This window comes from Furipterus horrens, unplaced genomic scaffold, assembly GCF_987537825.1.
Source record: "Furipterus horrens unplaced genomic scaffold, mFurHor1.1.pri manual_scaffold_3, whole genome shotgun sequence".
Classification (NCBI taxonomy): domain Eukaryota; kingdom Metazoa; phylum Chordata; class Mammalia; order Chiroptera; family Furipteridae; genus Furipterus; species Furipterus horrens.
Window position 1 is genome coordinate 177,232,619 of NW_028327173.1, and position 72,089 is coordinate 177,304,707.

Sequence of the window (72,089 nt, forward strand, 5' to 3'; positions counted from 1 at the left end):
AGGATCAAAACTATGAACATTAAAATAAAAACAGTATCACAACAACCAACAACAGAAGCTAGGGAACCAAAACAAAGCCAAACTAAGTAAGCAACAAGAGTGGAAAAGGAATTAGAGGTATGGGGAACGTATTGGGGGGAGGTCAGCAGGGAGGAGGGAGGGGGGAAAGGGGGGGAGATAGTACAGGAACTAAGAAGCATATTAGGAGGGAGTGGAGTAGACAGGAGGATATTGAGAAGAACTATATGCACAACCAATGGGCATGGACTAAGTTGGGGGGACAACTGGAGGGAGGGGATCACTGGGTGGAGGGGAACAAAGAAAAAAGAAATTGGGACAACTGTAACACCATAATCAATAAAGCATATTTAAAAAATGAAAAAAGAAAAAGACTGATTTCATTGATCAAGCTGCCTTTTAAAAATTTTGAAATGCAAGTAACTACACAATATGCATTTTTTTTCCAGTGGGAAGTTTCCTACTGAACATTTTGAATCTAAGCCTTCAGCACACTTGAAAGTTTTGCATGTCCTTAAAGTTAGGACTTTGTCTTTCTTTTTCTTTTACTTTTTTCCCCCAAGTAAGCCTTTACTTTCAAACTATCACTTCCTTATGAAAATACTTGTTTTGTCCTCATTGTTGTTAAATATATGGTTCTTTCTCATTTTTGTACTTTAAAATTATCTCTCTTTTTACTTTACCTAATAAAACACTTTACAAGTGCTCAAATTATAAAACATTGTTTAAGATCTATAAGGTAACTTCATTGTTATTTTTAAAATTAAACATAAAGCTATTATGCCTTGCACCTTTGATGTGGGTTAGAGAAAAAAGCTTATGCAGTGAATTATGAAATGACCTAAGCTCTTTCCAGCTATCCTTTAGGTTCTATCTATAGTGTTTATAATTTATTTTTAAATATTTCTATAGTTAATAAAAATATGATTAAAAGAAAGATTTAATTGCACCTCCAGCACTAACCTAAAACTGTTTCAAATGACCTCTGTTTTATTATTTCACAACAGTCTTTTGTTCTGGGGTTTTCCATCTGTTTGCTAAGCATTTTTCAATGGAAGTCTCAATTAGGGAAAAAAAGGGAGGGGGGGACAATCATTTAATTCAAAAATTCATTTGGAGATCAGGCAACTGACTTAGGCTCATGCCAGCAACTTAAGGCTCTCAGCCCTGGCCACATGATCCAGAGGAACTGAGCAACAACTGTCTGGCTGCTCTAATCCTCCTTAATTTGAGAGCAAAGAAACTCACATGTGTTTCTAAGAACATTCTCGGTGTACAACAAGTCCATTTCTGGGGACAACGTCTAATGCCCTTGTTCCGCTGATCTCATGTATTTTAAATTAATTTTTAAACCACACAGAGGCAGAGGGCAGGGTGGGGTGGAGGAGAGAACTGACAGCAAGGCAGCTGTCTTGTGTTGTCAAAATGACTACTGAAGGAGGCCCCAAAGATGTCCTTCATCCCACAGCATGGGCTGCCTTTATGTCATGATAAAGTGGGGCCAAGACACGAACAAGACGGGAGTCAGGCAGGCTCACCCTAACTTGTCTGAGGAGCTGGTGAAACGCGCACCAGGAGAGGGCCACCTGGCTGGCAGCCTCCCCCTCTTTTGTCTGGAGCCCTCTAGGTTCACTGGTCTTTAGAAGAACTTAATTAAAATCTGTGGACAATTTTCCAGAAAGTAGATTAAGCCCTTATGGTAAATGCAAGTGCTTTGATTCTCCCTGGACTTGTGTTTCTGGGGAGGGGGGAAAGCTTAGACTAAAAAACTGGTGGGTCTCCTATGCATTAAGTCTGATGAGTTAGGAGGCAACTGACTTTTCTCCAGATTTTTGTCTGGGGTTTACTCACCAGCATGGAAACTGGGAGAACGGGTAGAGTTGGACTTTCTTGGGCAACACTGTGAAGTAGAAGGTGTTTATCTCCTGTGCTCTCTGTTTCTGCTTTCTTTAGCCTATTCTCTCTTGGTTCCCATCTCCAGCCCATGAAAAAATTACTGTCCCTAATGCAAAACTCCTTCCTTGCCTTTCACCTCCACAAAGTCCTTCTTACTCCCAAAGAGTAAACAACAGCTGGTATTTCCCAGTCTCTTACTTCCGGCCAGGCACTAGTCTGAGCATTTTACATGAATTGTCATTTAATTCTCACAGCAACCGCAGGCATTATTCTTATTCCCATTTTACAGACTAGGCTAGGGATTTACCAAAATTCACAGAGATTCCAACTCAGGAAGTTCATTGCAAAGCTTGTTCTCTTAATCACACAAGTCTACAATCATCATGCCTCAGGGTACTGCTTCAAGATGACTGGTAACACTTAGTATTATACTTTGCTTTTGCCCAGATTAGCTGCATTTGACTAGGGGACATGCCCTTAAGCAGAAGTCCAAGGCTTTAATTGAAAATGTTTCTAATCAGTAGAGCCTTCTTGACACCCCCAAAACCCAATCCTAGAAACAGTGGCTTATTCTGACCTTGCCCTTGGCCTTTGTGTACACTGATGAGCTAATTTAGAAACAGAATTAAATAATATTCCTATGATGTATATTTATGTGGGTAATGATATTTAGGAAAATCACAACCCTTTTGGTTATATGAATCTTCAAAGTCATCTAATCCAACTTCTCATCCAAAACAGTAACCTCCTTTCTGAATCCTTGAAAGATAGTCTGTAAGCCTCTTACTTCCAACTCCTTGATCAGGAGACTGATCTTCGCCAATTGTCAAAACATTCTTATTCATACTGAGTGCCAATCTGCTGCCCTATAAATCCAATTTGTGTTTAGGGTAGAACAAGTACAGAGACTCTGCTTTCCACACTCTCCTCAGATCTTTCCATAAAAGATTCTCAAGGGCACTGTCACACACCAGAGGGGACAAAAACTGGCCCCACCAAAAGCAGCTAAGTTCTACCATTTCCCACAGCCATAACATAGCTAGGGAGCCGTTAGTCTCCCCAAACCACCTGATGTCCAACCTGCCCTTCACTCCCCAATCCACTCTCTTAATTCTCCTGACCTTGAGAGCCTATCCCCCTGACTTTACACCGCTCAATCCCAGCTTCTTACAATGCCTCACAGCAACAAAGAAAAGTGGGGCCTATGCCTTAGGCACCTGGGCTGTGTGTGCTTCATTTTGTTAATGGCACCTGGTTCCACATACCCAAACTATTTGAGATTTTCAGTATATGATTGTTTCAAAAATCATGGTTGCATTTAAAATATATATAGCCACTGTGATAAAAACAAGCAGCAAGTCAATAAGAAACTGCCTTTAAGATTTGAATAAAGAAAAGAGAAAAGGAACCTTCTGTGAACATCTGTCCAAAAAAAGTGAGTCTAGTTTCCTTCAGGTCTGAAAGGCTGATTTCTGGAAACTGGGCATCTTTATTAAAGGGGAAAGATCTGTATTCTTTCTGGAACTGTCATTATGAAAGGCCAAGGAGACATCAAGAGGGACTCACCTCTTGACTTCCAAATGCAGACCCAGAGTTTACCTAGTCCAGGAGGCAGCTCTGGTGCTGGGCCAGCTATTCAGTCTTAATATAAAAACTCAATCAATGGAGAAACACCACCAAAGTAATTAAAACAGGCTAGGAGAAGACATAGAAAGTTCTAAAATCTTTCCAGTACTGATAACAACCAAGTTCTGGGTTGTTGCCTAGAATAGCTATCTCAAGGAAACAGCAGAGAAAGGTTCCAACATTTTGTGAATATATTCTGGGCATGCTATAAATCAGAAGGTTTCATACATGCTTTACTAGTATTATTATTAATAATTTTTAATTTTTTTGATATTTCACCCACATCTTACTGATTGGATAGCAGAAGTAATCAAAGCATAGACCTTGAATAATGTGGGTTAAGGATCTAAGGATTATTGTGTGGTGGAGAAAGCAATGGCTAGGAGTCAGAAGCCAGTTTTCTAGTCTCAACTCTAAAACAGCTGTTTTAAGTGACTTTGAGCAGTCACTTAAACCTGTGAACTTCTATAAGAGAAGGACTACAGGACCTCTTATATTTATTTCAATTTAATGTTTCTGTGCCACACAGCAGCTCACACCAAAATATATCTCTATATCTATCTATCTACCTATCTCTATTCATATATCGTATTTATCTCTATGTATCAGTAAATCTGTATTCATCTCTCTGCAAAGTGGTCCAATATAGTCTCAGCTTCACTGTGTTTCCAGGCTGAGCCATTAGAGGGCTTTAAGATTAAAGTAAGAAATGTTAGAGAGAAAGCAGAAATGTATGAATGGTGGTGTTGAGAAAAACTTAAATAGGGTTGGGGCTACATTTAATAAAGGCAGTGTCCAGCACAGCAGTATTTGATATCTAGTACATGTTCAGTTAACATCAGTGAATGAATAAAACACAGGTGCAGACTCTCGGGTAATGAATAGAATATGCTCCAGGGTAGGGTTAAGTTGCAAGAGGGGCACAACCATAGTTCAAGTCCTATCCAATGACGTTATGGGGTCTGTGCAGGTTCCAACCTAACTTAATCAATTGAGCTGGAGAAAGCAGGAGTGCAGACAGGCAATTACCAAAACAATTTCAGATGTGTTTTCTGCAGAGCTCCTGCACAGGGTAGTGTGGCTAGAATGAAAGGTGGTCCAGCTATAGAGGTGAGCTCTGGAAGAGTGAGCCATCAGTTTTGCTCCTTTCCTAGTACACGTTCCCTGCTCTTCTGGTGTGGAATGTGGTTAATTCCATTTGTGAGTAGAGACAACAAATCTGCTCCAAAATTTGGTGCAATTATCACCTGGGTTGCCAGTTGCCTACCCCTGTGTCTTCGTTTGGATGCTATTTTTCTATCCTATAACCAAGCTTATTAAGCCAGTTATGGCCTTTGTGCAAAGCAAATGCATGACAGCAAAGAGTTAAGGTGCTATTATCCAAATGCATTCCAGCAACCCAAGAACATCACGTCCTCCTGATTGCTGAGAAGCAAAAGCAAAGTTCCCTCAATTATGTGAACCTTTCAAATAGAAAAGCAAAATTGTTGAGGAGGAGGACCAGACCGGAAAACGAAAGAGGAGAAACCTCCAGGGGGAGATGGCAGATGGTCCACCAGGTGGACCTTGACAGTCCACAGAATAGGCCAAACTGACTGGTGGACCAGGCAATTTTTAGCAATGATTGCATTGTGAGCCAGGGTATACCAGCCACATGGCACATGGCCAGGCATCACTCCTAAGGACATTCCAACCAGATAAGCAATATATTCATTGCTGGAAGGGAGTTGAGGGGCACCAGGGAGGAAGTTAGGGAGAACAGGCAGGTGAGCAGGATGGAATAAAGATGTGATAGAGCATGCTCACAACCCACATCTAACAGGTCCAAACATGTCTGAACAGGTAACTAGTAAGGTGGCTTAACCTTTGGTCCTTGCACACCCGGGAACATTGCCCTCTAAGAAAGATTTGATTTACTCAAAGAAGTAATTAAATCTGGTGGCACAGTGCTAATCAGGATAGCATTCACCAGCACCCAGAGCTGGAAAATTCTTTCTCTCCCCTTTGTAAATGCCCAAACCCTGGGCACCTTATTATTCAAGTTTTTAATTAAAAAGGAACAGGAACAGTTCAATAACCTGGAGCAATCCATCATGCTCACAACCAAATAAAGGAATGCAAGGTCGCGAAGACACTCTCCCCTCTACTGGGTACTGTAAGGCCCCACAGTGAGAAAGCAAGGAGTCGCTTGGTTCTTTACCTCTCTGCTGACTTAACTGTCATATTGCATAGTTGCTGCTGAACTGCATGAAAGGTATTTGTAATCTTGTGATGGTGACTGGAAGGGGTTGAAGGACACAAATTAAGTCTCGGAGCAGTACAGCTGAGTAAGAATGGAAGGTCAGTCAGTTGACTCGTCCCACAATTCCCTGAACAAGGCAATTATTCATGAAGCAAATTTTAAATTATTTTCATTAGACTTGTGTTTTACCAATCTAACCAAAGTGATTAATTAGGGATTAAAATATTTACTCTGCACATGCTGTCTTGGCTCAGCAGTAGCATATTTAAGCATTGTGCTAAAAGGGTCAGCTGTTTCCAGTATTGTTTGGAATGCATTTCCTATTTTCTGTGTAAAAGGGCACTGACATGCATGTCTATACCATACTTGGGGGCTCTCCAGGCACCAAAATGGAGAAGGTGAAAGAGGCTCCAAAGCTGACACCTTTTACCCCCTCATTTCTTCCTTTTTAGAACCACTATGTGTCAATGGCCATAGTTTTGCTGTGCAGGTGTCTGTGTAACAAGGTATCCAGCATGCCTGGGAGCCAGCACAACACCCTAAGCTGTGACACACAATAGAGCAGTGGCAGCTGTGCTGTGAAATACACCATGGCACACAGGTGTGAAAGAGACAAGACTAAAAGTTTTTTGTTTTTTGGAGGTCTTTGTTGTTGTTGAGATTTTAGAGGAGTTTTCTGCACTGTGTGATTGCACAGAGCAATGCTAATAACCATTCACTGTGTGTTGAGATAGTAGCAGCAGAAGTGGTTATTCACACAGGATGTCCAAACCTTGCTTGTTCGATGCCCAGCAGAGTCAGAGCATTTATATGAGTTGAATTTACTGCTTCCTTAATGAAACTCCAAATGGGACATGAGAGCTTGAGATAAGCCTTGTTTATTCATAAGTTTCTAACCTTTTAAGAGATTGCTAAGGCATTACACAGAAAGGGAGTGACGGGAGAATTGCTCACTTATTTGCTACTGGGCACCCTCCCCAAAGTGATGGGACCCGCGGAGCTTCCATGACCGCCCCTCTGAAGGTTTGTATGAGGTAAAGAGATGCAGGTTGTGTTTGGGGTTTTCCCGTTTGCTTCCTGCCAATAATGTTAATCACATTCCTTCAACTCATCAAGCCTTTAGAGATACAAAAAATTTATATATATGATATGGGAATAAACCAATTAATTGCTCTAGAAGCAGAGGTGATGAATGCAAAGAGGTCAATACAAAGGGGAAAATGAAATCATGATCTTTGTAGGGTACAGTTGAAGAGGAAAAACAATTTTTTTTTTTTTAAAGGAGAATAGTAAATCCAAGACTTTGCCTGCAGGGACAGGCAGAGCTCCGAAGGGTGGGATGAGGGGAGTGGTGTCATTAGAGGAGGAGGGAGCCATGTATGAGAAAAAACCACCAGGGTGGGGTGCACTGATGCCAAGAATGAAAAGCAGCCAATGGAGAGGGATGAGTCCACAGTACCCCAAGCAGGAAAGAGGTCCTGGATTGGTCAGATGGAAGCATTTATTGACAGGAAGAGCAGTAGTTTCAGTGGAGGCCCTGAGCCAGGTTGGCTGGAACCCAAGCCGACAGCTGGTGTGGAGACGTGTCTATGGCAGCAGGTACAGCTACGCAGCTCTGGAGTTTATCTAGGAATCATAATAATAACAATGAACATTTGCGGAGTGCCTTTAATGTGCCAGCTACTATGTAGGCAATATCTTACTTTCTTTGATCCTCACAACAAACCTATGTTCCTTTTGTACACAGCTATTAAAAGCCAGAACCAGGATTCAAACCCAGGTCTGTTGGGGAGCAAAGCTCTTAATGGGCATGAGATGCAGAAGAGCAATGGAATGGGGACTAAAGGAACTGCTGGGAGCACAGCTGGGAGCATTCGTGATAGTTATGATGCTTTAAGGGATAAGACATGGAGAAGTGGAGGGCCACCTCTCAACCCAGAAGACTCTAGGGAAGATACCTGAGGTTAGCAACTTTGCATTCTAATTTTTACTCAGATCCCCCAAAATCTCTTGACTTTAGGAAAGCCACTCAACCTTTACACCTTAGAGTCAAAGGCACTCATTAAAAAAAAATAATACTGCTTCCCTTATTGAACTTAGGGGGCTATTGTAGGCATTTATTAGTTTATTAGTAAATTAGTTAGTTTATAATTATTTGGCAACTTCTATGGGCAAGCAGTGTGCTAAACACTTCACATGAATTCTTTCATGCAGTTCTCATGATAACCCTGTGCATAGGTGCTATTACTCCCATGAGATAGAAGAGAAAAAAAGAAATATTTCATGAAGTTCAAAGAACGACAAGCACATAAGGTTTTATGATTATGACTTTGTAGGAAGCAGATTTATCCAGCTTAAATAGCAGATGATGAAAAATCTCTGAACCTTCTAGAAAGAAAAAGGGATAGAGGTTGAGGTAAGACATGCATAGGTATGTAATTAGAAATCATGTAATATAACTGAAGGCTCAGCTACAGGGGAAATTTTATAGAGAAGCAATGTTGATTACCCGAAATTCTGAATAACTGAATTTGGGATAATCTTGGCTCTATTTCTGAGAGAGAATGTATCAGATATAAAACAAATTGATCTTGGCCAACTGCTTTGAAACATTATCTGCCCTAGAAGTTGGATATGTTTCAGGGAATTTTAAGTCTCAAGGGAAGATATACTCTACCTTATATCTAACTTTTATAGTCATTGCAACCTCACCAAGATGAAAAAGATGCATAACAGGATTTGCATTCCTTCTCAGAATATGACTGCTGCAAGCAAACAGTTCAGAACTGACTTGTTAGCAATATTATTAGAAGTCTCAATCGTTTCTCACAGGGCAAAATGCCCCGAGGGAAAAGAAGTCACCTGCCACTTTCTAATGTTATTTAATCTTTTTAGTCTGCCTGAGCTGTAAACTGTCAATCATCGTTGATGTTTAGTCACCTTGAATGCTGTTTAATCAGTAGAATACCTTGTATATCTATAAATACCCGATGACACAGGAATTAAGTCTTCACAATAATTACCCTACGACATCATTTGACATCATTACTCACAGGCCATTTTTAATCTCCCCTGGTTTTTCACTAAGAAATGTTTCATTACTGCTACACAAATGGACTTGTTATTTCACATTGAGGAAAAAGGATGGCTGAAATCTGCACATTGGGCTGTGTATAATGCCTGAATGGCCCTGTCTGTTGTTAAATGCTGCTGATGACAGGATAATTATGATCATGGGAACTGATTGCCAAGTGTGTGCAACAAGAAATAAGAGCAGCTCTGGTTCAGCATTTGATAAGTGATTAGTGTTACATGCACTGAGGTTCATGCCAATGTATTCAACTTATTAAGGTGTTGAAAGATGACTTTTCTCAAAAATGTAAAGAGAAAAGATTGTAGGCCAAGCACTAGTATGTTAATTGTATGTGTCTTTGTGACTATGGGTGTTCTTTCCTAAATTTTTCCTTCCTCTTTCACTCTTTTATCCTTTTCTCCATTTTACAAATTATGTATACTGAATATTATTTTTACAAAAAGAAATATAAATACATTAAAAATGTGTAAAATTATAACCATTTGGTAATATTACATAAAATAAAGACATATTTGGTTTATGTTAAATCTAACAACACTAGTTTCAAGTGCCTGCTTGCCATGGGTTCTTGTAATGCTGGTCATAGGAACTCAATCTACAAACGGCTCTGTCAGCATGGTTATTGGGATGGATTCAATTTTGAGGGCTGAGAAAATGTTGATTGGTATTTTCTGTTGGAGTGTGAGGTCATCACTGACTTCCTCCCGTCCCTCCTTCCTTCTTTCCCTCCTTTCTCTCTTCTCTCCCTCTCTCTCTCTCTCTCATAGTCTGTTTAAGAAGCATTTTAAAACTTGGATTTCCCTGTCTGGTTGAAAAGGAATGCAGAAAATCCATCCATTTATTCCGCAAATATTTCTTGAGCACTACTATGTGTGCCAAGCTCTGTTCTAGGTGCTGAAATACAGCAGGAAAGAAAGCAAACAAAATCCCTGCCTGCACTGAGCTAAATCCCAGGGAGGGATGATGGAAGAAACAAAACAACCTAATCAAGTGAATTGCATACATGATGGTGATAACTGCTATGGTGAAAGGCTGAAAAGAAAAGGAGCGAAGTGAGTGTGTGTAGAGGCATTGCAAATTAAATAGGTGGTCATGGAAACCTTACTGACAAGGTGATATTTGAGTCAAGAAGGTGACAAGTGGAGGCCCTGGGACCATATGGAGGAAGAACTGGGAAGAAAAGAAGCTTTGAGGTGGGAATGTGCAAAGAGGGGCAGTGAGGAGGCCAGTGTGGCAAGAGTGTGGAGACAAAGAGCTGTAGGAAATGAGGTCAAAGAGGTAACGGGTTGCTCATGCAGGGCCTTCTAAGCCATTGTAAGGACTCATGTGTTTCTGCGGAGTGAGATGCAAAGCTATAAAGGTTTTCAGCAGAGGAGTGGCATGACCTGACCTTCATTCTAACCGAGTCATTTTGTAGACTAGGTTAAGGACACACTGAAAAGAGCAAGGGCAGAAGCAGGGAGACCAGTAAGAGGCTATTGCAGTATTCCAGGTGCAGCTATTAGACCAGGGTGATCCTTGTGGAGATGATGAGAAAGGGACAGAGAGTGGATACATTTTGAAGGTAGAGCCAACAGGATTTATTGAATGATCAGATACGGGTTCAAGAATGACTTTTAATCTGAGCAACTGGAGGGATGAAGCCGATAAAAATTTAGATGGCATTTAAAGGCATGCGATTGGATGAGACCACAAGGGAAAAAGTATAAAAAAAGAAGTGACCCAAGGACTGAACCATGGGCACTCAGATTAGTCCAGGTGATATTATCTGCTGTAACAAACAAAACCAGAAATAAATAATGGTTCAAATTTAATAGATGTATATTTCTCACTCACGTAAAGTTCAAAGTAGATGTTCAGTTGGGTGGACAACTCTCCTTCCATTTTGTGGCTTCTCTATCTGCAACACACAGTTTCTGAGGTCATCGTGAACATCTGCATCATGGGAGTTAAAAGGGAAGGACCATAGAGGATGGTACATGAGAAGATTTTAGGGTCATACCTAGAAGTGGTATCTGTGGCCCCTCCAAATTACAAGGGAGAATCAGAAATTCAGTCTAACTAAGTGCTCATAAAAAATAGAAAGCATGTTTGGCAAGCAGCTATCCAGGCTCTGTCTCAAAGAGGAATCAGCAAAGGAGACTGGAACGGATTAGCTAATGTGGCATTAGAAGGCAAGTAGAGTGTGATGTCCAGGAAAGTATTTCAAGGAGGTGAGAATGGTCACTGAGTACAATGCTACTGAAAGTTCAAGTAAGATGAGGGCTGAGAACTGACTATTGGATTATTATTATTAACATTGTTGGAGACTTTGATGAGGGCAGTGTTAATAGCATGATGGGGCACTGACTTGTTGGAATGAGTCAGAGAAAAATAAAGAAAGGAAATTAGCCCTGACTGGTGTGGCTCAGTGGGTTGGGCATTGTCCAACAAACCAAAAGGCTGCCAGCTCAATTCCTGGTCAGGGCACAGGCCTGGGTTGCAGGCCAGGCCCCCAGTTGGGGGCGTGTGAGATGCAGCCAATTAATGTTTCTCTTGTGCGTTGTTTCTCTCCGTCTCTTCCTCCCTTCTCCTCTCTCTAAAAATAAAGAAAATCTTTTTTTAAAGAAATTAAAAAAATGAGATAGAGTAGCCATAATTAACTTTTTGCAGAACCTGTTGAATGCAGATCAACACAAAAGCATATCAGCACCTTGCCTGTCATGGTTGTGGCACAGAGCAGAACTCACCCCAGCTGGTTCAAATAGAGATATTGTAAGGACAGTAGTACTTACGGAGGCGTGGCCTGGGTTGAGGGAATAGACAACAGATGGTAAGGTACCCAGGATCTAACGACACTAGAAAGTTGTTACTACCTTCTTAACTGAAGGGACAAAGAGAAGAAATTGAGATAGTGGAACACAAGGAGAGAGGAAAGAGCAAAGAAGAGTCCAGTGGAGCTGTGATCCAAAGAGAATTACTTGTTGCTTGAGATAGAGAATAGAAGGAAGAAGGCAGCCAGAAAGAATACCCCCAAACCTTTATTCTCACCCTCTGCTCTTTAAAGCTTGGCCAGATTTATTATAAGTCCATAAGTAAGGAAGCTCAGATGTGGTCCTCAAGGGTCATCTTCCTATGACACAAAGCAAGGCTAAGAAGAGTGGAGAATGGATCAGCAGGTGGGGAAAGAAGGTCAGAAAATAACAAGCTCAGAAGGGTTGCTTTACTTGGATTTCAGAAGTGGAAGAATGTTTGTTGTGTCTCATAAAGAACGTTCCTTTTGCATGATTGAGTGCTCTTGAGATAGTTACCATCTCCTTTCCTGGTGACTATCACATGACATGAAGAAGATATAATTACTCCAAATAGCATTAAACAGGTTCTATATATGAAGTGGAATTAGCATACTATATTTACTTTAAGTGGGAAACAAATATTGGTCTAACCCTCCAAAAACTTATTCAAAAATTGCAACCATTCCACAGAAATTGATACATAAGTCCCACAATCTTCTAAGGTAGCAAACTGTGGAAATAGCTAAAATAAAGAGGCCTTACTTGATATCCAAAGCTATTTGCATTTAACCAAGAAAGAAAGAAATTTGCACTAGTAATCCACATGCAAAGTATGGTTTGTGATTATAATCCAGGTGATAATGTTATACAACTAGGTCACATGTATATATGCGCACATGCCTCATTCACAGAAGGGAATTCAAGAGGGATTCCAGAGTATAGCAAAATCAGCATAACCACTATGTGCTCCACCCCTGCCCCCAGCTCTTCTTCTAATTTTGTATGAAATCAGCACATCCAGGAATCATCTCTCTTTTATGAAAGGGATAACAGCTTTACACAATGTTCATGTTTTCAATAATATCCCATGCAGAGCACACTTGAGGTTTCCTTTATAACTCTCCTAATCATTTTCTACCCAATACAATTAGCATTATCTAAATTAGTTATCAGTTTACCAAATTGTTTTCTATTTTAAAAAAAGTCATATTGCAAAATTGTAGGTATAGTCTTAGACAGATCCAGTATCCTATGCTTGCAGACATTTGGGGAGAGATAATGTCCTTAATCCTAATTAGAATTCTTTCCCTTTCCTATATGAACTTCTCCAAATCAAGGGTGACCTTATTTTCATTTGGATAGAGGCACAGTAAATCAACTGATTTTCATTTGTCTTGCAACAAATCACCTCCTATTCAAATGTGTTTATTTAAGCTCTAGGCCTTTTACTATCTTTCTGAATTACTGTTCTCCCCAAAACAACCATTTGGAATAGGTTGCATTCTATTTCCCTTATTTTGAAATATAATTTTTAGTCAAGTTAATTATTGTTTGACCCACAGGCCCTGCCCTTTGAAACTAGTGCTTCCCAGTTCAGCATTGAAACATTACTATCAATATCCCACAATGACTAGAAAATGCCAAAATCTGTTCTTCCCTCTTTTCATAAACTAGAGTTTAAACCAGGCATGCAGATGCTCAACTAAAGTTACACTTTCAGCCTTCCTTACAACTGAGTGTGACTAAGTTCAAGCCAATGGAGTGTGTGCAACTTCTGGGACCTCCAACTTTAAAGACAAGCCACTTGTCTCAGTGCATTTCTCTTCCTCATTACCATAAGCTGGGATATGGATGTGACCATGTTCATGCTTTGATTATCAAAGTGCTTTGATTATGTAGACAAGGACAATGCCCTATGGATGCCAGACCAACAAGATAGTTCCTGAATGACCATGTTTAGAAGAACTTCACCACCTCCTTGAAATAATCTCCCTAGAAATATCTTCTATAAGATACTATAAGATTACTTTGTTAAAGCACTCAACCTCTACCCTAACGAAAACCATCTCAAGTGGCCTGAACTTCTCAAATATATCAGAAAAGTTTATGTCCAATTAAAAATATAACTACTTTTGAGCTGGAATATCATTTTATCTTAATTGTTCTGTTTGAGTAAGCAAGACATGGACTGATCCAGAATATTTTCCTTCCTAACCCTGATCGTGAAGTCTAAATTACAACTCCTAGTCTCAACATTCCAACATCTGGTGTTTTTTTCAAAGATTACTTATTTAAACTAGAATCTGAAAAAAGTAATTATTTCTAAAAACATTAAGTGTTGACTAAGTTAAAATAGGATTAATTATCCAGAAACAGTAATTTGTTTCCTATAATGTACTTCTTGAGGATTTCTAAATTCAAGTTCAAAAGGCATTAGAGCCATAAACCACAACAAATAATAATAAAATTAAAAATAAATAAACTCAAGCCAAAATATATCCACAGAAATATTTGGATCTCTGTCTTTTTGATTTTCCAGTGGGTGTGTCTGTGTATCCATCTGTTTGGTTGCTAAAGTGAACAGTAGTGTTTGTTAGTATAATTATGAGTTGTCACTCAAAACAAGAAGATGACTTCTCCAAAAAAAAGTTGACTCCTGGAAACATTGTGATATATAGAAATGCATAATATTTCTTTGTGTTTCCTCAAGGAAATAGTCTGCATCTTGCTAATACTAGAAAGAGCTTATGATGTGGCATTTGCTGCAATAATGAGGCATTTTTTTAAAGTAGCAGAATAAATCAGCATAAAAGGTCTCATGCTCTGGGGTTGCAGCGATAGATCCATTTTTACCTTTCTAAATATTCAAGTGGCTTGATATAAATATTCTTTAAATCGTCTCTCTTCCTTTTCTGATTTTGGGGTCAGGCCAGTGCACAGGTGCAAAAGCACACACATATGGGTCCCTGTGATAGAAACACACAAACACTCAAAGGACTGGTGCATGTTGATGACCCTGTGTCTTGTTATAAGATCTAGTTTCAGGGTCTCTGACTACATTTTAAAATGCAGAAATCACACAATTCTGGTGACCAAACCACGAAGATAACCTCAGAAATGTGGCCTCTGCATTGAAGCTTAATATTTAAGTTTCCTATGTGTGCCTAGGTTCAAGGGGAAGGAATGAAAAGAGGCTGGAAGTACACCAAGGATTCAACCATAAACACAGATTTTTTGGTGGATGGTGCTACCCTTCCTCCCATTTAACCTCAGTCTGAATATTAGTGTTGCTAAAGACTCTGACCTTTATTTTTTATGAATGTATACACTCACACTGGGGGATTTTATTCATGCTTGCCACCTACATATAGAATGGTCACTTGGTTATTTCCAGCTGTACCTCTCACAGAATTCTTGCATTCAAAATAATCAAACTCAGCTTCAAAAATTTCCCTCAGTCTTGACCAGTGTGGCTCAATTGGTTAGGCATCATCCCACAAAGCAGAAGTTTGCTGGCTTGATTTCCACTCAGAGCACATGCCTAGGTTGCAGGTTCAGTCCCTTGGTAGGCACCTGATAGATGTTTCTCTCTTACATCAATGTTTTTCTTCCTCTCTTTCTTCCTCCCTTCTCCTCTCTCTAAAAAATGTTAAAAATAAAATATTTTAAATAAATCCCTTTAGAAGTACACCTCCCCTCTATTTTTTAGTTATATATTCTATAATCTGAGTGGAGTCATGTATCCATATTTTTATAAATCTCCTCACATGATCCAGATAATTGGTCAACTTTGAAGCCACTGGTTTAGATGGCTAAACCCTTCTTATGCATTTAAATTTACTAGATTCTATTATTTTTAAAGTGTATTTTATTGATTATGTTGTTATAGTAGTCCCAATTTTTCCCCTTTGCCACCCTCTTCCCAGTACCCCCCTTCCCTCTAGCAATCCCACCCCCCTTAGTTCATGTCCGTGGGTCATGCATATAAGTTCCTCGGCTTCACCCTTTCCTGTTATTCTTAATTTCCCTATGTCTATTTTGTACCTACCAATTATGCTTCTTAATCCCTGCACCATTTCCCCATTTCTCCTCCTTCCCCATCCCAGCTGATAACCCTCCAAATCATCCCCATACCTATGATTCTGTTCCTATTCTGGTTTGCTTAGTTGGGTTTGTTTTTATTTTTTAGATTCAGTTGTTGATGGTTGTGAGTTTGTTGTCATTTTAGTGTTCAGAGTTTTGATCTTCTTTTTCTTAAATAAGTCCTTTTAACATTTCATATAATAATGGCTTTTCTCACAGGATACTGTGGGTTGTATGCAGACTGAAGATTTTTCTAGGCTTTCTCATTAACAGACAGCTTGCAGCAAGTGAAAATCTGAAGAAAAAATTTTCCTCTTCATTCATCAGCTATCTCTGGATTCTTCACTTTGGGACAAAAAGGAGGGGGGACAGAGCCTCACCACCCAAAGTATGGTCTGCACACCAGTAGCATTGGCGTCATCTGGAAGTTTACTGAAAATGGAGGGCCTTATGGTCCCTGACACCTGTGGCAACAAGATATAAACTTAAAAAACATCCCCAGGTGATTTTTCTGCATGAGATAATTTGAGAAATGCTGGATGCTGGTGTAAGAGACATAAATATGTACAATGGGCAACTTTGTGGATAATATGCATTGTTTGAGGATTTTTCTGCCCTTACGCATCAGGCTTTGAGAACTGGGTTTTCAAACTTCATATTCTCCTTTCTCTTACTATTTTTTGTCTTGTATAATTCTCACATTACTTTGTGTGCATAACCTAATCTTCCCAACCAAGTTAGAGATCAGCAATCATACCAAAATAATTTATTCCTCCTTTATTGTATGCTGAATAAATGTAAGAGACCATACCATATATTAAGAAGATTGTATCACAGAGATGTATAAGGTATCATCCCTGCCAGTGATAAGTATTTGTTTGTTTGTTGTTTACTTGTTTCTTGCCATTCACCATCACTGGACTATAAATTGCAACAAAGCAGGGAGTGTGTTGTTCACTATTGTACCTGCCCCCTTCCACAATGCCTAGCATTTCCTAGATGTTCAATAAGTAAGTTTAATAGATGAATGACTTCATAATTTAGTAGGACAAACAGAATGCATATACAAATATCTAAAAGCCTGGCATAAGTAACACGTTTACACGTAAACGTGCAGCTGAATAGGGTGGTCCTGGTTGCAGTTTATATCTTTGTTTGCTGGACTTCCATGCACTTTGATTTTCTGGAACTTATGGTTGTTTCTAGTTTTGAGGTAATTGTATTCCTTCTTAGTTGTGGGGGGAGACGCCGCATGTCTGTCTATGCCTCCATCTTGGCCAGAAGTCCTCCTAGTGAATATTTTAATTGAATTATTATATTCTTCAATTCCTGAAGTTCTGTTTTTTAAGATATTTTCATTTTGTTCATGCATCATTTTCCTGATTTTCCTTAGTTGTCTGTTTTCTCTCGAAGTTCATTGAACTTATTTAAGATGGTCGTTTTTATTTTTGTCTCATAATTATTAGGTCTTCATTTCTTTAAGGTTGTTTCTGTGCTGGCTTAGGGGAGGGGCTCTCATGGGTGAAATAATTTTTTAACCATTTTAATGTAGCTGGTTTTGGCTTTGCACTTTCCTGGGATATTATGACTTTTTAACTGGTTTCTGGAGTTCTCTTAAAGCGTTTTTAGACAGTATATTGTTAAGTTCGTGTCTCTGTGGAAGAACAAAGTGTGGGGCTTCCTATTTTTCTAAAGGATTGGGCTGGCCTGGCAGAGGGTCCCTGGTTTATTCTTTGGGTGTTCTAGAGGGAACAGGCTATGAGGCAGAAGCCTGTCATTCTTCCAAAGTTGTGTAGTTTTTGTATTTTATGCTGTTTTAGTTTGTAACTAGCCCTATAGAAATAAGGTGATTAAAACAGGGGAAATGATAGCAGGGCCCAGGTGTTAGAGTTTAGCCTTAATTGATAGGCTTAAGTAATTGAAGCTGTGACTGGATAGACTTTCTTTATCACCAAACCTTTGCTTCTGGAATTTTGCCTAGAGGGTGGCGGCAGGCAGCAGGACCCCAAATTGCTTTTCGGTAGCATAACTACTATTGAATCAAGATTAAAGCATTTCCATCTCCCTAAAAATTATCCTGTGTCTTGTTGTATCATCCTTTCCTCTAGCCCCATAGCCCAAGGCAACCAGTGATCTACTTTCTGTCTCTATAATTTTGCATTTTCTAGAACTTCATGTAGACTTTTATGCTTTGCTTCTTTCACTTAGCGTAATGCTTTTTGAGATTCATTTGTGTTGTTTTGTGTATCAGTATTTTGATCTTTTTTATTGCTGTGGATGTCTGTGACGCGATATTCTAGCGTCCGCATCGTTTAGAGCTGCGACTCAGAACATGGCGCGTTCCTAGAAGCCGCTTTCAGCATCAGTGGGCGGCGGCGCGTGGACTTGCAAGCGTGGGGCGCGGGACCAACCGACGCCACTTCGTGTTGGACAGTGGAAGCTGGAGAGCCAGGCTATTCGGACTGAGCCAATTGGTTTCCATGGATCTCAATAGTGCCAGCACTGTTGTTCTTCAAGTCTTAACTCAGGCCACCAGTCAGGATACTGCTGTGTTAAAGCCAGCTGAGGAGCAGTTGAAACAGTGGGAAACACAGCCAGGTTTTTATTCAGTGTTGCTGGTAAGTTGCTTAAAAATAGTTATTATTTTTAATAAAATGAGACACTATTCTATTGTTTTAAAAACCTACTTGTGTTGGTGGTTTACTTAGTGAAACTGATCCAAATGTTTGGCTGCCATTGCACTGCCATTTACTAATTCGAGGCATGGCACTTGGAGGACATTTAAGAGATGTTTATTGTTGGGTGAGTATACCCAAGCAGGGTATTGGTAGTATCTGCTTAGAAGGTTACACTGCCAGTTTTCTATTTTAGCCTGTAAATGCTGCCCTCAAGACTGTAAAGGAGGAAAGAGGAAGGATCTCTAAAATCAGAGAAGGAAAACTCTGACCCCAAAAACCTCCGCTGCCTTGCGGCATACCTCTTCAGGGGAAAGGCTAAGGGAGTAAACCCCGACAGAAAATCCGGAGCCGGAGTCCCTAAGGCGGTTTGACATTGTAGTCAACACCGGCAACTCCTGCGGCGCACCTGAAGCCAAGCTGTATTGACTTTGTCTTTCCCTTGGACCCTTCAGCTGCGAAGAGAGGGGGGGTCTGCTGCATGGGCAACAGCAGACCCTCCATATCACTCTGCCCAGGCTCTGTAGCTTCAGTTTCACTTGAGAGGACACTCCAGCGTCATCGCAAGATGTCGACTCAACACGGGAGGAGACAGATACCGGTTATAAGCTCATCCGATTGGCGAAGGAAACGAGCGCCAGGGGTCTCCTCTGACGGTGGGAGAGGTCATCGCACCTCACTGGACAGCTACCGTCTCGCCATGGCTCGCCTGCCCCACTGGGTGCGTGGGGATCAGAGAGGCGCCTCCCGAAAAGTGGGCCACAAAACACCCGCACCAGTTAATTCCAAGCAAACAACAAGAAAGAAGCCTCCGGCTCTTCGCCTCGCTAGCTGGAACATCAGGACCATGTGCCCCGGACTTACTGCAGACCTTCCGTGGATCAAGGGTGCCAGGAAAACCGCTGTCATCGATAGGGAACTGGCACGACTAAACATCGACATTGCGGCTCTACAGGAGACCCGGTTGGCCGACAACGGAACTATCAGAGAAACCAACTACACCTTCTACTGGCAAGGGAAGTCTCCGGACCAACCAAGACAGCACGGTGTTGGGTTCGCTGTGAAGAACACGCTTGTTAACTCCATAGAGCCACCCACAGGAGGCACAGAGAGATTACTTACCCTCTGATTGTCAACAACTTTCGGCCCAGTCAGCATTCTTAGCGCGTATGCCCCAACCCTCTGCGCCACCACCGAAGAGAAAGAACAGTTCTACCATGCACTGGACGAAGCGTTATCCAAGATTCCCAGAAGTAACGCTCTCTATCTCCTTGGAGACTTCAACGCAAGAGTAGGAGCCGGCCACATGGCCTGGCCCACCTGCCTCGGAAACTTTGGGAGAGGAAAGATCAATGAGAATGGTCAGCGACTGCTTGAGCTTTTGTGTCACCACGGCCTGTGCATGACAAACACATTCTTCAAGTGCAAAGAGATCCACCAGGTGTCATGGAGGCACCCCCGCTCCCGTCATTGGCACCAGCTTGACCTCGTCATCACCAGAAGAACGGATATTGGCAGCACCCTCCTCACCCGCAGCTACCACAGTGCAGACTGCGACACGGACCATGCCCTCGTGGTAAGCAAGGTGCGCATAATGCCGAAGAGGTTGCACCACTCCAAGATGAAGGGTCGCCCACGCATCAACACCAGTTGTGCCAGCAACCCAGTTAAGACCCAGCAATTCATCAACAAGATGGAAGATGCACTCGGCGAGGGAGTGGCGGCAGATGACATTATCGAATCCAATTGGCCACGTCTCCGCGACGCCATATACAACTCCGCCATTATTGCTTACGGGAAGAAAGAGCGGAAGAACGCTGACTGGTACGAGGCTCACTGGGAAGAAATGGAACCCGTGATCGAGGCTAAGAGGAAGGCCCTACTGGCTTACAAGGTCACGCCCACTCCCAGTACACTTCAAGCTCTACGGGCTGCCAGGAACAAAGTCCAGAAGACCGCCCGCCACTGTGCCAACACCTATTGGCTAAACCTGTGCAGAAGCATCCAGGAAGCCGCCGATATAGGCAATGCACGAGGAATGTATGAGGGTATCAAGAAGGCAACAGGCCCAATCCCCTCCAAGATCGCCCCCCTTAAGTCCAAGACAGGTGAGGTCATCACTGACCAGGAACAGCAAATGCGGCGGTGGACCGAGCACTACCTCGAGCTGTACGCGACGAAGAACACCGTAACAGACACTGCTCTTAACGCCATCCCAGACCTACCAGTCATGGAGGAGCTAGACACCCCACCTACTGCGGCAGAGCTCGGCAAAGCCATCGACCGCCTCGCTTGCGGGAAAGCACCAGGAAGCGACGGAATCCCTCCAGAAATCCTAAAGAGCGGGAAACCAGTCCTGCTACAGCCGCTCCACCATCTACTCTGTCTCTGCTGGAAGGAGGGTTACATCCCCCAGGATATGAGAGACGCCAACATTATCACCATGTACAAGAACAAAGGAGACCGCAGCGACTGCAACAACTACCGGGACATCTCTCTCCTCAGCGTCGTCGGCAAAGTATTCGCCCGGGTCGCTCTTGCCCGCCTGCAGACCCTTGCTTCCCGCGTCTACCCAGAGTCCCAGTGTGGCTTCAGAGCTGGCCGATCAACAGTGGACATGATCTTCTCCCTACGCCAGCTGCAGGAGAAGTGTCACGAGCAGCATAAACCACTCTACCTCGCCTTTATTGACCTCACGAAGGCGTTTGATCTGGTCAGTCGAAGCGGACTCTTCAGCTTGCTACGGAAGATTGGCTGTCCACCACATCTGCTTGCTGTGGTCATGTCCTTTCACGACAACATGCACAGCACGGTGTCCTACAACGGCGCAACCTCTGAGGCCTTCCCAGTCAGCAGCGGAGTAAAGCAGGGCTGCGTCCTCGCGCCTACGCTGTTCGGAATCTTCTTCTCCATGCTCCTCCAATACGCCTTTAAGGACTGCAGCGAGGGTGTCTTCATTCACACCAGACCCGATGGCAAGCTCTACAACCTGGCCCGTCTACGAGCCAAGACCAAAGTCAAAGAGGTGCTCATCCGTGAGATGCTCTTCGCCGACGACGCAGCCTTGACATCACACTCCGAAGAGGGACTCCAGCAGCTAGTCACTTGCCTTTCCCACGCATGCAAGGAGTTCGGACTAGCCATCAGCCTGACGAAGACGAATGTTATGGCTCAAGGCACGGGGACTCCCCCATGCATCACCATCGACGGATACACCCTGGAGGTTGTCAACGACTTCACTTACCTTGGGTCCACCATCTCGAGCTCTCTGTCAGTCGACTTGGAGGTCAACCGGAGAATCGCCAGGGCAGCCACAGTTATGGCCAGACTGAACCGGCGAGCGTGGAACAATTCCAGCCTCACTGAGAAAACCAGACTGCGCATCTACCAAGCCTGCGTACTCAGCACTCTCCTCTATGGCAGCGAGACGTGGACCACCTACGCAAGGCACGAAAGGAAACTCAACAGCTTCCACATGAGGTGCCTGCGACGCGTCCTGCATGTCGCCTGGCAGGATAAGGTCCCCAACACCGAGGTGCTGAAGCGAGCCAATATGAGCAGTTTGCATGCAGTTCTTAGCGAGAGACGCCTCAGGTGGCTCGGCCATGTCAAAAGAATGGATGCAGGCCGTAACCCCAAAGACCTCCTCTACGGCGAGCTAGCAGAAGGCAAGAGGATGATAGGGCGCCCAAAACTGCGGTTCAAAGACATCTGCAAAAAGGACATGACACAATGCTCCATCAATCTCAACACATGGGAAGTTCAAGCAGATGACCGCCTAGCCTGGAGGCTCGCGGTCAGGCAAGGTACGTCACGCGCGGAGGCTGCGCGCAACGAGGAAGCGGTCCAGAAAAGATCGAGGCGGAAGCAGCGTCAGCAGCAGCAACAACGGCCATCTGCCTTCACCTGTACCAAGTGCAGCAGGGATTGTCACTCCCGAATCGGACTGCACAGCCATTCTCGGCAGTGCAGATAGACTCTCAGGAAGCTACGCCATCGTCTCTCGAGACGGACGGCTGCCGACGACGATAATAATGGCTTGGTGATGATGAATTCCTTTACCTTTACCTGATCTGGGAAGCACTTCATCTGCCCTTCCATTCTAAATGATAGCTTTGCTGGATAGAGTAATCATGGTTGTAGGTCCTTGCTTTCCATCACCTTGAATACTTCTTGCCAATCCCTACTTGCCTGCAATGTTTCTTTTGAGAAATCAGCTGATAGTCTTATAGGCACCCCTTTGTAGGTAACTCTCTGGTTTTCTCTTGCTGCTTTTAAGATTCTCTCTTTATCTTTCAGCTTTGACATTTTAATGATGATGTGTCTTGGTGTGGTCCTCTTTGGGTCTAACTTGTTTGGTACTCTCTGTGCTTCCTGGACTTGCATGTCTATTTTCTTTACCAAATTTGGGGCGTTTTCCTTCATTGTTTTCTCATATAAGTTTTCAATTTCTTTCTCTTTCTGGCATCCCTACGGTTCAGGTGTTGGCACATTTAAAGTTGTCCCAGAGGTTCCTCAGTGTCTCCTCATTTTTTTCAATTCTTATTTCCTCATTCTGTACTGGTTGACTGTTTTTTTCTTCCTTATGTTCCAAGTCATTGATTTGAACCCCGGTTTCCTTCCTTTCATTATTGGTTTCGTGCGGATTTTTCTTCATTTCATTTAACATAGCCTTCACTTCTTCCCTTATGCGTTTGCCATACTCAAGCATATCTGTCAAACCTGTGAGCATCTTTATCACCAATGTTTTAAACTCTGCGTCTGTTATGTTGACTATCTCCTCATTTGTTATGTTGGCTATTTCCTCGTCGATTAGTTCTCCCACTGGAGCCTCAATCCGTTACTTCTTTTGGACCATACTTCTCTGTATCCTCATCTTGACAGGTTCCTCTGTTTGCCTCCATGTCCCAGGTAGAGCTATCACTCCTGTTACATTGTAAGGGGCAGAGCCTTATATATTCATCAGTACAGGGCAACCTGTTTCACCACGTTGTGGCACTGTATGTGAGGGAGAGGTCCAAGAGAGAACAATGCTACCTGCTCAGCACTCGCCCCTTTTCCAGGCACGTCTCCCACTTCCATATGGGACTGGTGCCTCTCTAGCTGTTGCCCTGGCCATTGTTCCCAGAGTGGGTGGGTATGCAGACATTCTAGGACCGTGGGGGCCCTTTAAACAAGTGGTCTCCACTGAGAAACTGGCAGTTTCTTCCTCTGCCCCAACTCCCTCTGGTTTGCCAGTCAGAAGCAATGAGGCTTGATTTTTCTAGGCTCTGGGACTGTGAGCTGTGCTGTCTGGTCTGGTGCTGGGAGTGCTCCCCAGGTGTCCCTCCCAACTTTTTAAAATGTGTGACTGCAATTTCCACCAGCCTGCCACTGCCACTGCTCCTGCTGCCACCACACTGTGTCATCTTCACCCCGGCTCCGCCCCTCCTACTTATCTGGATGAGTATTTCTTCTTTACATCTTTGTTTGTTGGACTTCCATGCAGCTCCATTTTCTGGAACTTTTGGTTGTCTCTAGTTTTGAGGTAGTTGTATTCCTTCTTAGCTGTGGAGGGAGATGCAGCATGTTTGTCTGGGTCTCCATCTTGGCCGAAAGTCCCTATTGTTATTATTGACAGTCTTACTTGTCACTATACTTCAAATGTTCTATTCATCAGCTAAGTGTGTAAAAAGAAAGAATAGCTCAATCTGCATTATTTTCTCCTAAATATAAAGAAATATTTGATATTAAACAAAGTGTAGTCTACAATAGTGAACGCTACTTACTGAGTTCTCCTCAATATTATATTATGAAAGTTTTCAAATATACAGACAAGTTGAAAGAATTATACAGTAAGAAGTTATATACCCACCTCTTAGATTCCATTAACATTTTACTATATGTACTTGCTTTATCAGATATCTATCCATCCACTCATCTTATTTTGGGGGTACATTTAAAGAACGTTGCAGACATCATTATATTTCACTCCTAAACAATTTATCATGCATATTACTAAGTATTTGTTTATGACTTCTTACTTTTGAGGTAAAATTTTCATACAATTAAATGATCTTTTTTAAAAGATGTTTTTAAATTTTTAATTACATTTTATGGATTATGCTATTACATTGTCCTGATTTTTTCCCCTTTGCCCTCCTCCACCCAGCACCCCCTACTCCTTTAGGCAATCAATTAAATGATCTTAAGTGTACCATTTAATTGGTATTAACAAATGTATACATCTATATAGCCCAGACCCCTATCTAGATATAGAATATTATCAATGCTTCCCCACCCCAGAAGCATCATAGATTAATTTTGCATGTTCTAAGGCTTCTTACAGATAAACTCACACAGTATATACTCTTTTATGTCAGGCTTATTTCACTCAGAGTAATGCTTTTGAAATTCATACATATTACATGTTTCAGCAGATTGTTCCTTTCCATTACTATGTAGCATATCATTGGTTTATCTGTTCTCTTGTTGATTTTACCACAGTTTATATATTCTTCTGTTGATGGTAACCAGGGCTGTTTCTAGTTTGGGACTATTATGAATAAAACTGGTATGATTATTCTTGTAAAAGGTTTTTAAAATTTGTTTTATATCTCTGGTGCAAATACCCAGGAGTGTAATTGTTGGGACATAAAGTAAGTGTGGAGACTTCCGGCCAAGATGGAGACTTAGATGGACACGCTCAGTCTCCCTCTACAACTAGAGAGGAATACAACTACTTCAGAACAAAAGATAACTAGAAATTCCAGAAAATAAAACTACACGGAAGCCCAACGTACAAAGTTATAGACCAGCAGCGCTCTTTGGGCAGGTAAGAGCAAAAGTGGGCGGTGATGTTTGCGGTAGCATCTGGGACAGCAGCAGGGAGAGCAATCCCGGCTGCAGTCGAACTCTGGCAGCTCGCGACCCCAACGCTCGGAAAAGCAGCCACTACATCACCTCCAACAGTGAGACCCAGAGGGCGGGAGGACGGATCCCGGTCTCCTGGTGGAATAACTGCAGGAATCCATCTTGGACCCCCGCCCCCACGTAAAGCACCACAGCGCTGCGAAATAGGTTGTGGATCTCCACTGGTCGCTGGGCAGTGACGACAAAGGGCCACAGTGCAGCGAAAAAGGTTGCGGATTGCCACCGGTTGCTGGGATGTGACGAGTACACAGGCACTGCCCCCTATAGCCGGCCCAAGAAAACAAAACGCATCTGTCAAAATGAGGCAGACAACTATAGAAATCCCGGTGGCACAGCTCACCGGGCAACAGATGAAGAATCTGACAGATGAACAAATAAGAAACCTGTCCGAGGCTCAGTTCAGGGCCATTGTTACCAGGTGGCTTACAGAATTAACAAAAGATCTGGAAAAAGATGAGAAAGAATTGAAAAACACTCATACTGAAAGGAACAAAACCACATATGAGACAGATGGTGAGGAAATAAAATCCAGAGTTCAAATCAACAAACCAGAACATAGAGAAGGAGCAAACAGTCAACCAGTGCAGAGAGAGGAAACAGAAAGCAAAGAAAATGAAGAGAGGATCAGAAACCTCTGGGACAGCTATAAGAGACCCAATATAAGAATCATTGGTTTACCAGAGGGCGAAGAAGATGAACTAGAAATTGAAAAATTAAGTGAAAATATAATAAAGCAGAACTTCCCAAACTTGGGGAAGGAAATAGACGTACAGGTCCAGGAAGCACAGAGAGTTCCAGAAAAACTGGACCCAGGGAGAACCACTCCAAGACACATTATAATCAAAATGTCAAAAGTTAAAGATAAAGAGAGAATCTTAAAAGCAGCAAGAGAGAAGAAAAGAATCATGTACAAAGGGGTCCCAATTAGACTATCAGCTGACTTCTCAAGGGAGACCCTGCAGGCAAGAAGGGACTGGCAAGAAATATTCAAAGTAATGAAAATCCAAAACCTACAGCCACGAATACTCTATCCAGCAAAACTGTCATTCAGAATAGAAGGGCAGAGAAAGTGTTTCCAGGACAAAATAAAACTGAAAGAGTTCATTAGATCCAAACCACTATTAAATGAGATGTTAAAGGGACTGGTTTAGAAAAAGGAGGATCAAAACTATGGACACTAAAATGAAAACTGCATCACAAGAAACAACAACAGAAGCTAGGGAATTGAAACAAAGGCAAACTAAATAGGCAACAAGAGTGGAAAAGAACTATAGGTATGGGGAGCATATTGGGGGGAGGTCAGCAGGGAGGGGGAACGGGGAGAGGGAGGGAGATGGTACAGGAATTAAGAAGCATAGTAAGAGGGAATGGAATAGACAGAGAGAGGTTGAGAAGAACTATATGCACAAACAATGGACATGGACTAAAAGGGGGGGACAACTGGAGGGAGGGGGGCCACCGGGTGGAGGGGAGCAGAGGGAAGGGAAATTGGGACAAATGTAACACTATAATCAATAAAATACATTTAAAAAACAATAAAGTAAGTGTGTATTTAGTTTTATAAGAAGTTACTGGGCTGTTTTCCAAAGTGGTTATATTATTTTACATTCCTGCCAACAATACATGAGAGTTCCAGTCATTCCACAACCTCACTAATATTTGGTAATATCAGTCTTTTAAATTTTAATTTTTCTGGTAGGTGTGTAATAGTATTTCACTGTAGTCATTCCCTTTAAGAATAATGATATTAAGTACCTTTTTTTTTACATGCTTAGTTATTTGTATATCTCCCCTTGTCAAATTACTGTTCTAATCATTTTTCAATTTTTAAATTGGGTTATTTATTTTTGTATTTGGAGTTGTATAAGTTCTTTATACACTCTGGATACAAATTCTTTATCAGATATGTATTTTGTAAATATTTTCTCCTCATTTGTGACTTGCCTGTTCCTTTTCTTAATGATGTCTTTTGATGAGCAGAATTTTAAATTTGGTGAAACCTAGTTTATCAGATTGTTTTTATTGTTTATGCTTTCTGTGTCCTGTCTAAGAAGCTTTTGCCTACCCTTTAGTTGCAAAAATATTATCTTATACTTCAAACATTTTTAGAGTTCTAGCTTTTACATTTAAATCTGTAATCCATCTTAAATTGATGTTTGTGTATGAAGTGATGTAAGATCAAGGTTCTTTTTTGTTGTTGTTGTTTTAATTTTCCCATATGGCTATCCATTTGTTCCAGCACCGTTTGTCAAAAAGACTTTCTTTCCCCATTGGACTACTTTGGTGCCCTTATTAAAAATCAAATGACCAAAAATGTGGGGTTCTCTGTTCTGTCCAATTGCCTATTTTTGTCTGTATCCAGTACCACATTATCTCAATTACTTCAGCTTCATCCCAAGTCATAATATCAGATAGTGGGGACCTCCTAATTTGTTATTTGTTTTCCAACATTTTATTAGATATCTAGGTTCTTTACATATCCATACAAACTTAAATATCAAATCTATTCACAAACTCTTAAAAATAAAAGTTTAAAAGGTTTAATACAGCCACACATCCAACTAGAATTCCATGCGTCCAAGCAGAGTTTTATGCATTCAAGTTCCCGTATCATTTGAGACACTAGCATATTGGGATTATGTACTTCATCATCGAAATCAATTTTTCTTTCCATCTGAACTTCAGCTATTCCCAAATCATGTAGCATCTTGTCTCTAACAGTGAACCATTTGTCCTTAGCTAGCAGCTCTGCATTTTTAGGACTGGACTAACTGATCAGGTCTTATCACATCCTAAACACAACCAACCACCCTAATAAAATTTCTCATCACTTTGACTAAAACCAAATGAATTCAAATATCAAATTTTAACTGATACATAAAAAATATTGTGACTTGTTTGTTTGCTTCAAATAAGTCCTATGAAACAAGTTCAAACAGAATTTGTAATTTCTAAAACGTACAGAAATGTTAATTAAATGTTTCTCCAAACTAAATTGAAAGAAAAATTTCATTTAGATTGCTGGACTAAGTTTCCAATAAAAATTTTTTGTAAAAGACAGCTTAACATTATTTCAATAGTATTTCTGCAGGGTATCATGGAGAGATGCTTTCCAAAGCCAACTTATTTTATCCATCATATGGTAATTAATAACAATGGGGTAGCAGGGCTTCTCTTTTTAAATTCTGGTGAATTCCACCCTTAACAAAGGCTCCTTCCATCTTGAGAAAATGGTTTCAAAAAGAGAATAACTAGTGAAAGGGGAAGGGGGTAAAATGTCTTATAACATTAAATCTTCTTTAGCAGACATTGGCATGAACTTAACATATTCACAGAAGCATCCCCTCCAGTTATGTTGCAAAGCCATACAAATAATAATTGTGGCTAAGTACACTACATTGACAGTCAATATTGTATTTCCCAAGCTTTTACTCATTATTCTTTATAGTATTCATGCATTTTGTGAAAGATCAAAAGATTTACATATCATGTGGAGTGCTTTAGGGAATAACTTGCTGAGTACTTTAAATGCTCAATGTTCTGCAGCCTTTTAAATATGGATTTCACTTCTATCTTTTTTTGTGATAAAAAAGTAACAAGATAGAGTTAGATATTTTTTCTTAATATAATAAAATGTCTATTTTTAAATGTAAAATGAAAGTCTGATATTTTATGTATAATTTTAAATATAATTTTGTAATCCAAAAGAATAAATTGTAGTTTTCCTCCAATATGAGTTTTAAGAAAAATCCATATGACCCAATGTCAACAGATTCTCAAGTGATCCATTACATAATTGTGCCCCAACTTTCATTGAAGTTGCTAAATAATGAAACTGATTCATCTGCCTGAAGACACTGGTAATGTAGCCTCTCTGAAAACTAGGAACAGGACCCCATGGTCTTTATTCCACAAAGCTTTAATATAAAATAAAGTGGGAGGAGCTAGCAAGAGTCATTTTTCAATGGGCATGGATATAAAAACATGAAGGAAAAAGTTCTTAAAAGAAAAGAAATCTGGGAAACAAGATGGCGGAAGAGTAAGTGGAAGCTACACTAACCTCCTCCCAGAACTAGTCTGGATTTGCAACTTAATTTTGGAGAAATCATCTGGAATAACCAACCAAACACTAGCTAAAGAGAAGTCTTATAACCACAGAGAGATAGAAAAGGCCGCTACATCACAACGTGACCGGTAGGGAGTGCGGAGACGTGTAAGGGCTGGCTGGGCTTACACGGGTGGCAGCTGAAGGGACTGAGAAACAGCTCAGCAGCCAGGGGCTCCCCCTGAGAAGGGCAGGGTCTAAACCCCCAGCTGAGCTTCCCAGCCTACAGCAACAGAGTGGAAAGTAAAATAGTATCCAGCTGTGAAAAGTGAAAAGCCACAGGGTTTCTTGCTAGCTGAAGAGAAAGAGCTGGAGAAAAAGAGTTCTTAAGCGAATCACATACAAAAATATTTTGGCCCCCACTTACCCTGGGCTCGAGCGGAGGGAAGGCAGAGAGGACTAGAGACACTTGGGGAGAGTTTGGTGTGGTGGCTTTGATAGGAGAACTGGGGAAGAGGCCGACTGGGTCCCAGTGCTGACTCAGCCCCAGTACTGCAGGCAGAACATTCCCCCCACTCCAAGTGGTGTCAGCTTGAGGGGAAGCAAAAGCCCAGCCTACAGGAATTAAGCTGCCACACCCACAGTCCTTAAACCTGACAGCTAATCACAGATTGACTAGATTAACAACTAAAGAAGTCAGACAAAGGCAGTAGATCCCTGGAAGTCTCCAACAGGCTGCCTAGGCCCAGACTGGTACAGGATCTGATGCCACCAGGGGTAGATCCAGGAAGTGCAGATCATTTTAAGAAGTGCCAACAAACAATAGAAGTCACAAAAATGGGGAGACAGAGAAACAACCCCCCATCAAAAGGAAAGGCAGAATCTCCAGAAAGAGTGCTAAATGAAATAGAGAGGAACAAACTATCAGATATGAAATTCAAAACATGGGTTATGGAGAAGCTCAATGAGCTCAGTGGAAACTACAAAGAACTCCAGGGAAACTACAAGGAACTCCAGAAATACTACAAGGAACTTACTGAGAATTACACCAGCATGAAAAAGGACATAGAAGCTATCAATAAGAGCCAGGAGTAAATGAAGAATACGATCTCTAAATTGAAGAACACAATAGAAGGAATTAAAAGCAGGATGAAGGAATCAGAAGATTGGATCAGTGAGCTGGAAAACAATGTAGACAAAAACTCCCAGACAGTGCAACAAAATGAAAAAAGACTGAACAAGACTGAAGAGGCTCTAAGACAGCTGCAAGACAACATGAAACGTAATAATATCCATATCATAGGAATTTCAGAAGGAGAAGAAGAGCAAGGGATAGAAAACCTCTTTAAAAAACTAATGACAGAAAACTTCCCTAACATGAGGAGAGAAAGAGTCACACAAGTCCAGGAAGCACAGAGGGTCCTAATGAAGAGGAACCACAACAGGCCCACTTCAAGACACATCATAATTAAAATGGCAACATTCAAAGACAAAGAGAGAATCCTAAAAGCAGCAAGAGAGAAATAACTAATAACATACAAGGGAGCTCCAATAAGGCTATCATCAGATTTCTCAGCAGAAACACTACAAGCCAGAAGGGGATGGTAAAAAATATTCCAAGCAATGAAAAACAAAGGCCTACAACCAAGAATACTCTATCCAGCAAGACTCTCATTCAAAATGAAAAGTGAAATAAGGGGTTTCCAAGACAAAAGAAGGCTAAAAGTATACATCTCCACCAAACCAGCATTGCAAGAGATGCTAAAGGGTCTGCTTTAAGAAGATGAAGAAACAGAGAGAGACAGAGAGGAACACAAGTACAAAGGGGGAAAATGACAATGAATAAGTACTGAAAGAAAGAAGGAACTTCTACCATTTGCAACAACATGGGTTGAACTAGAGAAAATTATGCTTAGCGAAATAAACCAGGCAACAGAAGAAAAATACCTTATGCTATCACCTATTATGGGAAACTAATGAACAACACAAACAAATGAGAAAAATTGAACCAGAGGTATGTAAACAAGGAATAAAATAACAGTAACAAAGAGGGAGATGGGAGGGAGAGAAGGGGGTAGGAAGAGGAAGGGTCTAGTCAAAGAACATGTATAAATGACTCGTGGACATGGACAACTGGATGGGGACTGAATGTGGGAGAAGGGGGTGCAGGGTGCAGGGAAGCAAGAGGGGGAAAAAAGTAGGACAACTGTAATGGAAAAACAAACAAACAAAAAATTTAAGTGGGGGAAAAATAAGAATATAAAGAATGGAAATGCAAGTTCAGTGACTATTAGAAGGACAAGGATTTTCCTTCACACTGTATATTTTTCTCCCTATCCAATCCCTCCAGAGTTTGGCATTCTAAAAAAGTAAGTAATGATATAAGTTTTTTTGCATAAAACTAATAAGACCAGTTGTTAATAGAGGTTTTTTCTACTAAGACTTTGACTGGAATGTCATGCCTAAAGGAGACATGCTTGGGCTCTGGTTGTTACCAAAAAGCCCTGAGGAACTGGGATTGACTTTCAAAGGTAATAAAAGCCCATGAGATAAAAGGCCTGGTACCTTGGTTGGATGTGCGGCCCATGGCAATCTTTCCAGGGAAGGAATGAAGATTGTTTTCCTGAAAGATGTATAGAAGGGACCTTAAAGCACAGTGGAAAACCAGAAGGACTTGGAAAAGACAGGTGTTTATAGGCAAGGCTGAATGCCAGGTATGTGGTTCTGCTTCTGTGCCCTGAAGGGCAGACTGAAGGTCACCCTATATGTTCCTTGTGTAAGTTCCAGCAAAGCAGAACTAAAGATCATAAGTGATCATTTGCTGCTCTTGTTGTGTTTATGCAAATGAACAGGATAAATTAAAAATGGACTTACTGCAGTCCCTTTAATGACAAGGAGGGTAATCTCAGGGAGAAAAATTGTGATTCAAGGAAAATCACAATGCTCAGTGGTAGACTATAAAGTAGTGCAGCTAACCGTCTTTAAAGTTTATCTTCATTTAAAGTTTGTTTTGATTTGAAAATTAAGCTATGTCTGTGGTATTATCAAAGATGTTTAATTTACAGGCAAGAAGAATGTCAAATGCCTTGCAACTGGATGTCTTTCCGATAAGACAGTCCTACAGATTTAGAGACTTGTATGTGGGTTATGTTACATAAATTAACATGTGTTTTCTGTTTTCAAAGGGCATAAGCCTATGATCTCATTACCTGAGTGATTGTCTGTACGTATAGGCCTCACTTAATCCTGTCTGCATCGCTGCCTCCTGAGACTCAATGGTTTGGCTGAACTAAGTGGCTGGGTTGGTGAAGAATGGAGTGGTCTGTGGGCTTCACTTTAAAACTGGTTTCTCTTTTCTGTCCTAATGGCTTGGACAGAAAGAGCCCAGAGGTCTGAGAGGGGGAAAACCTAAACTATTTCCCTCAGCCCAAACTAAGTATAATGGGCAAAAGGGTTTTGGACAGGTGAGATGTACCTGGCGCACCTTCCTCCAAAGAAGCCCTTCTTTTCCCTAATGTGGGACATTGAAAAATTAATACCTGCCTTTTGTCATCTAGTGGTTGTGGATTGAATGATGTCTTTTAACCCTGTTGCCAAATCTGTTGCCCCCAGAATACAACAAGGATGCCAGCCTGTTAAATCAAGCATGCTGTTGTCCAGGGACAGCCAACCAACCTGAAGTCTGCATGATCCTTCCCCATGTGGGAAGGCCACCCCCGCCTCCACACCCCCACTCTTATTAGGGATTTCTGGACCCAAGGGTACGTAGGATGATGACCATGTCCAGCTTGAAGCAGCTAGAGGAGCTTGAGACCTTCGCCCATTGTCCTTTATAAGATTATAAAGGGTCTTAAGTCTGAGAGGGAGGGATTGTTATTTTTTATTGTTAAAATAAATAAATAAATAATTAATTAATTAATAAAAAAAAGAAGAAGAATATATGAAAGGGTGAGGCAGGAGAGCTTGTATGTATGACCCATGGGCATGGACTTGGGGAGGGGGGATTGTTGGGGGAGGGAGGGTGCTGGGCGGAGGGGAGCAAAGGGGAAAAATTGGAACTATTGTAACAATATAATCAATAAAATATACTTATAAAAAAATAAAATAAAAAATAAAAAAAAAAGAAAGAAAAGAAATCTGGTTTCTTGGTTGAGATTTCCCCTATCCAAGATGGACTGAGTAGGCGTTTCAATGGTTCACCAGTCCAAGACTCCTAATAAGCTCATTAGCATTTCTTCCACCCATACGGTTATTATCAACAACATGAACACCATCAACTGAAAAACACTTCTCCTTAAATAACTTCTTTTAAAACATGAAAACTTCCAGCTCTGACTAGTATGGCTCAGTTGGCTGGGCATAGTCCTGCAGAGAAAAGGATCACCAGTTTGATTCCCAGTGGGACACATGCCTGGGCTGTGGATTTGGTCCCAATATGGGGCATGTCCAGAGGAGGCTGATGGATGTTTCTTGCATCAATGTTTCTCTCCCTTTCTTTCTCCCTCCTCTCCCCTCACTCTAAAAATATACAAGTGAAGTCTTTTAAAGAAAAACATGAAAATGTCCTCAAATCACCTATGCCCATGTGAATCACATCAGTCAGACAAGTCTCCCAATACCCTAAAAAAATTAGTGATTAGAAATCTTAAGAACACTTCTTTTGAGGGTTTTTTTTTTTTTTTTTTTTGTCATTGTTGTGATAAAACACACCAGGTTGTTTTACCAAAATTACTTAGCCAGATCAATAATTTCAATATTTAACTTTTTTCTCTCTCTCTCTCTCTTTTTTTACTTTACCCACGTGCTCTCTATAGCATGTGTATTCAACTGATCAATAAGGATGGAGCAACTGAGGCTCAAAAGGACAGAACCTTATAATGTATTAGGATAGGCATTCTGGTACTGTACTGCCATAGGATACTGTACAGATGACACCTTTAGCTTTCTAATCAAGCCAAATGCCCCAAAACTTCTGCAACACAAGGAGGTTGAATATTGAGTTGGCGAATTCTAAGCATATGTTTCAGCAATCAGTAGAAAAATTTACTCATATTTTACCACTTAGCACAATGGTGCACACAAACACCCTTTATCCATTTCAGACACAATGCTTTCCTGCCACAGACAGATTTCTGGAAGAGGGGCACGAATTAGAGAGGAGGGCTCCTCATCCTAAAGCCTTTCTTCCTGAGAAGTCCTTGTCTTCCTACTGCGGAAAAAAAAATCCTAGGGAAAACTGGAGAGTGCATTGACTTGGAGCATTTCACTTTACTCCAGAGCAAACTGAATGAACACTGTTCTTGAATGAAGCATAACAGTGTAGAGAAGTCTGCTTAAATATTTACTCAGATAATATTTTCTTACTCTGAAGCTATGAATCTGGCAACAGAGACAGATTAATAATAGCAATGAGCCCTGTGGCTGTTTGAGGAGAGACTCTGTGTGTATGTAGAGGTAGCAATCAGATAAGCTTTGATAACTCATAGCACAGAACCATATACAGATTGCAGGGAGCTGTCCTCCAAGAGCTTGAGTGCTTAAAACTGTGACACTGGCCCTTCTATGTCCTAGAGTGCCGCTGTAGAGAATGCTACAGAAATTATAAAGTCAAAAGGCAGAGAAATGTGCCATCTGATTCAGCTTCAGCCTCAGAAATACTATTTCAAAACCCATAAAGAATAACTGCAGCCTTTAAACCCAAATCTACATTTAACATCACAATAAGGAACATGTTGGGTAATAATTGCAAATTTAAGACAAAGTCATAAAATAGTGATCTTTAGGAAAAAGAAAAAACATATATACAACTAACGACTAGATTTTTACCCCCACAAGAAGTGGGAGAAGAAGAAGAAAGAAACAAAACAAAGCAAGATTTGGGTTTTCCCCTATAGGTTATCAGACCATTTATACCCAGTGTTGGTGACATGCAAGGTAATGGGCACTAGCAGAGCTGCTGGTGATGCTGGAAATTGAAACAGGCTTTGTAAAGGGCAATCTGGAAATACATATCAGAAATCTTTAAAATGGACTTAGAAATGCCTTCCCTATAAATTTACGAGGAGATTAATAAAAATAAATAAAATATGTTCAGTTTGGCTTTGCTGTTAATAGCTGAAAATGAAAAACAACCTGAATATTTAAAATATGGCACAGGTTAAAAAATCTATGAGAGATATATACAATGTATAAAAGAATTTAATAATAGTGATCAAGATTTGATATAAAAATATGTTTGTAATATACCAGGTGAAAAGAATATTACAGAGCAATAATTTTATCACATTCTTGGTTTTATAAAATGTATGTTTATATGTGTCCAAGCAGAGAAAAAGAATGGAAATTATCTCAGAAAAAAAATTATAAATAAGCTTTTGCCTTTTCTTTTTTTATTCTTTTTACTATTGCCTAACATATTTATTATGAACACAAGTTTATTTTCAATTTGCACAAAAAAAGGAAAATACTTTTAAAAAAATATTTTATTTATTTTTAGAGAGAGGAGAAGGAAGGGAGAAAAAGAGGGAGGGAAACATGAATACACTAGAGAAACATCAACTGGTTGCCTCTAGCACACCCCCAGCTGGGAACCTGGCCAGCAACCCAGGCATGTGCTCTGACCGGGAGCCAAACCTATGACCATTCAGTTTGCAGAATGATGCCCAACCCACTGAGCCATGCCAGTCAGGGCAGGAAGATACTTTAAAAATAAAAACTATTTGCGTGCTCAGCACCAAATCCAATTTTTCATACATAAATTTATACTTAAGTGATTACATTTTTAAAAATCAAATACAGAAACTTTGACCAAAGGTAACACTATTAGGGTTCAGTTGTAGAGAACAGAAACTACACTGGCTCATCAAGGCAGAAGTGGACTTATCACACTGTACAACCTGGCTTATGGCATGGGTGGGGTGGCCAAAGAAACAGATTCTAAGCTGAGTTTTTAGAAACAACCCAAAGCAGCAGATCTGTTAATTCCATATTCAGGTCTTTGGCAAACATATATAATTGGTGAAATCGAATTACAATGGAGTTTCTACCTGCAAGGGAGTCCAGGAAATGTACTTTTCATATTTCTAGCTTCTGCAGTATAGGAATACACATAAAAAGAGGTTGAAATATTGAGAAGGTTAAGCCAAAGTATATGCTTCTTTGAGCAGTATTAAAGTGGAAGAATGTCAGTTAGTATGTTGAGAGATTTCTATTATTATTGTGTGAAGTATTTATTGTAAACCTTCCTTGCAGAGTGTCTAGTCATATGCCAAGGCTGATGAGGGGGACAAAATGTGGACAGAATATGTCTAAAAACCAAACAGATTAAAAAAAAAAAAAAGTTGGTAAAGTCCTTAATTATCCTTCTCTTTGTACTTCAACATGTTCAAATAAATCTTTAAGTTTTAATGAGATATATTTTTTATAATTTGAACTCCTTAATATGATAAGCATCATTCATGAAATTTGAACAAACTTTTCAAATCCAAACACAATTTAATTTTAATCAAGGCAGAACGTATGGATGTGTCTATCTTTCACTGGCAATGATGATCATTTATTGTTCCCTCTACTTTCTTTGCTAGAAAGTATTACTCAACCTTTGAGATTTAACCCAAATATCTCCTCCTCTGGGAAAGTTTTACAAATTTCTTGTAAACATTTTCACCCTCTTGCTCTATACTGTCACTACTAGAAGGCTTAACATAGGGTATTGTAGAGAGTGTAATACCTGTCTCCATGCTGGTCCCTGCCCCCGCCTATTGAGAGCAATTTGAGAACAGATTTTGATCATGTTGGCACCCTAGGAGATGGGGGTTAGGGTTGTGGTGGTGTATGAACTGAAAATGGAGAAAGAGTGATCCTCCAAAAATAAAATTAGTATGCTCTTACCAGAAGAAAAAGGAGGAAAACCAGTGAATGACTACTACACAATAAGAAAATGTTCTAACTGGATCTCAAAGGCATTATACTGAGCAAAAGAAAAAGAAAAAGAAATCAGTCTCAACATTCTCAACATGACAAAATTATAGAGATGGAGAACAGATCAGTGATTGTCAGGGGTTAGGGGTGAGGGTAGAGAAAGGAAGTGGGTATGACTATAAAGGGGTAGCACAAGGGAGCTCTTTGTTATGATGGACTAGCTCTGTGTATTGATTGTGGTGGTGGGTACATAAATCTACACATCCTGATCAGACTTCTGAAGAAAAGAAAATGTGATCCAAGAAAATCATATCCAGTGAAGCAAATGTTATTCTTATATAAAACTTACAGGTAGATAATCTCAAACTAGAAATAAAAGGACCCTCAGAAATAGAACCTTCATATACTCCTCTTGAAAAAACTACTTGACAATTAAATTCATCTTATTCTGACATTAATCAAAACTCATAGTTCAGAATGGAAGCTATTGTAAAAGGTGTGACATTAAGTATCATATTTACGTAAATGTTTTAAGTGAATTAATATATTAAAAAATCAGACTCTAAATATTACAAACATGGGCATTGTACAAAAAATATAAAAATTAGGAAGGAGGGATAGAGAAGAGACCATGTAAGAGTACTAATATCCTCTTATTTAACAGGAAAGCTTAATTGATGGCACTTAATATTAAAACACATATTATCTCCTATTCAACATTTATTTTTTCCTTCCCTTAAATTTATAAATATTATTTAAAAAATATTAATTTTTATTGTGAGAAACATTTAAAGTTCCATGATTCCTAGTTTTTTTTCTTCCATTAAATTAAAGGAAGTTACATATATTTTGGTTTTGTTTTATTACAGATATGTAACTTGTAAATCATGGTCTCCATTTTGTAAAAGCACTTTTATCTTGCCCTCTCCTTTCCTCTGTTTTTCATTCTGTATGTGAGTATATACACAGATAACTGAAAATATATGCATCTAATGTAAAATTAACAATATTATTTCTAAGTGATTGGCTTGGAGGTAATTTTCATATTCACCATTATTCTTCAATGTCTCATTCCTTCCTACGTGAGTTATTTTTATAAAAATAGAGTTTTTCCTTATTTAAAAATACAGATATAAAATATGCTACTAAATCAACAGTTGTTATTTACATAGGTGGTGGATTAATTTAAAAATTTTTCTTTGTATTTTACATTTTTTAATTTTCAGAAGTAAAATAAATATTTTAATTTTCTTTAAAGGAGAGGCAACTGGACCAACAAAGGAAGACTTTTTCAATATCTAAACGTTAGTGTTAAAATTGAGGCTAGGTAAGGAACAACAGCTCAGGAGGATCAAGAAATACCGGGCTTCATTTCTAGATTCTTTCTCTGAACATCTTTAAGTCACTTAAATTTTTTTATTTCTTAGTAGTCAGATCTGCATGCTGACAGACTGACAGTGTGGCCATCATTTAAATGGTCTGGGTTTACAACTAAAGATGTGGCATTAGAGCCTTTTCAACCCTGCTGATGTGAAGGGATATCTGTGACTGCTTCGATTCACGTGGTTCGGTTTGATGCTGTGGAAAAGGGCTGGCTGATCTCCCAGCCAAATGGAAGCCTGTCTGGGATTGGGAGATGAACGAGAAGGCACAAATAAGCTAAAAATATCATAGAGATCTTAGTAGAGAAATCTGAGAAGAAAGTAGGAGTCAGTGAAAGAATATCTACTTCGGACACCATCTAAGAGATGTAAGCATTCAAAGCCCCTCTGTGTAAACTGCTACTGCTCTGACTTCTAAGAAAGCCCCATGGCTGGGAACCCAAGCATCATATTACAATGAGCTTCCCCTTAAATGCTGTTGTTCCTCAGACACAATCTGCTCTTAGATTTGTTTCTGCACGTACATTCAAAGATTCTACACTGACAGTGGCTTACATTCATTTGAACATTTATGTGGGTTCTCCCACCTAAATGAAGGGAGAATCAGAGATTTGGCCAACTACAGCCTGTGTTACTGTGAAGCATACCTTCTCTGACCTGTGTCCTGAGAAATGGCCTGAGTTGGAGAACAGGGCTGTCCTTGCTGAGAATCAAATTACAGCTTAGGGCAACATTTGCTAATCAGAACAGCTAACATTTATTGAGTACTTAACATGGACCTGCAACTTACAAAGTATTTGACATTCATCATATTATTTAATCCTCATGATCTCTATTATCTTCATTTTATAGATGAGAAAATGGAGGATTAGAGAAGTGAAGAAACTTGCCAAAGGTTATGTGGTCACTTAGCTGGGTAGTGAGGAATCCAAACTCAGGTTGGACTGTCCTGTACATTGTACATCCTTATTGAAATCAGCTGTTGAGCAAGAGGCTAAGTAATACTGGTGGTAGCCACCAGATCTGACAAATTTCAATGCAGGAAGACAGAATTTCTCCTCTGGGTTTCAAAACCCAAGACAATTTCCCTTATATGCTATGGTCAAATGTAACAATATAAAAAACATACATCGAAAATAACAACACAGACTTCTGGCCAAGATAGAGGGGTAGACAGACACACTCTGTCTCCCTCCACAACTAAGAAGGAATACAACTACCGCAAAACCAGAAATAACCAGAAGTTCCAGGAAATAAATGGAAGTCCAACGTATGAAGTTATAAAGAAGTGGTGCTCATCCGAACAGGTAGGAGGGGCGATCATATCCAAATCACTGTTATATGAGATGTTAAAGGGACTTGTTTAGGAGAAAGAGGATCAAAACTATGAACATTAAAATGAAAACTGTATCACAACAACCAACAACAGAAGCTAGGGAACCCAAACAAAGGCAAACTAGGTAGGCAACGAGAGTGTGAAAAGAATTATAGGTATGGGGAACATTATGGGGGGAGGTCAGTGGGGAGGGGGTGGAGGAAAAGGAGGGAGATGGTACAGGAATTAAGAAGCATGGTAGGAGGGAGTGGAGTACACAGGAAGATGTTGAGAAGAACTATATGCACAACCAATGGGCCTGGACTGAGCAGGGGGGACAATTGGAGGGAGAGATGTCACTGGGTGGAAGGGAGCAGAGGGAAAAGAAATTGGGACAACTGTAACAGCATAATCAATAAAGCATATTTTAAAAAAAGAAAATAACCATACAAATAATGTGTATTCTAAAACCATACTTAGCTACTTTAAAACCCTCTGAATTTACCAGAATAAGAAGAAAAGAATAACTAGTGTACTTTATGGGAATGCATGGAAGTATACCAAACATTTCTAACGTCATGGGGGTTGGGAATCTATTTAGAAATATTGTGTCTTCATAACAAATGTAATTTTAGTCAGATGATAATGGTTTCTGTTTAAGGACTACAGAAAGTGGGTAATGCAAAGCCACTTATGTTGTGCTTGATGTGCAACTTACATTATTTTTGCAACAACAGATTTACCTTTCTATTGAATATTACTGATTCAGACAGGTAAGTCAGTTTGTTTTCCTGAGTGTAAACCAAGTAAGTTGGGCAGTGTTCAGATATTAAGGAGAAGTAAGAGTGTGCCAAGTGGCAATGGACACACATTTCCTGCCCAGATCATCTAGTACAGAAGGCTGGACTTGGTATTCTTGTTTTGTTTTGTTTTAAGATTTTGTTCATTTTTAGAGAGAGAGGAAGGGAGGGAGAGAGGGAGAGAAACATCAATTGGTTGCCTCTCATATGCCCCCAACCTGGGACCCAGCCCACAACCCAGACCTGTGCTACCAGCAACCTTTTGGTTTGCAGGCTGGCACTCAATTCACTGAGCCACACCAGCCAGGACTGGACTTAGCATTCTTTAAGGACGTTGAAGAAGTCCCTGACCTTATGAAATTTGTGGTCCAACTGGTAGAGATAAAATATGCACGTGTAAGACACTTTGAATTTTTGAAGCAACACATGAACAAAAGCAAAAAAGATAAAATGTGAAATACAATTAAATACTAAGTTTTAAGGCTATGCAAAGAATACAGAATGAAGATATAACTAGTTAGCAAAGAATTTCAACTGAGCTTTATATGAACCCTTCCTAGAATGCAAAGCTTATAAAAAATAATCCTCAACACCTAATCTAAGTTAAAGTTTACTGCTTGATTTTTTTTTTGTGTGTGTATGTGTTAAATATGCCAAGAGACACACATGGTCCTCTATTAGTGGAGTAATGAAGTGATCTCTACTTTTCCTTCAACAAACGGGGAAGATTTTCAATAGTTCTTTTGGATTCTCTTTGCAAAATAAACATTTCAATGCTTATCCTAGATACAAGAGACTAACAATGCCATATATAAATTTCCTTTCATCCCATACATGTTTGAATTTATTTGAGTAGAAGCGCATGGCCATAAAGTCTTAATTTAACATACATTTCAGGATAAATAGCCATTAGTTCTATTGTATTATGCCAAGGTGAGGAGCAGGATGGTTCATGGCCAGTACAGAAAGTATCGCTATATTATCATACACAGATAAAAATTAACATACGCAATGTAACTTAGTTTATTTTAGCTGCAGAAGAAACTGAACACATCATGATGCTTTTCAATATAGAGTGACTCTTGCTTTACATTTATACACAGAAGTTCAGAAATCAACTATTTTTCCAAACATCGTTTCTTTCTTCTGTGATCATGTCTTTCCACCCAGCCATTACAAATTCTCTTATCATATTTTCTATTATAAATATCTTCAAGTCCCAAACTCTGTAATCCTGGGATGATTCATAATGACTGGATAACTGTAACAGATGTCCCAGGGGAAACATTTCTGTCCCCTGAATTTCCACACAGCTCTTTTAATATCTGTCTGTGCAAGAAACAGAAGTTGAACATGAATCTAACTCACTGTTACAGCTCAACCTCAGCATAAGGATCCTACATTGTGAGAATATTCACTAGATTTCACTAGCTGCTAATGGAAATTGTCACAAGAGAACATTTGAGAAGGGGCAGCTCAGTAAGTTGAACTCCAGATCCCTCACACACACACACTCTCTCTCTCTCTCTCCAGCTCCACTTTTGCCCTTCTCCTTTAATATGCTGGATATCTATTGTTTCCTTCGAACAAAATGTTCTACCACGTAAAATCGTTGCTCTGAAAGGTGACATGTAATGCCTTAGGGGCTGTGTCCTAACTTAAAACCTCTACATTTAAATTAGAATTTTTCATAGAAAGTGCTGTATATCAATGTGAAATACAGAGAAGTAATTAGTTTATCAAATAAAATCCATTTGAAGCAAATGAAGTTAAAGGATAGTAGTTAGTAGGCCAAAACTCTTGATCTCTTATTTCTGAGAAACAAGAAACATGGTCAGGGTACCCCGCTTATATTGTACCCAAAGTGTCAAAATCAAAATTCTTTGCATGAATTTAAGATTATGTAAGTGTAAAATTGTCATCTCAAAAAATATTTTTGCATTTTCCAGGATTCTGCCCTTGTGCACACATAAACCCACAAGAATGGGCTCAGTCCACCTGCCTAGAAATTATCTGCTTTAAAGGTGTGCCGCGTTTTCAATTTAGGCTCACTCTGATTGGCTGCTGCCCCAAGACCAGTGCTCTTTGGGAATGCTGCCCTCCTCAATGGCAGACATGCTAACTTGAAAATGCTGATATCCTTTATTCTAACCATTGTACAGAAATTATATTCAGCAAAGAACTTTGAAACAAAACTCACTTTATTTTTATATCAATTAAGTGTGCTATCCAGCAAAAATAAGGCATTATAGTTTCAAAGTGCTTCTTCATTATCACTAGCTCATTTTGCCTTCTGCATAGTCCCACAAGATGAGTTCTACTGCACTCATTTTATATTGTATTGAGATCAGGAGTGGCAGGCAAACATTTCCTCTCTCTCAATGTATTTCTTAGACATGTTGTCCATGAGGAAGAACGAGAGGAGAGAAAGAGCATTTTGATATGGAGGTAGATGAACATTTCAAGTATATTCTTGGATCCATGAAAATTCTCACCAGTTCTCATTATGTATTATAAACGGAGTCATGTGAATATGCATATACAAGAATAAATGCAAGCCCTGCCTGGTGCGGCTCAGTGGATTGAGTGCTGGCCTATGAATGAGGGGGTCACTGGTTCAATTCCCAGTCAGGGCACATGCCTGGGTTGTGGGCCAGTTGGAGGGCATGTGAGAGACAACCACACATTGATGTTTCTCTCCTTCTCTTTCTCCCTCTTTTCCCCTCGCTCTATAAATAAATAAATAAATAAATAAATAAATAAATAAATAAATAAATAAATAAATTGCTTATTAAAAATGAATAAATAAATGCAAGCTGAAAGCACCAAAATGCTTTCCAAATGCAATACAAGGGACTGGGGGCTCAAGCGCTATTGCAGAATTATGGCAATTAAGTGCTTAAAAGCAACGTTATTTCATTCATGGTAAGCAACAATTAATCTGAGCTGACTGTGGCTGAGGGGAAAAAAAGTACCCCATCACAATATATACACATAACAAATCTTTTGACTACATGGACTCACATCTTCTAATGAGTCACTGGACAGTCAAATTCAACTAATCAAGTTACTAATATGTAATATTGGTTGAACTAGTTGTGTGTAAAATCACACCCATGACTTCAAACAACAACAAATAAAAACTTAGTATGGTGTCAGATGGATACTAGACTTACCTGGGTGATCACTTCGTAACTTAGGTAAATGTCTAATCACTATGTATACACCTGAAATTAATATAATATTGTGTGTCAACTGTAGTTGAAAAACTAAAAATAATACCTAAAACTAAATATCTAATACTCAACTTCAGAGCTTAGTGAGAATTAAGTTTACCTTATTAACTTTATATAATTTTGAAAATGTGGCACATGTACACAACAATAGAAAAATTCAAACAGTACAAAAAATACAAAGCAAAACCTGTGTATCAGATCACTTGGCTCCCACTTTCAGAGTTAACCACTGTTAAATGCTTGTTTATTCTTCCAGACATAGTCTAAGTATAATAAGCATATGTATACACATATATATGCTATGTATATTTATCTTCTATTTTTGCACAAATGATAGCACACTATATACATTATTCTACCCCTTGCTATGTCTTGAAGGTTAGCCAATGTCTACATATATGAAGCTAATTCATGCTTCTTAACAGTTGCTTAGTGCTCTTTTTGTAGATGTATGATCAATGAGATGTGCCCTGTGATTGGGCCTTTAGAGTTTTCCCATTACTTTGCTATTATTTGAAAAAATGCTGTATGGAATATCCTTGTACATGCGCCTTTATGTACATATATAATACGTATATCTGGGAGATAAATTCCTAAAATAAATTTTTGACTCAAAACATGTTCCTTGAGTGGGAATTTCTGGCATGACTTAACTGAAAGCTACTCAAGAAAGCCCATTGTTATGAGAGAAAAGAATCAAAACTAAGTGTTGATGATCTTCCTTTACAAACACTACACTGAAATGAAGTGGAAGCCTTTATCAATAAGTGTAATACATTGGTGGGTGGGTGGGTATGCATACACGCACAATGTTAGAAGATCGGAAAGAAGAATGGGGTGATTTCTATCCCTTGAAGTCTAGTCACTCATTAAGACTTCTGGGGCAAAGCTATATAAAACAATAATCCATAAAATTTCTCTCATTCTTAAGTCTTTATCTCTCTCAACTTCTTCATCTTAGGCAGCAATTTTGCAGGCAGAATCAAACTTTCCTATAAAATCCACTGCAATTGTGAAACTCTCCCAGCTTAGCTGAGAATCCCCCAAATTTTGAGGTGCTTAAATTAAGGAAGGGTCTGGGTGAGCATAATGTTTGCATGAGATAAAATGTAAAACCCCATCTATTCTTCCTTTTCACACACACACAAAAAGTTAAAATTACCCAGCATATTTTTCTAGCCAACTGCCAAAAACCTGAAATGGAGTTTTTTGTCTTGCTCTCTACTGCTGATGCTGGCTTCCTTCGAGGCAATTCAGGACAGCATCTGGCTTACCTCATGCTTCACTGAAACACAGGTTCTGAAAAGCAGCCTGAAGATGACATTCTGGGAAGAGGAACTATGTTGTGTGGAGGGGGAGGGGTGGGGATGGAGTGGGGGAGGCAGGAACAAGGGGAGGTGGCTGAGCGGTGTTAATGCAAATGTATTCCCTGGGCTTATTCCCTGGCACACCAAGTCGACACCCAGCCATTTGAATCAGGGCCAGCGAGTCTGGCACATCTTCTGCTGGCAGAGCACAAGCCCAGCACAGCATCCTGCTGCTGTTGGCATGTATACAGCTGTCTTTCTTCATCTGACTCTCCACCACTGCGGCACACTCAACAGGTGTTGCCAGGGACACAGCGTGTTTGGCAGCTGTCAACTTTCAATAATCATCTCTGTAGAATATCCCTTTTTATTCTCCCACCCGACTTCTTACCCACTCTCTACTGCCTTACAAATCCCGGCACCATTTGGGCCTTTGCAAAGGGCAGAGTTAGGCCAAGATGCTGACTGATTAAGGTGCATGTCATCTGGAGAGAGCAATCCTGCCCTGACCTCAACTGAAATGCAATAGGATTTTTATAGGATACAGGCATCTGGGGTCAGTGCAATTATCCTTTTTTATTCCCCCTCTGAGGTAAACTGTTAACCTATTTTTTCCTGACATTTATTCCTTCCCTTTTTTATTAGTTCTTTTGAATGACAGCCTGTGTGATCTTAACCATGTTCTTTGACTATTTAAGCCTCAGTTTCCTCATCTGAAAAGTGAAATTAATAACATTTGCCATCTATACCAATGAGATAAAGTAGACAAAATACTTAACACCAAGTGCCAGTTGATATTAGTGATTCCCTTCTCTCCCAACCCCTCCTGAGTTTCATCCTTAAAAGCCCAGAGGTTTTAACGTCAGCCCTTGAATTCCATACAAGTTCATACTGAAGTTGCTTCAGATGGGGAGGCTCTGCTTTTATCTGCGGTGTCCTGTTTATTTTATTTTGAAGAGGACCACATGTTAAAATTAGGTAGTACAGGATAATATATATATTGTTTTAAGTATATTTTCCTCAGTATGTTGTGTTTGTGTAAAATGGTATACATATGGGAAAGGGCATAAAATACGTTTATAGGATTTCACAATTATTAAGTGAATGCCTTGCAACCACCCTGCAGGCTAAGACAGAGAACGTAAGAGCCCTTCAGCCGCCCCGAGGGCCTTTCCCATATCAGAGCTCAGAGCCCTGTCCCGCACCCATCCCAGCGGTGATCTCCATCGCTCCATGATGCTCATTGCCTTATTTGTCCCCCAGAATTGCACCACAAATGTCTGCATCCTAAACAACATAATCCACTTGTCCCAGTTGGCGAACTGCAGCAAATGGAATCATGAAGTATGTGGGTTTTTTGGCGACTTTCTTCTGCTCAATGTCATATTCCTGAGATTTACCTGTATTGTCCCTTATTCACTTTCACTGCTGAATAGACTTCCAAATTTAGTTCTCTTTTTCAGTCTTGATTGACATTTGAGTTGTCTTCTCTATAATTTTTAAGCTCAAAAGAAAAGGCAGATGTTTCATCCAACAGATCTGCCCAAGAACTTATTTCTTCAGAATGTTCCTCAGCTCATCCTTCAGAAAGGCTGAGAGCAGTCTTGTTGGTTTAACCAAGAAAGACGTTTTCTTTTGGCCTTTTATTGATTTTTTTAAAAATTTTTATTCACTGCCCTCAGCCAACAGGTTGCTTTTGTTTGCTACTTCATTTGCCATCATATTGTGAACTATTGTGGCCCCAAACAAGACCTCTGAAGCCATAGTCTAACCCAGATGCTTTGTTTTACACATAAGGAAACGTGCCTTGTGTCCTGCAGTCCATTTTAAAATACATTTTAGTAGCTCTGAGACCTACAGATGGTAACTTGGTCACTGGAATAGGAGTTTTAGTGTTCTATTGTCTCTGGCAGCCGGTTAATCGTATGTTTAAGAATAACGCATTGCCAGTGTTTCTCTGCAGGGCAAATCTACTCTGTATGAGACCCACACAGAGTGCCACAAAGATGTTGCCAAATATCCAGATGAATTTTTCCCTCCTCATTATTAATCGCTATAAAGCATTGCTTTTGAAAAAACCATCCCAGGCCCCAGTAGTGAGGATGGAAGAGCACACAAAACGGTATCCTTTTCCCAGCACATACTAGTAACTGGGCCAAGCAGCCAAGGCATTTCTTTTTTCTAAGGACCTGGGCGACATGGTTAAAAGGCATCTTCCTGCTCTCCAATATTGCCATTAATATGTAAAAGCTTAAGCTTGCTAAAGGGATTATTGTACATCCTATCTGATAGTAAACTGACATTGCAATGATTACATGTATCTTTTTGTCATTTTCTCATAAAACATCTTACTCTTGAACAGTGTAATTGGCCTCTACTAATGTTAATGATTATATTGGCATAAATGTAACATACTGCTTTAAGTGGAAGGCATGTTTGACATCTCCAGAGTCTTAAATGTATGCTTTACAGCATGGCCAGTGCATTCATTTTGCATATGTGTTGTGTTTGCAAACACACAAGTATGCACATGTGTGTTATACATAATACACCGATGTTGTGGTAACAGGAAACACAAATGTCATAAGTGGGTCCTCGAGTGTGATGGTAGAGACACTTTCACTTTCAACCTTGGTTCACAGATCCATATAGTCTAACTATTGGAGATAAAGTACTGTCTATCAGCCAATGGATCAAATGCATAACCATCTCCCAGAAGATAGTGTTGCCCACCCCCACCCCCCAGCCAACCAACACCTTAGCTGAGCTTTCAACAGACTGTTCTACCATTTAATCCAGCAAGCTACTTCTGAGTGATGAAGTACATATTAATCCTTTGGTCATGAGTTTAGCTTATTTTCACAGCTCTTTTCTAAAATTAATTTATTTTTGCCATAAGATGAGGCCTTTGGCTGGAGGCAGTTTGAGGGAGATACAATGTCAATGGATGAGATGTTGGTGCTAGTGGAGCAGATAAGGCAAATGCATATGCAAAGTATGTGCTGACTCCAATTAAGCTGAACCACTCCCCTGTCCCAGGTGTAAGGGGTTAGATGTAGTTGGCTTACCACAGTGTGGTTGACTGGCTTCCCTGATGAATGGTGGCAGGCTGAGGCCTCAGTGTTTTCTGCAGCTGGCATGTTGGTCTCAGCCATGGTAGGAGGTACCTCAGACTTAATGAGAAGGACCCATGGTAGTGGGCCCAATCCCTTCTACTGTGATCACTATATTCATGGGCCATTAAGCAAGCATCTGGATGGCTAAGAAGATAGGTGGCTGACATTCACAAGGTGGGTCAATTAAGAGCCTTTCTGTGGAGGTCATTCATATGAGATTCAAAGGTACACACACTTTGGGCCACTACCACAGGGTTTCTACATACCTCTTCCCCAGATTTCCTTGTCACCAGTCTTCCAATCCTATTCCTTCTAGACCCCTCACTAGTCAACCAAATTATTTTCCATTGTTGAGGAGCCCATGTACACCCCATTTATATATGTGAAGCCACTTCTCCTTCTAAAAAGAGTGGGCAATTAGTGTGTAATACTCCTCCTTCACCACCTGTTTTCAATTTCTACTGATCCACATGGCTTGTCTGGTGAGGGGCTCCAGACTCTCATCTCTCAGGGGCATGAGTCCCTGCTTACCATGTCCGACTCAGGCCATGGCTACTATATTTGTCCATCATTATTAAACTTGGGCATGGGAACACCAAAAGACACACCAGTGGGTATACTGAGCAACAACCACGTTCTTCCCTTCCCTCATGATGTAAGAGCAGCACCTGCTTCTGGCAATTAACCATCTCACAGCTCCTTGCAAGCCAGACCTCTCCTAGCACTACTCTTACCCTGCCACTAATTGAGGTAATTGCACCTATATCGCTTCTGATGCTTACCAACTGCTAAGTATAATCCCCTTTGTTCTCCGAGGGCCCAGTTCTATAAAAGCATCTCCACCACCATTCCTGACCTAAGCTGGGGAAGAGGATAGCCACTGCTAAGCTTCTCAATGATGCTGGTGCCCCTTACCTTTCTGCAGAGGGTAGAACATATTAAGTTCATATAGGAGTTTTTAGGCATAGGTAGTATATCCATTTTAGCACACCCACTTCTTTGCGCTTTTTGAGCCTTTCCTCTACCACCTGCCATGACTGTTCTAGTATTTCCTCACTTAGTGTGGCAATCACTTTTTCCAACCTTCCAGGAGCATCCCTAGTACTATAGCAGCAAGCCTTTGGGGTTCTTGACAAAATATTACAAGAGATTACTCCTATTTCAATAAATTCTTTCTTATTCAATATTATGTTCCTTTCTCTTGCCTCAGCACTGCCAAGAACAAGTCCCACACATACTTCCCTGGCCACAGCTCCTTCTGTATTTAGTTTCTCCTCCTTTTTCAGCCTAGCACCCCCCCCCCAACAGAACTATGCTGAGATTTTATCTTTGTTATTGGTCTGGCTATTTGGAGGAGATATAGACACGGGGAGGGCGGTAAAAGAGAGACAAGCACGGTCTTTAAGGCACTTGCCTGATTTGAGTCTTCTGAATACTCTTCAGTCAAAGGATTCAATTATATTCTGTCAAGGAGAAGGAACCCCTTCTTCAGGCCCAGTGTCTTCAGGAATTTGGGGGTTCAAATTTTTCAGAATCACATACCTAGATAGCCACATTCCAAATCACAATTCTCCACCTCAGCCTTGGCATGAAGCTCCACTACTTTTATGATTAAGTCCTGAGCCTCATCTTCTATCTTTCCGCTACCAAGCAAGCCCTCTAGCTTTCACATTTGCCTTTAATTTGTCTTTAATCATTGGAGCCTTACATTTTCTATCTTCAACTAATCAACGGCATTCAACAATGGCCACACAATTTCACTGTCTTCATAAAATCATTTCTCTTATACCTCTTACACAACAGAGATATTGCATTGAACAGAGCATCCCCTTCCACTCCTCTCCCATATCAGTTTACCACTTGTGAAAGTTGTAACTGTTGCATTGTGGCAGCATGCTAGGGCTAACCATATTCCACCTACTATCAGTGATAGGCTTCTTATTTCTAGTTGGCTAGTGATCAATTCAGCTCCTAAATTCAATTTTAGAGTCATTCCTAGGGTACTTGAGGAACCAACTGTCTTGGGTTCCCTGGAAACACACTCTGAGAAAAAAACCTTTGCATGCAGAAGGTTCATTGGGAAATGCTTTTAGGAGATACATACATCTGAGGGAAATAAAGTAAGAAGGGCTGGGCAGAAAACAAAGTTGACCCATAATGGAATTGCCTCTGAGGCCCTCAGTGGATTCAACAGAGAGCTCTAGAATCAGAAAGACCCTTTGGAGTTGTTTAAAATTAAGGTAATGTGGTCAGACCTTTGTACCTCCACACCTTCAGTTATCAGTCAGAGCCTACCAGGGAAGGGCACACCTTGGTTGAGGCATTGGTCACCAATATTCCCAGCTGCAGTGTGTATTGGCCTTTGACAAAAAATGTGGACAGAGCACCACAGTATCTACTATATTCAGTTAAGAGTTTCCACCTGATCTTTGCTATTCCTCAATCCCATTTTCCCCATTTGATAGTATGGAGCCCAGTACCCTCCTCTGTGAACCTCAGCATAGCTATACAATACAACCACTACCAAATTTATAAAAGATGTGAGTGCCTCCCTCACCAGTGAATGTGTTATTATTAAAATGACAGTGTCCTTTTGAGTCTCCTAGGAAATATAGTCAGCTAATGGATTGTGAATTAATACATCATAAATCTATTATAAAGTTCTCATATCTTTGAGACTTCTAATCCCTTTTTTTATGTTATGGAAGCCTAATATGTCTACTTTATTTCAGAAGCCATCTTCAAATACAGGTATTAAGGAACTATCCTAGCAAACTCTTAGACTAGCGCCACAAGAATTTGACTAATATTGAGTCCTGAGTCTTGGGTGAAGATTCCCATGTCAATGAATTTAGCCTTATATTCCACCCCTTATTCTAAAACCTTCAAGATATTTTCTACTTGTGTTATCCCCTTTTCTGCCAGTCAGGAGAGGTGGTAAGATGGCCAGATTTTACTACTCCTTTGCAAAACTGAGAGCAGAAAGGAAGCTTCAGAGACCCCCAAAACCACAACACAACTGCTTACTTCATAGACTTGGTCCAGAGGCTATCCAAACAGAACACTGTGATTACTGATTTCTCACTCAGCCCATCATCCCCAAAGAAAAGTAGATAAAAGCAATTTCACACAACACGTCTGAAGAAGCAATTTGCTTGCAAAGGTTATGCCTGTAGTCTATCAAATTGCAGGTGTATTTGTATATCAGGTTTCACTGCCTCCTTACCAAGCAGTAATCAACCTGTACACTTGACCCAACCTGAGAGTTTCTGAAAGTAAAACACAGAGCCCTCCAGCATCTCTCAAATTATTCACATGTCAGTGATATGCTCACCATTCTCGTCAGCATCAAGTTACTCAATTGAGTATAAATTTCTCCCCTCGAAGTAAGTCAGAGGTTAACTTCATCAAAGGCAGCTGTCAAAACCTGACATCATGTTTGGTTTGCAATGTGGTGGTAACACTAAACTTACAAATGTGCTCCCCTCACTAAGTCTTTGGGTCATGGAATCAACACGTTTGAGTTCTGAGCAAAAGCTTGCCTGTGGAAGCTTGCTTGGGAAGTGAGTTTCACCCCAGCAGGTAAAACACAACAAACAAATGTGGCTTAAAATAATTAGTTCCCATGCAGAGTGACCCATGCAGAGTGTTTGTCTAGATGTTTGAAGCTTTCTTTTACATAAAGAAATGGACTGATGGGCAGGGAGAGGAAGCTTGAGATACCGGTTGAGAAAGGAGGCTGGAATTTTCTGACATATAAAGCAGAGCTAAGAAAAGCAAAAGTTGGCCTCAAGGTCCCAGACACACTGAAAGACTGTATGAAACCAAAATTTCCTGTGGATCAAACATTTCACTCCATCTGAATATGTTTTAGGGGTCCAACCATCTACCATTTCAGTTGAAATTTTGTTTTATTTGCCTGTGTTCTCCAATTGGGAAAGCTTGTTGTGATGTTTCTTACTAAAGTCAGTGGTTTTTTGGTTTTGTTCTGTTTCATTTTGTTTTGGTTTGTTTGTTTGCTCGTTTTGGTAATAAGGACAAAAAAAGTTTTGGCAAAATTTCCCCAGGCCAGGAGCTCTTGGGAGATGTTAGCTTTTGCCCACTGAGCTTATTTGCCAGAACCATGTGGACAGGTGGGAGGGCCAAAGCAGCCCAAAGTATTTTTGCCTCACAATAGACTGAACCAAGAGCTGTCAGGCCCAGACACATTCAGAAATAGAACATGAAGTGCAAGGGCACCTGGAGAATTATAATAATGCGAACATGTCTCAAATTTACAGACGATGCTTATTATAAGGGCAATGATGTAAGTTTAATTTCAGGTTCTCCAAGAAAAAATTTCAAGGCCATTTTGCTTTCTTTTTTTTTTATTAAATAGGCATCTTTGAAGGAAAGAGTGCTATTCTTTGATATATCCCAACCTGGATCTATTTTACAACTGTTGAAAATTGTTAGCTTTCAAACATACTTACTTTACAGAAACAGAATTAATCTAGGTCTTGCTTCATTTAATAGAGCTTGGGAGCCCTGATGCCCATTCAATTAATTAATAATGGAAGAAGAGTCCGAATATCAGCCATTTCTAAAAGCTCTTTAGCATGATGAACAGAGAAAGATAAGCATTTCATTAGTGCAATGACCACTTGCATCTAATTCTTTGATGTGCCCTAGATAAGCAACTCTAAATGTAATTACAAGGGCATCCTTGGGAGATGGTTCCAACCTGTCATAAAGAGAAATGGGTCTCATGGTTTTTAAAAAAAAATTTCTAATGTCTTAATTCAAATAGATTAATACTGACTGAATTTTCATTTATGAAAATATTTAGAAGCCAATTAGCAACTGTTTTTCATCAAAGAAATCTTTCTTTTAATTTTAGTTTGTATAAATTTTATGAACTGCTCTAATTGCCTAAAGGTTAGTGTTTAGAATTTCATGTACCCAAACTTGCTCATGTGGAATTTTTTCTTTGATAACAAAAAATTTCACCAAACTTGGAATAATTGAAACCATTTAAGCCCATTTGCCATTCCAATCCATCTGATGCTTGGTTCTATTCTATTGCTTCCTGAAATAAGAGTTTCTAGCTTTAGAATACCTCCAATAGTGAGCAGCATGATACACCCTCCTAAAAAAACCTGATCTATTTTGGAACTTTGTAGCTTAAAAAAATATTTTTACATATTTTAAATCCAAACCTTCTTCTCTGTAATTTCCAACAGTTCATCTGAAATCACACTGAATGAGCCTACTGAAATTCCCTTTTCCCAGGATAATAATCGACAATATCTTCAAATTTCCCTCATAGTTTCTCTTTTCAAGATCCCCTGTTTCCATTACTCCTTTTCCAGTTCAAACCCAGCTTCTCAACTTCCTTAGCTGGCCACCTTGGTAAGACGGCCAGTGTCATTTTAAGTAACAGAATGCTCATTAATTTTTTTCAAGTGGGAACCGTAACACCAATACTTACATGGTTGTCATACTGATTAAATAAAACATCAATTGTAGTATATGATCAATAAATGTTTATTTTCCCTTCCCATCTTAATGTAAGGTAACTGTAACCAATGAGATGAAATACAGTTGGGGGACAGTATATGTCTGTTAACTACATCATAACTGTAGGTTTCTGTTTTCTACAGCTATGTCACACTGATGAAAAATGTTGTTTGTTATGGACTGAATTGTGTTGACTATGTTAAAGCCATCACCCCCAATGTATTTGAAGAAGTAACTAAGGTTAAATGAGGTCATAGGCATGGGGCCCTAATGTGATAGGATTGGTGTCTTTATGAGAAGGGGAAAAGAGACATTCTCTCTCTCTCTCTCTCTCTCTCTCTCTCGGCAGGAAAAAAAGCCTCACCAGAAACTGAATTTATGGCACCTTGATTGTGGACTTCTGGCTTCCAGAACTGCATGAAAATAAATGCCTGTCATTTAAGCCACCTTGTCTGTGATGATCCTGTCAATCAAAATCTCTACATTCTCCCCCATTCATATGTTGCTGGTACTCCATGTCTACTTAACATAATTAATGCTATGTGATGAAGAGAGGGATGGAGAGACTTGCTCTTTGTGAAAGCAAATGCTCAACACTACTTTTTAAACTATTCATGAATAATTGTTATAGCCAAATGTAACAGAATCTTACTCAGTACATGTATCAGCTCATCAAGTTCCAGTTGGTAGATTCATACAAGTATGAAAATTTGGAAATACATTTGATCATCTCCAGGCTTCTAGAACCTCTCCATTTCTCCCTCTTTTTCCATCCAGATTATAATAGAAGTCTTTGCTAGACACCATGCTAAGTGTTCTAGGTGAATTACTTGATGTAATCTTATTGTACCTGAGCTTCTCACCTATAAAATGTTCATGATGATAATAAACCTACCTTATAAAGCTGTTGAAAGAATAAGTCACTTGATCTCCTTAGAGCTCTGGGACCATGTGGAGGCTGCGGGGGGTGGGGGAGGAAGCGGGGTGCGTGGGACTGGCCTGAGAGCAAGTCTGACAAGGGGTCTGCATGGGTCCAGCAGCGGGATGTCACAAAGCCGAGGAAGTCAGTGGGAAAGGAGCCTCAGTCAGCAGCGGTGGAGTGGGAAGCAGGAGGCCCCAGCATGCCCCCATGTACGTGGAGCTGTAGTGGACACGAGGGTTTCCCATATGGTCAGCGAAATCTGTGGGATGCCAGGGCCTTCCACCTGTGCATCGTGCCATTTCACCCCACGCAAGTGGGCATCCACTTCAAGATGTTATTTTACTTATTGCTAAGAGAGGGGAAAACGCTGTAACTAATACACCTCGATGATCATTTTAAGACACAGCCCTATTTCAAAATGTGAAAATATTAAAAAAAATTATATCAGAATTGGAAAAAAAAAAGTAACTTGAGTAAGGTCACATAACTAGTAAGTGCCAGAGTCCAGAGTCAAGCTAGCTATAGGACCTTATGCAAGTTAATTCATCTCTTTGTGCCTCAGTTTTTCAATCTATAAAACAAAAACAATAACAGTACTTACCCCAGGTGGCTAGTACAAGGATTAAATTACCTAATACGTGTACATGTAAAATGCCTAGAAGTCTCATATTGGCCTATAAATGATCAAATTCAGGCCTGGTCGCAAGGCCTAGGAGAGAACTGTCAGCTACATGAAAGCAAGAAACTGTTCCTGTCTTATTCACTGGTCTCATCCCTGCTTTTACTTCTGTACCTGACACATGACAGTCACTCAATATTTGTTGAATGAGCCAAAGACAAGTCTTTAAAAGTTGTAGAAGAAAAGTCAAGAATAAGAAATCAGAAACTGGGAGGGGTCTTAGAGAAGTTCATCCTACCTCCACCTACTGGGTCTCCAATTTTTCTCATTTCTTGCTTTCTCTATATAGGCCAAAGGGTTTTCTTGAGAAAATCTTCCCTCAGCTGGGAGAAGTAGCAAATGTCTAGCCATGCATTCCCAGGCCTTCCCATACCTCCCTTCAAAGCATGCGTCCTACTCCTATGTAGTTGCCCAGTTCTGTCTTCCCTGTTGAACTATAAATGCCATGAGGACTGGGGCCTTACTTGTCCTGCTCACCAATGGGTCTCCAGTGCCCTGTACATGGAAACTGCTCAATAAACATTTGTGAAAGGAAGAAATGAAAGAAAGAAGAAGGGGAAGGAGGAGAAAATGACCTAGAGAGAGAAGAAGGAAGCAATAAAGCATCTTGGGAAATTTTGTCCAGGTAGCGTGCTCTGGTGGACAAAGCAGAGAAGGGAATGACATAGGGAACAGCGCAGTTAGTACATAATCCATCTAGGCTGGGAGACTTGAAATCATTGCAGACACCTACCTGTTCTTTCATAATCATCTAACACCATGGGTTTTAGCTCATCGTCGCCAATGTCTGATCTCTCTTTCCATCTGACCATGATCAGTTCCTGGATCATGGAGAAACCAAAAATGCATGTGTAGCATCATGACTAATGCAGAGGTGGGGAAGACGGCTGTACTCTGGGAAGACTGAGGCAACCTCCACAAAGGAGGGTGGAAACTAGCCCAAGAAGACAAGGATGAGGAAACAGAGATCTCAACTGTCAGTCTCACAGAAGATGACACCCAAGGGCAACTTGATGATTGTGAAAATGAAATAAGGATGATAATAATGGCTGACATTGGGCACTTACTATGAGCCAGGAATTGTGATAAGTGTTTAACAGTATAACTTCTCTCTCTATATATACTCTAACTATAATTATGTATGGGTATATATACACACACATATATAAAAAATTATTATCACCATTTTATGAAAAGGAGCTGTATCGCAGAGGGGTGAGCTAATTTGCTGATGATTACTCAGTGTATAAATGGCAGAAACAGGATTGGAGGATATGGACCCAGGCCTCAGGCAGTCTGACAGAAAAAGGAATACATAGATTACCCTGCAAGAGTGAAGACTCTGAAGCCAGTTATGTTACAAAATAGAAAACTAGAAACTTCAAATCTTCAGGAATCATATTGGAAAACTGAGAGAAGCAGGAACAGTTGCTCCCAGAAAACAGTTAGGATGGAGGGGATGAACATTTATTGAATATCCACAAGCAGCTGAAAGAGACAAGAACAGAATTTCCCTTAGAGGCTTTAAAGGAAGTGCTCCCTTTGATTTCAGACTTCTGACATCCAGAACTGTAAGAGTAAATTTCTGTTGTTTTACACCACCAAGTTTATGGTAATTTGTTACAGCAGCCATGGGAAACTAATGCATTAGTTCTGGGAACTGGAAAATCCACGAAGTGGGTTCTACTATACTATCAGTATAAGATCTGTATGTAGGGACTTAGGTTTCGATACCAAGGCCCAGACACCAACCACCCTCCTTCTCCTCCTTTGCAGATGATTTTAGCAACATGTCCATGGGTAAGGCATTGAGGGCACCCTGTGAACCTGCAGCAGTGGCTCTGGCACCTGTGCACAGCATTGGCCGACTCAGGGCCTGAAGAAAGGCCAGAGCACCCACACTCCCCAGAGGAGGGAGGTGGGGCCTCATTTGGGTGATTTTCCCAACACTTAACAATCCAACTGCTCAGAAAAGAAGAAATAAAACTCAAGAAAGGCAGTGCTTTTTCCTGTAGGCCTTGTAGGTATAGAAAGCAATTTTTAGGAATCATTGACTAACCTTTATTTTAGATGAGAAAACTAAGGGGGCAATATCTTGATGGCCTGTGGCCATGTATCTAGTCTGAGGAGAGCCTGCAGTAGAATCAAGGAGTAGGAATTCTAGCCCAACGTTCTTCTAGTGTACCATACTAATGTATATTCCTTAAACATTTCTCTTTTTGGTCGTCTTAACATTTCTAAATTACCAAGGAGGCTTGCTTATCTATGTATTTCAAGTGAGCTGTATGAAAGTGAAGTCGGAGTCTTAATTTCTAAAATAGCTGTGTTTTGGACAGATATTTAGAATTCCACACCAGTTTGCATCCTGGCGACATTCAGCTAGGTGGAAACAGAAGCAAACAAACAAAAGACAGGCTTAAGAACTGACCTCCCAGCTGCACGTGAAAACAGCTTTGAGGCAGCTCGCCCCAGCTAGGAAGAGCCACGGTGAAGCAGCGTGTCTGCACCCCACACATACATATTCAAACGCTTTGTCAAAAAAGCCCAGTGCTGGAGCATTTCAATTAACAAAGTGGGATGGTTTACCTGATAAAATGCTCCCTGTGTGAGTGTAATTACATATTTATACCCCACAGAGATTTTTTAATTTCTGTTTGGTTTGTTTGCCTTGGAAGTGTTTGTCACTGGGAGTGTTCTTGATGTGCAATTTTAAAGCAGTGTTGGCCAACTGTGTGGCTTGTTTTCATTTTAGATTCATTACATTTTGAAGATGATGCTTTCCCCCCATCTACACACAATATTGATACTTCCACGAGAAGACAATGCATCAAGGAACAGGAAAAGCTTTAAAGGAATACTGTCAAGTACCTGTCTTCTGGTTCTCCCCTAGTAGTTTTTGCTTTTTTTTTTTACCTACCAGAGGCTACTGATTGATTCTGAAATACTTGAAAATATGTTTGTTCTCTTTCTTCCCAGGTTTGCTTGTTTCCCATCATTTGTTTTTAAGGCTCTTGTTTCACCTCTACCTTGTCAATATTGCAAAGAAAGCTAAATAAATATGGTGGTGATTTCTGTGGTTTTTCACACTTCTCTTACCTGATGAGTACACAGACATGCAGACATGGATTGCTGATTAATTGGGGTTGCTTTCATTCCATCACTAAGCAGCAGAGGCCCTGCTCTGTCCTGGTTACCCTTGCTCAGCTTTAGGTCCCTGACCTTATGGAGCTGTGTGCTAGCAGAGTAGACCGGTGTGGAGAGAAGCAATTACAGCCTAGCATAGCAGGTTCTGTAACTGAGGTGTGCATGAGGTACACTGAAGGCACTGTGGAGGCAGAAATCAATTCTGCCCATGGCAGGCTTCGTGGAGCAGAGGTGAATTTGCAAGAGGCCCTTAAAGACATCACCTTGCAGCTCACTAACAGCTCAGACCGGAGATAAAGCCTTGGATGAGACCAATGTGGTCTCTGCGTTTGTTCTTCTGGGAGAAGAAAGACAGTAAGAAAGAGAAAAACAAACAAAAAAATAATTGTTGATTGTGATCAGTGCTATGAAGGGAATGGTAGAGATGAGATAGGGAAGGAAGCCTCTTTTAATGGGCTGTTTAGGGAAAGCCTCTCTGAGGAGATGCCATTTGAGTTGAGGCGCGAAGTATGATAAAGAACTGGTCATGCGAAAAGCTAAGGGAAGAGCAAGTGGCAGGCTCAGGAAGGGGCTGAGCAGGCAAGGAGTAGAATTGGGACTGGAAACCCAGATTAAACCATACTGATGCTCACTGACATGTTGGGATGACAAAATTATCCACACTGTCATTTACAGTCCATTCTCCTCCTATCCATTTTTGCTCATGCTGGGCCTTCATTTTAGGAATATGACTGGTATTTCCTAAAGAGAAATTAAACATCTACATTTATTTCTGTAGATATCCTATTTCCCCTAACACAAGTATCAAATTTAGAAACCCATCACCCTCCAAAGAAATAAAAGTCTGTGCATATGTGCTTCTTTTGAATTTTCACTGGCTCTAGATAAGATTTGTCCCACTGGTTCCAATTTGAGGATGTGCTCAGTGACCCACCAGCTATTGTGAAGAGTCAACTTATGGTCTCTCCTATAGGTATCCAGGCTATGACATCATTTTAAATAGTAGTGTGTGAAGTTCAAATGCTTGGGAAGTTTCTGGTATAAATCAATAATAATAATAATTGCATATTTATTCACTAGGCCACTTGGAATAGTCATTTATTCTACTCAGTATTCAGGGAAATGCAAGGATTTCATTTTCTCTCTCTTTTTTGGAAGGAAGCATACTGCTGAGACTATTAAAGAAAATGCAAATCTCCTGGCTGTTTGGGAAGGCTCCAAAACAGTGAAAGTGAGCAGTTGTTACCAGCAGTGTTTGGATGAAAATGTAAAATCTTTGTCTTTAGTAATGATTGTTTAACTGAGGAGAGTTTACACAGCTTGTGGAGAATTATAGTGGAAGAAATTGCATCTTACTTCTACCATCATCCATCTCTCCACCTGCCAATTGTCCCCATTTTAGTCTGCAGGGGCATTAGTGATGTTTAGAGTGATCAGGAAGAAATACCAGTAACATTCTGTTAAGACAAGGAAGAAAGCAATTAGCTCAAAATGAGGAATTTGCATCCCTCCTGGTACCAACACATTCAGAATAATTTTTATCGAAAATAAGTTTGTTGGTCATATTTGTGTTCTACTTTCTCCTTGCCCATTGCTTGTGAACAGGACAAAAATTATTTTAAACTTTTCTAAAACTACTGAGCCTTATGCAAGCACTGTACCCTATAAATGCTCCGTAAATATTTGTTGAACAAATTTTAAAAGTGAATGCTTATATAAAATGGTCAATTGACTTATCAAGTTCTTTTTGGGAAAAACTCCACTTGAAGCAGAGGTACGGTAATGAAAGTCTAGGTTTCTTTGTAATATCTCCTCCTTCCTAAATGCTTTCCTTACTATCAGCCAGCCCTAGAAGACGATGTCAGTTTATAAAGGGTGAGCTGACATGTGCAGAACGGTCTCTTTGTTCCAAGTTTCTAGAGACTCAGTCATATCACCTCCATTAACGCTTTCGACTTCTCATATCAATATAGAAACTAAAAATCCTAGAAGAGCATATCTACTTCGTATCATACTGAGATGGTAATGTGGCTGCCAATGCTATTATGAGGCCTCTGGTTGTTCCTAAACCAGATCATGGGTTTCATGTGTAGAAGCTCTTTTAAAAACCTCATGATTCTTGGGCTCACCTTCCAAAAAAAAAAAGAATCTGATTGAATCTTGGTGAGACCTGAGGATCTAAATTAAAAAAAAAAAAACTTTCTTGGGATCAGTCAGGTCTGGGCCAGGGAATGATTTCTTCACATTGCAACAGTGTCGTAAAGCACGCGTAATATTTAGATGGCAAACTTGAATACAGGAGATATGGGTGTATTACAGAGAATATATTTGGTTTTCTGTGAAGCAGATAGTGAGCTGACTTAGACACTGATGATGAGATTCTGGGTTTCACTCACTTTATGTTGATTGTTTTGCAATGGCCTGGAAGACAACTGAGTTGTTTTGAAATAAGCACCTTTTTACTCAATCAAGGTTAAACCTTTTACTTGATGTACTTAACTAACCATGTAAAATATTACATCAGCAAGCCTACGAGGCACTTAGAGATATATTCACATTTGCATAATGTCCTCTGTAAGTTAGTCTTTGGTCCTTAAGGGTGTTTAGAATAACTGCATGCAAGAATATATTTAATCCAATCTCATTTTAGCTTTTGCTCTTTTAAGATTTCAAAATTAATAAATCCTCCTGATACTCCAAATTACCATGAGCTTTTATAAGCATAACTTTGTAACTTTAACCCATTTATGAACATACCCCACAGGCAAATGTACTAATGAATAAGAAATAACATTAGAAGTTTAAAAGATGGTCTCTTTATTAAGTAATGTAAGAAAATCCTGTTAGCTGGATCAAGTACAAAAGTGCGATTTCTTAAAAAATAGAAAATCCATCACAAAATTACATGTAATTACAATAACCAAAGGATAGAAAGTAAGAACAGTTGAAGTACCATGCATTATTTAACTTAGTACATGTTATCACTTGCTTGCATATGGATGAAAGCAGGAAGAAAGAAACCCACAAACTCTCTGCCTGTGGCTAAAGGAATTGTGTTATTTTGTACCTGACTTCCTGGTATGTGAATTCTTGACCAAAGCTATCAACACACCTGACAGGTAGACTGTGCTTCAAGCTCTTTCAGTCATTACCCGCCAGCCCCTTCTCTTCTTTCACGCCCTTTTCACTGCCAACCTCATTATAAGGTTACATTACACAGTAAAGGCAGTGCTGGTGACTCCTGCAGAGCCCAAAGAAATGCTAAAATCAGCTTGATCAAGCATTGGACCTCTCTTTTGGAATGGCAGCAAAATTAGGAGCCATATATGTGCCTATATGTAAATTTCTACCTTTCAAACTATTTTGTAGTGATTTTATTTATAGCAAAAATACCATATTGCCCAAGGGCCTGTTCCACATACATCTTGTTGACTGATTAGAACACTGAGACATAGAGGGGAACAATCACTCCCCAATGTCACAAAGCTGGTCCCCACCCACATAGAGAAGAAAATCTAGATTCACTGAGATTCCAATCACTGGAGTGATATCCAAAAAGAGGATAAACTGTTTACATAAATAATTTGAAAAGAAGACTGTGAAAACCAGAAAATGACATTATTAAATAAGCTTTAAACACAGAACAAGAGTGCAGCATATGGACTATCAGAGTCTTAATGATAGAACTGATCAAATAAATTAATAATAAAAATGTTATTATTATTGTTGTTTTTATTATTAAATAAGTAATATGTATGGGCCCTTACCATGTGCTAAACACAGTTTAAATAAGCACTTCAAATGTCTTGACCTTTTTAATCCCCACCATAATTCTTTGAAATACATACACTTATTATTCTCATTAGTTAAGATATTATATTCAATATATGATACATTATATCCAGCTTTTAAAAATGAGGTAGTCTGATGTACTGACATGAAAAGGTGTCCATGATATATTGTTATCCCAATAAAGAAAATCATACCAGAGAATATTTAGATGATTACCTTTATTGCTTTAAAAAAAAAGATATATACAAATATATTTGTAAGCATTTGTACTTAAAACAAAAAGGTCTGAAACAACAAACTAAATTCTCCTGGGGAATGAGAGTAGAAGTGATGGGAGTTAGTTCCACAATTTCCTTTATATACTTCTAAGTTTTTATTTTAAAATGAACATTTGCTGTTGTAAAATTAAAATAATTACTCTTGTAATTAAAATATAATTATGGTTTTAAAAGAATAGAGAAGAATAAAATTACCATATTTTTATACAACTAATACTTAGGAAGACACAATACAACCCACCTGGAAAATATCCACCAACTACCTATCAGAAGTTGATGTGTATAAGCCAAAAGATTCCTGGTGTTATCTTAGACAAGATTAAACAGATTAAAAAAATGGGATGCCTGTGAGCAAAATCACTCAGAGGAAAATGAGAACTACAAGTTTTGGTGTACAAAGGGAAGAGGTTGATGAAACAAAGGAAATCAATTTGATGAGGTGAGTTAGTCTATATACATCTGGGAGCTATTCAGTAAGCAACAGGTAATGACTGTAAGTTCTGAGACAAAGAAATTACATGGTAGGTCACTGACAAATGTATCTTATAAATGAGTCAGAGGGCTTGGCAGGAGAAAAACCCAAAGGTGGTTAGAACTATTTCAATATCAAGGGAAAAGATAGCTAGAATTAGAAGTAAGAAATGGAGGGGAAGAGTCATATCAGGACAGTCCCACCCTTAGAAGGCAAGAAGACTGGGGTCCTAAGCTTTAGAGGGCCCCAATTATCACAAAATTAAAAAAAAATAATAAATGCACTAAAGAACCATGGTGATGTCTTTCTAAATCCAATGCTCTGCACTAACAGAGCACACCCATAACTCTAAACATGCACTGTGCTGACCAGCACCTCTTAGGTCCCAGTGAAGTGCTTTTACACCTTTTTTTGCCCTCAGCCCTTAAAACAAAATGCACTGGTATTCAGGCACTTGAGCCCAGTACCATGAAGGCTTCAGTTGTGCTACTGCCTCCACTGGAAGCAGACTGCCCTGAAGTACAGCAGGGCTTGAGTGGCTTAAGTTCAAGAAAAGACAATGGGGGGTTGGAGGAGGTTGAAGAGGGTAAAGGGGATCAAATAACATGGTGATGGAAAAAGACTAAACTTTGAGTGGTGAGTACACAATGCTATATGCAGATACTGTATTGTATTATAGTATTGTACCTATTAATCAGTCACCCTCAAAAAATATAATAAAAAAACTGTATAGATAGGTTAATAAGCAAATGTGGTAAAATATTAATAATTAATAAACCTAAAAAAGGGACAAACAGTAGCTTATAAAAATTTCCCCCTTAGCATAAATGCAACAGATTATTACATTAGATATATATTTCCTAGTGATGTTGAGCATCAATTGTCTTATATCTCTTTGTGTTCCAGTTTGTGGCTTCAGGCTATTCATAAATTAGTGGATACTTAAAAACAACTGCACATGGAAACTGAAGAATACTTTACAATATGAAACTGTTCATTTATTCTTAAATTTGAGGATCTAGATATATATATTGTAATAATTTTTTTACTATTGCTAAGTTTAATTTTGACAAGAATACTTAATAAAACTGACTATTTTTTTTAATTAAAAGGTTAGCTTTATCTAAATGGTTTTGTTTTTAAAAATTGAAATTCATTATTTGTATTTTACCTTTTAAATTTAATAGCTAAATTTAATATTTTAGAAGAAAATAACTTTTTTGGAAACACACTGAAAAATAATTTTTCAAATTAATTTTAATTTTTTGATATTTAATTTACATTTTTGCTGAAAATATATTTAAATTTTTATACACTTGAATACAGTTACAGTTTTTAATGCTTTGGATTACCCTTGTTAATAGAATATAAATTATGTAAAAAATTTTATTATAACAACATTATTGGTAACGCTGAAAAGACAAGAAGAAAAGTTTTATTAAATACATATATAATAATTTATGAAATATTTTAGCACTCATCTAAACATCATCAGCCCATTAACAATACACCCAGACATGTGCAATATAGTAATTAAATTCAGTTGTCTGACATTTTGCCAACTTTCAATCACATATAAACCATAGCTTTACTCATATTACTCTCTTGTGTTGTTATGAAGGTATTATTTGTCTAGGCAAAAAGGGATATACTTTTTTCCACAGTTTGTGAGCTCAATTTTTACATAATTTTAAGTATTTAGACATAGGATATGTGGGCCACTATTATTTTACTCTTGCCCTATGTCCTTCAAGTGATAGGGGCATTTCTGGACTCCAGAGATGTGGGAAGAAATTATATGGGAAGCAAAGGAAATGGAAATGTTAAGAATAAAAAAGATTATGAATCTGTGGTCCCACTGACAAGAAAAGGGATCAGGAAACTTAAATCCAGCTGTCATTTCATAAAGCCTGGTGAGTATGAGTAGTTGCAATCAGTCACAAACCTGAAGTCATAAACTGAGAAACTACAGATTCAGAATCAATACCATCAATCAGGAATAATAGGAAGGTGACCTCAATGTCATCCCCTTCAGGGCTGTAGAGCAATGACTGAAGTGAATACTGTTGGATGGAACCATATTTATGCATTTCTACTATGGACAATTCCAGTGTGGTTCTTTAACTGAGATTTCAGAAACATAGGCATTATTTCAGAATTTCTGTATCACACCATGGGGTTGCTAGAAGCAAATTTTATTAAATATGAGCAGGGACCCAAAAAACAGAATTTATTTATAAAAATTTCTGTATCTTTTCTTACATGTTTAAAGGCCAGTCACCTTCAAAGCGTTAAAAGACATAATTAAAACCATAACCACTAGATGACAAAAGGCAGGGATTAATTTTTCAATTTCCCACATTAGTAAAAAGAAAGGCTTCTTTGGAGGAAGGTGTGCAGCAAGGCATGCCACACCTATCCAAAACCCTTTTGCCCACTATACTTTGTTTGGGCTGAGGGGAATATTTTAGGTTTCCCTCCTCAGACCTCTGGACCCTTTCTTTCCAAGCCATTAGTATAGAAAGGATAAATCAGTTTTAAAATAAAGCCCACAGACCACCCTATACTTCACCAATGCAACCACTTAGTTCAGCCAAACCATTGAGTCTCAGGAGGCAGCGATGCAGACAGGATTAAGTGAGGCCTATACATACAGACAATCACTTAGGTAAGGAGATCATGGGCTTATGCCCTATGAGAAAAGAATGCACATGTTAATTTACGCAACATAACCCACAGACCAGTCTCTAGATCTGTGAGAATGTCTTATTGGGAAAACATCTAGTTTCAAGACATTTGACATTCTTCTTAGCTGTGCATTAAGCATCTTTGATGATGTCACAGATCTAGTTTAACTTTCAAATGAAAGCAGCAAATGATCACATATGATCTTTAAGTCTGCTTTGCTGGAACTTAAACAAGGAACATTTAGGGTGACCTTCAGTTTGCCCTTCAGGGCACAGAAGCTGAGCCACATACCCGCCATTCGGCCTTGCCTGTAAACACCTGTCTTTTCCAAGTCCTTCTGGTTTTCCATTGTGCCTTAGGATTCCTTCTAGTCATCTTTCAGGAAAGCAACCATTGTTTTTCCCTGGAAAGATTGCCATGAACCGTGCAACCAACCAAAGTACCAGGCCTTTTTTCTTGTGGTCTTTTATTACCTTCAAAAGTCAATCCCAGTTCCTCAGGGCTTTTTGGTAACAACCAGAGCCCAGGCATGCCTCCTTTAGGCATGAAATTCCAGTCAAAGTCTTGGTTAACAAAACCTCTATTAACAACTGACCTAATTAGTTTTATGCAAAGAATCTTATGTCATTACTTACTTCTTCAGAATGCCAAATTCTGGAGGGATCAGGTAGGGAGAAAAATATACAGTGTGAAGGAAAATCCTTGTCCTTCTAATATTCACTAAAATTGCTTTCCCATACTTAACATTTTCTTTTGTTCACTTTCCTATATGTGAAGTTGTTTTTTTTGGGGGGGGGGGGATTTGCTGGCTCATTTATTTCTTTTGCTTTCATTTTTTTCCCCACTAAAAATTTTTGTTCGTTTGTTTTTCTATTACAGTTGTCCCACTTTTTTGCTTACCCCTACCCTGCTCACCCCCTCTTCCACAGTCAATCCCCACCCCATCGTCCATGTCCATGGGTCATTTGTTCCTGTTCTTTGACTAGAACCTTCCCCTTCTTACCCCCCTTTTTCCCTCCCCCCTTCTCCCTTGTCACTGTTAGTGTGTTCCTTGTTTACATGCCTCTGGTTCAATTTTGCTCATTTGTTTGTGTAGTTCCTTAGTTTCTTGTATTAGGTGATATCATATGGTATTTCTCTTTCATTGCCTGGCTTATTTCACTGATCATAATTCTCTCTAGTTCCATCCATGTTGTCACAAAGGTAGAAGTTCCTTTTTCTGTCTACATAGTACTCCATTGCATAGATGTACTAGTTTTTTGATACACTCATCCACACATGGGCACGTAGGTTGTTTCCAGCACTTGGCTATTATAAATAGTGCTGCTATGAACATAGGGGTGCATAAGTTCTTTTGTTATTATTGATAGGTACCTGTTCATTGTAATTTTTCCTCTTTGTACTTGTGTTCCTCTCTGTCTCTCTTTGTTTCTTCATCTTCTTAAAGCAGACTCTTTAGCATCTCTTGCAATGCTGGTTTGGTGGAATTGTATTCTTTTAGCCTTCTTTTGTCTTGGAAACTCCTTATTTCACCTTCCATTTTGAATGAGAGTCTTGCTGGGTAGAGTATTCTTGGTTGTAGGCCTTTGTTTTTCATTGCTTGGAATACTTTTTGCCATTCCCTTCTGGCTTGTAGTGTTTCTGCTGAGAAATCTGATGATGGCTTTATCAGAGTTCCCTTGTATGTTATTAGTTGTTTCTCTCTTGCTGCTTTTAGCATTCTCTCTTTGTCTTTGAATGCTGCCATTTTAATTATGATGTGTCTTGAAGAGGGTCTGTTTGGGTTCATCTTCATTGGGACCTTCTGTGCTTCCTGGACTTGCATGACTTTTTCTCTCATCAAGTTAGGGAAGTGTTCTGTCATTACTTTTTAAAACAGGTTTTCTATCCCTTGCTCCTCTTCTTATCCTTCTGGAATTCTTATGATATGGATATTACTATGTTTTATGTTGTCCTGCAGCTGTCTTAAAGCCTCTTCATTCTTTTTCAGCCTTTTTTCATTTTGTTGCACTGTCTGGGAACTTTTTTCTACATTATCTTCCAGCTCGCTGATCCAATTTTCTGCTTCCTCTAGCCTGCTTTTAATTCCTTCTACTGTGTTCCTGAAATCAGAAATTATATTCTTCATTTCCTCCTGGCTCTTATTGATAGGCTTCTATGTCCTTTTTTTATACTGGTGTAATCTCAGTAAATTCCTTGTAGTTTTCCTGGAGTTCTTTGTAGTTTTTTTTGAGCTCACTGAGCTCATTGAGCTTCCCTATAATCCATGTTTTGAATTCCATGTCTGATAGTTTGCTTTCTTCTATTTCATTTAGCACTCTTCCTGGGGATTCCTCCTTTCCTTCCGATGGGGGATTGCTTCTCTTTCTCCCATTTTTGTGACTCTTCTTGTTTGTTGCTGCTCCTTAGATTGATATGCACTTCCTGGATATGTCCATGGTGGGGTCAGATGGTGTCTGGGCCTGGGCAGCCTGTTGGAGACCACCAGAGATCTCCTGCCTTTGTCTGTTTCCTTTAGTTGTTAATCTATTCAATCTGTGATCAGCCATCAGGCTTAAGCACCAAGGGTGGGGCAGATTAATTCCTGTGGGCGGGGCTTTTGCTTCCCCTCAGGCTGATGCCAGTTGGAGGGGGATGTTCTGCCTGCAGTGTGTGGAATGAGTCAGCACTGGGACCCGGTCAGCTGCTGCTGCAGTTCTCTCCTCAAAGCCACCACCCCAAATTCTCCCCAAGCATCTCTACTCCTCTCTGCCCTCCCTCTGCTTGAGTCCAGGGCAAGTGGGTGCCAAAATATTTTTGTATGTGATACACTTAAGAACTCTTTGTCACCAGCTGTTTCTTTCAGGCCAACAAAAAACCCTATGGCTTTTCACTTTTCACAGTTGTATGCCATTTTACTTTCTGCTATTTTGTGGTAGGCTGGGAAGCCCAGCTGGGGGTTTAGACCCTGCCCTTCTCAGGGGGAGCCCCTGGCTGCTGAGCTGTTTCTCAGTCCCTTCAGCTGCCACCTGTGGGAGCCCAGCCAGCCCTTTTGTGTCTCTGCACTTCCTATCAGTCATGTTGTGATGAAGTGGCCTTTTCTGTCTCTTCGTGGTTATAAGACCTCTCTCCAGCTAATGTTCAGTTGGTTATTCCAGATATTTCTCCACAATTAAGTTGTAATTCCAGATTGGTCCTGGGAGAAGGTTAGTATAGGTTCCACTTACTCCTCCACCATCTTGGATCTCCAATTGGAAGTTTGTACTTGTGACCACCTTCATCTAATCCCTCCCACCCCCACCTCTGATAACCACAAATCTGATCTGATCTCTTTTTCTATGAGTTTGGTTTTTTTTTTAAATCACCATATAAGTGAAATCATGCAGTATTTGTTTTTCTCTACCTCACATCTCACTTAGCATAATGCCCTCAAAGTCCTTCTATGTTGTTGCAAATGGTAGTATTTCCTTCTTTTTTATGGCTGAATAATATTCTCTATATTATATATATATAATATTCAGTTACATATATGTATATATATATACATACATACATACACACACACACACAACCCCCCCCCCCACACACAGAGCGCAGATCTTTATCCATTCATCAATAGACACGGGTTATTTCCATGTCTTGGCTATTGTACAAGTCAATACTTAATTAACCTAATTACATAAGCCTCTGGTTGAAAAGGTCTTATCAACTTTAACATTCCACAGGGTGAAAACTCTCCTAACATATAAAATAACAGGGAAAAATTCACTAAAATATGTCAAGGAACAATGAAAATTCTAGTTGACCCAGAGATGGGTCCTCAACTCAGTTGAACTCAATAGTTCCCATTGACATGTTTTCCTTCTTTTTCCTTCTTATGAATTTTTCAGAGCCAGCTTTGAATGTTTATTTTCTTACTTTTCCAGGAAGAAATTTATAATTTCAAAATGATGGTCTCTTTCTACCCAAAACATTTACTATCAGAGGGCTTGCTATGATCTGTTCCTTGGCCTAGTAGTAGATTTACAAATGTTCTTTGTGATACATCATTAGTCTACACATTTTTTTTTTTTGTTGCAGTTTTCTGATGTGTTTGTGTTTCACAATAAGACGGTTAAAAATTGGACTTCTGGCCAAGATGGAGGCGTGGACAGAAATGCTGCATCTCCCCCCACAACTAAGAAGGAATAAAACTACCTCAAAACTAGAAACAACCAGAAGTTCCAGAAAATCAAACCACATGGAAGTCCAGCAAACAAAGACATAAAGAAGAAATACTCATCCAGACAGGTAGGAGGGGCGGAGCCAGGGTGGAGAGGAGTTGGTGTGGTGGCAGCAGCAGCCTCAGGCTGGCAAAAAGCACAGTCACATGTTCTAAAAAGTTGGGAGGCACACCTGGGGAGTGTTCCCAGCTCCTCAGTGGACCTCAGAGCTCACAGTCCCAGCACCGGGGAAAATCAAGCCTCATTGCTTCTGACTGTGCAGACTAGTGGGGGTTGGGGTGGCAGAAAGGGACTGGCAAGCAGTATTCAATGTGATGAAAGGCAACCTGCAACCAGGACTACTCTATCCAGCGAGGCTATCATTTGTAATGGAAGGGGAGATGAAGTGCTTCCCAGACAAGGTGAAGCTAAAGGAGCTCATCATCAACAAGCCATTATCATATGAAATGTCAAAGGGACTTACTTAAGAAAAAGAAGATCAAAACTGTGAACATTAAAATGACAATAAACTCACAACTGTCAACAACTGAATCTAAAAAATAAAAACAAAATCCAACTAAGCAAACCAGAATAGGAACAGAATCATAGGTATGAGGATCATTTGGAGGGTTATCAGCTGGGAGGGGGAAGGGGGAGAAATGGGGAAAAGGTGCAGGGATTAAGAAGCATAATTGGTTGGTACAAAACAAACAGGGGGAAGTTAAGAATAATATAGGAAAGGGTGAAGCCAAAGAACTTATATGCACGACCCATGGACATAAACTAAGGGAGGTAGGATTGCTGGAGGGAAGGGGGGTACTGGGCAGAGGGGAGCAAAGGGGAAAAAATTAGAGCTACTGTAACAACATAATCAATAAAATATACTTAAAAAAAAGAAGGTTAAAAATTATTAAAAGAAGAAAGAAGTGCTCTTAGTAATTTTTAACCTTTTTATTGTTGTTCACTAATAATTAAAAGTCAAATTGAAAAGAGCCTCTTTATTCTTTTTGAGAGTCTGAGAGTTGGGGGAACAACTTCAAAATTTGAAAATAGGTTTTCACATTCACTCTTCCTCTCTCACTCATTTGAGAACATTTAGGAAAAATTCAACTCATTTAAAAACTGTTCTTTACATATTTAGAATTTAGAAGAATCCTGGAAATACTTTACCAAATGCTACCCAACCCCATTTTTCTCACTCTACTATTGAAATACATAAATATTTTAAACTTAATAATGTACCCTGACCACTGTGGCTCAGTTGGTTGGGCATTGTTCCATGAGGCAAAATGTCACTGGTTCAATTCCTCGGCAGAGAATATGCCTGAGTTGGGGGTTTGGTCCCCAAAAGGGGTACATGCAAGAGCCAACCAACTGATGTTTCTCTCTCACACTCATATTTTTTTCCCTCTCTTTCTCCCTCCTTTCCCCTTCCTCTAAAAAATACAAATAAATAAAATCTTTTAAAAACTAAACTTAATAATATAGTCTGGATATTTGCTTTTAACTCTACCATGTTCATTGTTTCAAGAAGTGTGGATTTCCATCTGTCAGAGTTTGCAATCAAATTCCAAAATAGGGGGCCCAACTCTGAACAAGAACCCATGAAAATTGGTAAGACCCAATTTCATGAGGATATAATCCAACTCTAGAAGCAGCTACAGTTTAAGTATGCCAGATTTGAGGATCAAAATCCCTTTTGGTCTGTGAACAGGGTTGAAATTTTAATCAACTATTTTCTAGCCCAAAAAATCTCATATGGTGTTGGGTCATTTTGAATATGGAAACACTTCAACATTGCACATCACTTTTGTTTCTCCTCCTAAAGGAGAGCCACAACACCTTCTATTTAAAGAGCTGCAGTGGATGGAAGCTCCTCCCAAGAGCCGTTGATATCTGCTGGCAAAGCTACCCAACAAGACATGCGTGAGTAGTTTCCTTGCTAATGTTTTGGCATGTCATGTTTATGTACTGCTAAGTCTTTGTCAGGAAC